The 72089-nt window shown below is 36.2% G+C and overlaps 2 protein-coding genes across 2 annotated transcripts; both read left to right on the forward strand.

Moving 5' to 3' along the window:
* The first annotated feature begins 17816 nt into the window (after positions 1 to 17816).
* On the forward strand, positions 17817 to 28971 carry LOC100032592 (caspase-1-like). The gene is made up of 7 exons (XM_001381530.4): positions 17817 to 18193; positions 20636 to 20727; positions 21168 to 21341; positions 21720 to 21954; positions 22989 to 23132; positions 27601 to 27710; positions 28086 to 28971. The coding sequence occupies exons 1-7, from the start codon at positions 17872 to 17874 to the stop codon at positions 28182 to 28184; spliced, it is 1176 nt and encodes a 391-aa protein (XP_001381567.2). The 5' UTR covers positions 17817 to 17871; the 3' UTR covers positions 28185 to 28971.
* A 15638-nt stretch (positions 28972 to 44609) lies between these two features.
* On the forward strand, positions 44610 to 56851 carry LOC100032596 (caspase-1-like). The gene is made up of 8 exons (XM_001381534.3): positions 44610 to 44709; positions 46332 to 46598; positions 48771 to 48862; positions 49302 to 49475; positions 49869 to 50103; positions 51181 to 51324; positions 55475 to 55584; positions 55968 to 56851. Exons 1-8 carry the CDS (start codon positions 44703 to 44705, stop codon positions 56064 to 56066), a joined length of 1128 nt encoding a protein of 375 aa, XP_001381571.2. The 5' UTR covers positions 44610 to 44702; the 3' UTR covers positions 56067 to 56851.
* The last annotated feature ends 15238 nt before the right edge of the window (positions 56852 to 72089 follow it).

Below are 72089 nucleotides of genomic sequence, written 5' to 3' on the forward strand. Positions count from 1 at the left end.
AAATAAGTTATCGACTGACAATATTTTAAATGAGTTTGAGAGGTTCGTACTGAAGTATTTGATGATTAAATCTCAGTTACTCCCCTGACTAGACCAGTGTACACAACTAGTTTGGAGAGCAAGGGTTTCTATAAAATATTTTTTATTTGTATAAAAAAGATAATATACAAGGAGTCCCTGTCAAAATAAGGGTTTCTAAGCTTTCCCACGCCTCTAATTGGACCTCATGGCCTAGCCTTCCAAATTTATGCTCTCTCCTTACCACTTAACTATAAAAACCCAAATAATAATAGTACCTGACTAATATATCACTAAGGAAAACATCACTTATTTGTCTATACCTTGCCTCCAAACAGATTGGCCCTGATAGGCCTAAAATATCTGGGTGGGCCTACCAGTTACTTGGCAATGAAGGAAATATCAAATTGCCAGCAAAGCAAAGGTTTGTCTTTACTCACAGCCTTCTTGATGGTTTCTGAAGACAGGAACCAAGAAACCTTTTAGGATGGTTCAAATCTCCTTCTCAGACCAAAGATGACCTGGGAAAGGAGTCCAAGATAAATCCTAAAACTAAGATCTTCCTGGGAATCACCTTTCCTTCTCTCTTCTTGAATTTTTCTCAGTGGAAAGAGAACAGGTTTTCAGTCTGTTCTTGGATCAAAATTTTGCCTTTTGTGAAATTCTCACAACTTTGATTGGCATATAATAAATACTTGATAAATAATCATTTCTTCATTCCTTGCAAACTACTCTTTATAATGATCAGAAATCTATTTTCTCTCCCTTCTATCCTCCATTACATGCTGGGGAAAAAGAAAAGAGAAAGTTAAAGCAGATTTCTGTGGAAACGGAAATAAAATCCTTCCTCCAAAGGGAGGTGGATTGTTTGGGAAAGGCCTAGATGAATGGGAGATGAGAAACACCTACCTAGGTATTTCCCTAGGGCCAGCACAGTACGGAACCCTTGGGCTTTGGAAACCAAGCTTATTTTGATAATTGGGTAAAGGGAAAGGGTAGGAAAGATCCTAAAACTACAGATCTAGACTCAGACCCACCTTTTAGAGGTTCTCTTTTTGCTTCTGTAAGCTCTGCCTATCCACTCCCTGCTCTTACTAAAAAACCCAAATGCAATCTGAATATCTGCTAATCTAACCACCCAGATTGTCTTTAAGAAGGATAAGGAGACAGGACTCACTAGTGGCCTGAATCCTCTCTCAAGCCTTGGGTTGGCTTCCTAGGTAACCCAGAGACCCAGGTGACAAACTCTTGGAATTATCTTAGTCAAGTGGTCTTTGACTGGTAGCTCTCAGACAGGTTGGTCTCTGTACTCCAGAGAAAAGGCAGTCTCCTCCAATGGCAAGTTCTCCAACCCAGGAATCCCTAAATCTTTCCACAAGATTAGGTTTTCCTAGGGGATGCCAGAAAAAGGATTCCTCCTTCCAACTCAGTGGAAAGCCAGAAACAGGAGTAACAGAACAGTCAAATCCCAAGATCCTTTTCTCTTTCCAGAATCCCTCGGCAGGGCTTGTATCCATGTACTCAGTATATTAAATTTATGTTTTTTTTAGATATTTATTTTCCCAATTACATATAATCACAATTTTCAACATACATTTTCTGATATAAGTTCCAAATTGTATCCCTCACTCCTTTCCCTCCCCACTCCCAAAGATGGCAAGCAACTTAATCTGGTTTAAACATGTATTATCATGCAATACATATTTCCAAATTGGTCTTTGTTGTAAGTGAATGCTCATATAAAAACAAAATCCCCAAATAAAACACAAATAAATTAAAAGGAAAAATAGTACGCTTTGATATGTATTTCAACGCCAACAGTTCATTCTCTGAAGGTAGATAGCTTTCTTTGTCACAAGTCCTTCAGAAATATCCTAGATCATTGTATTACTGAGAGTATCTAAGTCTTTCAGAGATGATCATCATACAATATTTTTGTTTCTGCCTTCAGTGTTCTGGTTGTGCTTATTTCACTCTATAGCAGTTCATGCTCAATCAAGCTCCAATTTTTTTCTAAAATCAACTTGCTTATCATTTCATAGTCACAATATTATTCTATCACCATCATATATCACAATTTGTTCAGCCATTCCCAGGTTGATGGACATTCCCTCAATTTCCAATTCTTTACCACCACAAAAAGAGATGCTATAAATATTTGTGTATAAGTAGGTCCTTTTGCCCCTCCTTTTGTTATCTCTTTGAGATACAGATCTAGTTGTGTTAGTACATCATAAAAAGATATGCACAATTTTGTTGCCCTTTGGGCATAGTTCCAAATAGCTCTCCAGAATAGTTGGATCAGTTCACAACTCCAGGATCAATGCATTAGTGTTCCAATTTTGCCACATCCCCTTCAATATGGATAATTTTCCTTTACTGTCATATTGATCAATCTGATTGGTGTGAAGTAGTATCTCATAATTGTGGAAAAAAACTGTGGGAACAGAAATGAAGAAGAAAAACATATTGTTGATCACATGGTTTGATGGGTATATGATTGGGGTTTTGACTTTAAAAGATCATTCTATAGCAGATATGAATAATACAAAAATAGGTTTTGAACAATGAGGAGAGGGAAGAGAGATGGGAAAGATCATGAAAAATGTAACAATGGAAAAATATTCTAAATAAATAAATAAATTTATAAAAATTAAATACAATTTGTCCACAACTTTGAAATGATTTGTATATATTAATGAATTAATCCAAATGTGGCATAGATAAGAGCCTTTCCCACACTCATCCACCCCCCAAAAATCTATAAAAATGAGACCTGAAAACTCCTGTTTTCTTCCTCTTCCCCCTTACACTCCTCCATCGCCACTGGTGGGGATCTTTTTGCTGAGTGTTCCCAACTCTAATATGTTGTTTGTGTGTCTGTGATTTGCTGTGACTCTTCCAATCCCCATCCTTTTCACCATAGCTTTCATTTCCTCACCTCCCCATCCTTGAGCTGCCCACCTCTGAACTCTGTCTCTTGTTGCTACTTCTTACTGTTTTTTCTGGGCTGTTTGTCCCTATGTAATCTGTGCCTTATTAATGTGCAGCCTCACTTCCTGTTGTCCTTATAGTGTTTCCCTGTTAATATCTCAGGAAAGAGGCATGCCTGCCAAATTTTCATAATTTCATATAATAATTGAATCTAAGAAAGAAAAATGAAGACAGAGAGACAGAAGAAAAGATATAGAAATAATCAGAGTTCTAGTGTTCTCTTCTTCAATAAAATTAACATCCTTACCTCCATATGACCAGTGGAATTTAAATGTTCTGTGCATGCAAGTAAATTAATTACCACTCACTATTTTTGGTTGCTACCATAGCTCATTTTGTAGCAGCTAGTGGTTGCTTTAGAGAGATGATGATCCCTTATCTCTTGGCTTGTGATTACAAAACAGGATGCATTCAAAGACTATTGGGTAACATTATTACAATCTGCCATGCCAGCAGATTTTGTATGTGAAAGGAACATTCTTGTTATCCTTCAATCTTGATATGCACAGGAATGCTTTATAGAATAATGGACAGAATGGAGGGAAAAATTTATGTTTTATTGGGGTTCTTAAATTTAGAAATATTATATGTTGTCATTAATATTTCTTTTGTCAATTTTATTTTTTCTTTCTTTTTTAAAAATTAATATCTTAGGCTAACTGTATTGTCAGCTTTTTAAAGATGAATCATATTATTGAAGAAAATCAATGCATTTTCTTTTGTAATTCATTTACTTGCTATTAAAAGTAGAGTATTGAAGTGAATATTCAGCTATAGAAAAAAGAAACAGGTTCATAACTCATCGACTGATTGTTAAAAGGGAAGCTAAAGATTATCTAGACCAACTTTCTAATTTTCAGTTGAGAAAACTGCCTCATATAAGTGAATTGAATTGCAAGAAGTCACACAGGTATTATTATAATTATTTTTATATCTTTAAAAATCCCCCCCCCCTCTGTTTTCTCTGTCAAATGATCAGGCTAGGGATTTGAAACTAGGCTCATTGAATTAGTGGATTTTCCTCTGCATCATTTAAAATAATATATAAAGAAAATGAACCTAGAATTGCAGAATCAAGGAATCATCCCCAATTTGAAGGGCAATCTGCCTGTTGTAGCCAGACAGTAAATAATAAAACAGTACCAGATGGGAGTACCAAGATTGAATATATGACTAGAAAATGAATTCAAAAGATTTGCAGGTCTATCTACCTCAACTTATAGATCTCTATAAAAAGAAAATAAAGGAGTTAAATATAGAGTAGGTCAAGGCTAACCATAGAGGGGATTATTGTTCAACAAGTACTTATATCATATCACTATGAATGTTTTATATATATGCATATATATATACTAATGATCTCCAGAAAAGGTAATTTTTAGGAACATTATGGAAATAGTTCTTGAATATGCTAATGTTTTTACTTTCTATAGGCTTTTTCTTTTAGAGGAAAACAAATGACCCTAAGTCCCCTAAACTATACATTGAGCAATCTTTTGTATAAATGGAGATTTTGAACCCTAGACTTCAATCCCCAGAAGTCCTTGGTATTTCCCAGAATTCCCTATAATCTCACCTGAGTCATCATGTTGGCGAAATCATAATTGGTATTTAACTGGCAGTAATGCCTCCCACTCTCTTTCTTTCCATTGCAATGATGTAGCAAGTAAGCTAAGCATGGGTATTTTGAATGGGCTAAGCAGCCATGGTCATGTGGTTTTTATTTTGTATCCTTCAGTTCTAATAATCCTTAATAAACCTCATAAAATATAATATTTTATTGTTGGATATTAAATTAATTTTTACAGTTTATGACAACCACAAGATTGGACAAGAACTTCTCAATTTTTTTTAAGATAGCCTAGATAATTTTTTTAAAGCCATGTTTCTCCTGCCACAGTTCTCTTGATTCAGCTCGCTCCTGCTGCCTGCTCTACTGCTATCTGCGATTGCGTCTAACCATCCACTTGATCTGCTTGATCCAGATCACTCTCCCACCCCAGTCCCAACCCCAGCCCTGGCTCTGGCCCTGGCCTGGGCCGGGCCCCAGTTGATCTCCAGCCTCTGAGCCAGATCGCCTAGGCCAGTCCCAGGACCCAGGCTACTGGTAGCTGCCCCTGTGTCTTCAGAATCACAAACCAACTGGTAAAAACTGGGGTGTTCTTTCCTTAGGCAACAATTAGCCTCTCCGTGGCAGGGGACTTCAGGGATGGGGGGTGGGGGAACAAGGAGAAGGAAGAGACTTTTCTAACAAGAAGTTACTAATATGGCGTATTCTGTGAGAGAGCAGTGCATTGCATATTTCAAAGGATATTTTTTGAGTGCACTGATCTTTTTACTTATATTACTTGAGATTCAGGGGAGAAATTCATCTCCCTGAAACTCTTTGCCATTTGTGCCTACCCAATTTGAGATTCCTAAAACCCATGTTCACTCTTGCTGTGGGATATTCCATAGTACTGACAAAAGGAATCTCAATGGCCAAACAAAAACAAAACAAAAAACTTTAAAGAGACTGGAGGTTATATTTTTAAGACTTATCAGACTCCAATGTTTTATAATAATCTGTATTTTATTGCATTTTGATTGTTGTTTCATTTAAGATTTAATTTTGTTGGTTTTAAGTTCATATGTTAATGTATTCAATACTATTCTGTTACACTGGGTTTTAACTACTGTTATATTCTGTTGCTTTTCCCTTATAATTATACTGAACAAATATTATTGAATAAGCCCATATAAAATAGCCTTTTTTTCTATTTTGACTTTGTAAATTGTCACATAAAGGATGGATGAACTTCATCAAAACTGGTTACAATTGTATAACAACCTTTGGAAACTTTAATGAGTTAAATATCTCAAATTGATTTTAGGGGGCTTTCAGATATGATTCTTAGAATTTTTTTCAACAACACTGTTCATTTTGCCTTCCTTTAACAGGAGGTAAGGTCTATTTTAGTGGCTGACATGAAATACAATTATAATCCCTACTTCCCACATTTATAAAAATGTGAATGGATGGGACACCACAGTCTCATACCAAAGGAGCTTGGAAGTTAATCCCAGGGCATAGAACCCATTTATAACTCTTCAGCTCACTTTACTTCCACCAGAAAAATATAGATTTCTTGATGATGTTCTAGACCCAAATAAGTTTTACTTTGTTTAAAACTATGTTTGCCAAGGTTGAAACATTGCTACACCTAAACTTGTGACAAATATCCATTTTCTTTATATATCATACAATAGACTTATGTTAAATATGATAGTGGGTTTTTTTGCTATTGTAATTAATTGAGCTATTGTGAATTTTGGAGATTTTGGTACTCTTTGAATGTGCATTACCTGTTATACTACTGTTCTTTAAAAAATAAACTGTTACTTTGTGAAATTCATTTGCTTATATTCACAGTGGTTCATGGCCATGTATGAAGAGGAAATGGATCTCATTTTTGGTGAGAAACCTTGCATTCTAAATTTCCTTAGCTGACACATTAAATGATTATAAGCTATATTTTTGAATTTTAAAACTCTTTTATTATTATATTTTTCTTGCATGTGCATTATAATATTTCAGCTTTTTATTTTTTCTCCTTTTTATATATGAAGCACATGTCACCAGTATTGAGATTTTCTTTAATTTTTTTTTATTTAGCAGTAATATAAGTTTAAAATATATTTGCTATAATGTCAATGCATGCCCCACAAGCTTGAGACTATAAAAATGATGCCATTAATTGTTTTAAAAAAGTATGGGACTTTGCTTAATGATTCTGTCTGATTCCAGGACAAGAGGATACAAAAAAGAGCCATTGCACAGTGTCAAAGAATAACAAAGCTAAACTGCACAGTGCCAATCAAGCACAAGGTCAATAGACCAACCAATCCCAATGGGGTTGAGGAAAATTTTGAGCCATGACAAGAGGACTTGAACTCGTTTGGGGTTCAAGGTTGCGTCTGTTTAACATGTGTTAAAGGCAGGTCTTCCTTGTTCCACATTCTACCAAGTATCTCAAATTTGGCTCCTACCTGGCTCCTAAAAATCTAGTCCCTATTCTGTCTTTCATAATGTGGCAACTTTCTGTAGTCCTGGCTACTGACTGGGTAAATGCTTAATTGCTTATATAATTTTAATTGTGCTCTGATTCAAGGTTATATATTTATTTTTCCTTTACCTAGAATTTTTATACATAAGACTTTGATAGTCAATATTTCATCCAGAAATTATATTTTTTATTTGAATTCTTTTATATTTTTTATTTCTCTTGCCAATTGATTCATATACCTCACAACTCAGCCATGCATCCCTGAGTGATCCTTGTGTTTTTCAATCACCCTCTTCAGGGGGGTATGTATAAAATATTATTATTTTAAATTGCAAAGTGTAAATTCCTTTTGAGAGAAATTTTTGGTTAAGAAATACACTACTTATCCAAATCCAGAAAGTGAATTGTATGGAGAAGACACCATGAAGATGCCTACACAGACCACACACTGCACCAGAAGATCCAGAGTGAACTTTGGGATGTGGTGATTTGAACTGTGTGGGGTTTGAATGCATTTGTTTTGTATGTATACTCTTATGCCAAAGGGGACTGCTCCCTAACTGGCTTTTTTTTTTAATGCACCTAGTAATCAATGGTTTTGTTCTCTTTTCCTTTTATCCACAAATTATTGCAATCTTTAAGTTGATTATGTTTCCATGATCCTTTTGGGGAAACTGGTTTCCCAATAGGATCACAGGGGGTATATATAAATGGAGATTTTGAATCCTAGACATCAACCCTCAGAAGGTCTTGATATTTCCCAGAATTCCCTATAATCTCACCTGAGTCTCCATGTTGGCGAGATCACAATTGGTATTTAACTGGCAGTAATGCCTCCCACTCACTCTCTCTCCATTGCAATGATGTAGCAAGTAAGCTAAGCATGGGTATTTTAATAGATTAATCAGCCATGGGCATGTGGTTTTTATTTTGTATCCTTGATTTCTAATAATCCTTAATAAACCTCACAAAATATAATATTTTTATTAATAGATATTAAATTAATTTTGATACTTTCCATATAAAATATGAATTACCATTAAAAAAGATATATGAGAACACTGCAATTATCAAACCTGATAACCTCTAAAACAGAACAAAGACTTCTTAAGGACAATGAATAGTTGTCACAATACTCTTTTTTCTAAGAATGGAATTGTCCAGATTTATTGATTTAGAAAGATTTATGAAATAAGGGGATTAGAATCAGTAAGTGTGAGCTGTCCATTAGTGATGGTCAACAGTATGTGAGAAGGCAATGGAACCATTAAAAGTGAAAATTATTATAAAGTTTAAGAAACAATTTTGTTCATTACAACAACAAATATTCATAAATTGCCCAATATATACAATTTCCTGTGCTCACTCCTAGAGATATAAAGGCAACAAAAGATCTCCAAGAGATTTCATTTTTATTGGAGAATATAACAGGTAATAATTTTGTAAAGAACATTAGATCCCAATACAAAGCTTAAAGGGCAGGAGATTTGGATTTCAAGGACCTGAATTCAAATATCACTTCTGTCACCTAATTCCTGTGAGATATTGGACTGATCATTTAGCTGTTAGTCTTCAGTCCCTTTTTCTGAAAAATATAAATGGATTGGTTACTTTTTCCAAGGTCTTTTTCAGCTATAAAAGTCTCTGTGCCTATGATATGGTGTTGTTTGGTGTTTCTATTTTGCAAATGAAGAAATTGTGAACCAGAGAATAACTTGACTTACCTAGGGTGCTCTAGAAACTATAATTATTTTAAATAATCTCATAAGTCATCTTAAAATTAATCTTGATTTTGGTCTGGAATATAGATTTTATTTAATATAAGGAATTTTGAAATGGAGACTCTTCACTGAAAAATAATTCCTGTGTAACTTAGTTGCTTAGAGCATTGAGAGACTGAAGGTTACCAGATAACCATACAACTAAGTGGGAGAGGTGAAACTTGAACTCAGGTCTTCTTGATCCATTATACCACAAGCAGTTGTAATAAAATGATATTAACATTTTAATCCACAAATTTATCTGTTCCCTTAATCCATACTTACATTTGGTCTATTTTAAACTGAGGATCATCGTTATGTGTGTAAAGTGTGGGAGTCCTTCTGGCCATAAGACAGTATAAAATCAGATCCAGAAGCCATCCAACTGTCTTTTTATTATCAGAAAAAGAGAGAATGTGTTTTTTTTTTCTTTTTGCCATTGCCTGAGCAAGCACAGTTATTCCCTGAAGTGTAGGACAGAGTTGAGATAATGCTGTGCTTCATAACATTTTTGCTGTCATCTACGCCTGGGTCTTTGCTGGTTTCTCAGTGAATTAATGCAGAAATGTATAATTCCATCCCAAAGCTATACATGCAATACCCTTATATAATGATTATTTTTATAAAGTAACATTTTTAATCAAAGACTGTATTCTTTTCCCCCACCTCAGCATTATGAGGTTTTTATTTCTTTTCTCTAGCCTGGATAGTTGCCTGGCTTTTAATTGAAGGAAAAATGCCAATATCCTCACTCTTTTCTTACTCACACAAATAAAATAAGCTAATGAATTAGATTCATATGGAATAATAGTATTAACTTCAAGATGTATGAAAGAGGAAAATGCTCTGTATTCATTTATTTAAAATATTTGCTGAATATCTACTGTTTAAGCTGCTGTACTAGATGCTACAAGGAAACAAGGACAAATAAAATGTAGTCCTAGCATTCAAGTAGTTTATAATCTAGTGAGAAGCTTTAACTCTGTGAAGAACCTGAAGTTCCCACAAGTCTCTGAACTGAATATTCCCCAATCACTCAATTGTCCAAAGTTGTCCACTGTGATTAGACTGTTATGAGTTTTAGAAAATTCTTCCTGATCTTGACTTGAATACCTCATAAAGAAAGGCAGTAGGTACAACCTATTAAGACCAACAATGGTTTGTTATTGTTTCATATTTACAAAATATACATAAATTAAAACAAGGCAATTTCAGGGATTAGGAGAAGCACGAATAGATTGGGAATTGAGGAAAGATATCTAATACAATTTGGCATTTGAATTGAATTTTGGAGGAAATAAAGTAAATATTTTAAGAGAAGTAGGTAGGAACAGAGTACATCCCATATTGTGCAATGACACAAAGATAGAAGAGGAAATATTTTGTGTGAAGAAGAACATGCAGGAGGGAAATTACCGAATGTTAAATAAAAGAACTTTGCAATTTGATTATAGCAATTTTTAAATGCCAAATACAGAATTTTGGACTTGATCCTAGATATAATAGAAAATCATGGAAAAAAGAACTGATAGTGAGCAAACCTTTGTTCTAGGAGTATCACTTTGACAATTCTTTGGCACATGAATTGGAGAGGAGAAACTTGAAATTTATTAGGCTATTGTAATAATCTAGGTAAGAGATGATGAAAACCTTTTGAGAATACTGAAAATGATAGATCAGATATATTGTAAAATAGACTAGATATGACTTGGCAACTCAGTTGGATGTTGGTGAGTAGAGTTAGAAATGATTCTGAGGTTATGAATCTGGATGACTAGAGCTATACTTGGAGCAATATACAAAGGCCCCAACCACCCTAGGCAAATTTGGCTAGTTTACTTTAAAATGTATTGAAACTATTCTCCACATTGGATTTTCTCAGGGGAAAGAAACCTCAAACCTTCAATTGCCTGGTCGCTTGAATATTAAAAAATCCTGGACAGCAGTATGACCAACAGTAGCACAGAAATGCTGCTTTCAAAGGAAGCAAATTAATCTCAATGAATATCCCTTCCTGATCTGAATGACAGTGCCCTGTTATGACTCATTAAATCACTTTTTAAAAAATGTTAAACAAATTTAAAGAAAATAAAATGTTAAAAACTATTATCATCTCATTTCTTCCCATTCAAAACCTGAAGTATTTTATAATTCTTTCAGACCTATTTTCAGTCTTGTCAGTCCTGATCTGTGACAGTAGGATTCATACAATCTGAAGAGAAACCAGGGTATTGGCCTAGGACAGTAGGAATGGTGGACTGAAATTTTGATAGGAATAATAAAGTTGAAAGAAGAGTGAGTTTAAGAGTACTTCTACTCTTAATTAATTGTGTTTGATGATGAATTTAAAATGTCTGTGGGATTCCCAGTTGAAGATATCTACTAGAAAGTTGGAAGAACAGGAATAAGGCTTGGGAAAATTAATAAGGTTAGTATATAGTAATCTGTGTAAAGAAAACTATTGAACACACTGAAGTATGTGTGAGTGTGTGTGTGTGTGTGTCTAAGAAAGAGAGGGAGTGTGTGTATGAAAGAGAGAGAGAGAGAGAGAGAGAGAGAGAGAGAGAGAGAGAGAGAGAGAGGCTATTGTAATAATCTAGGTAAGAGATGATGAAAACCTTTTGAGAATACTGAAAATGATAAAAAGGTGATGAATTGATAACTGAATTATATTGGACTATAATTATGCATGTCATTATCATTCTGTATTGCTTTAAATTGAGTTCTTTATGTTTTCTGTTTCACTTCACAATCTGATACAATGTACATATATATATATATGTATATATATATATATATATACAAAAGTATTGCATTGAGTAATAGTAAATGCATCCATGTCTCCTCTGATCAAATAATAGATTATTGCATATTAAAAGTCTTTGTGACTTCATAAAACAGAGAAGACTGATTCAGGGAGAAATTTCAATTCAGATGAAATCAAGAAGGATAGGAGAAACTTTAACACATACTCTGGACATTGATTCCAATCTCAACAAACAAAACAAACTTTACAAGTGTTTGAATGATTTCCCCTCCATTCTTGAGTAGAATTTAGAATTCTGCATATTCAGAAACTCATTTAACTCAGAGAGGTTAAAAGATTTGTCCATAACTGAAAAGCTACAAAATGAAATTCATCTTCCTGTGACTTTAAATCTGTAGCCTTTTAAGAGGAATGTATGCATTTATTGAATATGAACAAATATTACAGGCCCTTGTGTTTTGCATCAGTGGGCTTGTCCTTTCATGTTCACTCCTTTTATTGCTCCCTCTGCTTTTTTCACAATTCATTCAGCATCTGCATTCACCCTTTTTTAGAAGAAGAGGGTAAACGGAGAGGGCATGGTAAGCTCAGGCTTCCTTCAGTTCCTACTTTCAGATCTCTGCCTCAGATTCCCTAAGGATGAATGCCAAAACATTGTCATGGTTTTCCATTTTAAAAAAAAGCACTTTTCTCTCAAAATCACCTCTTCTTTTTATTGTCACAGTGAAGACTTTCTTACCACAAAGGATCTAATTTATGGGTATTTGTAGTAGAGGTACTGATCATTTTGCTCTCCCAAGTGGTAGATATTCAGACTCAGATTTAACAAAATCTGTAGGAAAAGGGTCAAAAATCTCCTACTACTTAATTCAGGCTGGATAGAAGGATTAAGAGTTTATTCACTATGTCTAGCCAGAAAAAAAGATAGAAGAGGGAATTTCTAACCCCAAAGGATTCAATTACTTGATCTTGCAAAGATCTCTGAGAGACAGTAAGAAACAAAATCATACTGCCTGACACATACTGTTAAATTGCCTCTAAAGCCACATTGAGGCTGGCAATCTCAAAGACTATTTACAAGAGCAACTTGGTCAAGCAATGATTATGCACTTCTTGTCCATCCTCATACAATGAAATGGTTATTGTGAATCATTTATATTCTAATAAAACCCATCAATAAGTAAATGAAATTTCCACTGGGATGAAGAAGGAAACAAGTCTACAGAAAAGAAAAAAAGCAATGAAAAGAATTTGGGATCAGATAAGGTAAATCTCTCTGAAAGTTTCCATTAATAGATTGCTAGCTCCCTTTCTAATAGTCTTAGTCTCAATTAGTGATTTGCTTAATAGTTAAATGGATACTTGATAGCAAAATTAATCTAAGAACAAAGGAAGTTCAATTTCCAAATTGATCTCTGTTCAATTTAATTGCATAAATTCCTTCATAGGAATATGAAGGAGAGGAAAAAATGATTGGTCAAACTGATATTTTATGCAATTTTCTTCCTCCTCTGAAACATTTTTCACCACCCTGAGATCATTTGCTCTCTTCCACTTGAAAAATAATAATTATATGTTAAGGTATGCCAGAGCTAGCTTCTAATTGGCTCAAAAGAGATATGAGCAAAATTCTCAGTGTAAGCATTTACACTTAAAAAACTGGAAAATACTAAGGGGTGATTTTTATTTTATTTTTGTTGATTTCTAGACTTAAAATGATAGGAGAATTGATAATGCAGAAAAAACTGAAAGGTACGTCATTAATATATTTTGAATACCATTTGTTAAATATTTGTCAGCATATCACAATTAGATATCACCTTAAGATTTGGAAGAGTTTTATATACATTATTTTATTAGTTCCTCACAATAAAATAAAATAAAATATTTTATGAAGTAGGAATTATTATTTTCATGTAATAAATTGCCATTTAAGGATTTTGATCATTTTATTTAAGGAAAGGTGCAGAAACAGAGATACTTTTGAAAAAAAAAACCTCCAAGACAACAGTCCCTTAAAAAAAAAAGAAAGTAATTTGGGAGAAAGAGATCCTAAAGAACCTGAGAAAATATTATGTAGAGAAAAATAAATGACCTGTTGAAGACAAAAGTTGAGCAACATTTTTCTTTTGTTTACCAATAGCTAATTCGCATATGACTACTATGAGTACTTTGATTTTGATGGCTGAAAAAAAACAAAACTGAAAACTAGAATATTTTGATAAGATTACATAGTTGCATACTGCCAATTTGTGGTATATATTTCTGAAAGAAATAAGAATTTTGGCTTCTCACCCCAAGAAAGAAGTGAATTATTCTATACAAGAAGACCCAGTTTTGAGGCAAAGTTATTGACTGAAAAAGTAAAATACAAAACAGAAGTAGAAAAGCAACTATAAGAAGAAACACTAATTGAAAGGAATGGAGCTTAATTCCATCCAGTGAGGTAAATAGTTATAGGAAAGAAGCCTCACTGAATACTAAAATAAGGGCATAAATCCTATATTTTCTTATGCTGAATTTACTCAGAAAAAAAAAAAATCTTTGCTTCTGCTGATGGGATTTCAGCTGATTAGTTCAAAAGAATATGCTGCTGAGAATTGATAAAGGAAAGAAATTTTCTACTGCTGACTAGAGCTAGACACTTGCTTTCCTTGACTTTTACTGCCCTCTATGACTTCGGGGTAGGAAGGGATCCTTCAGAATCTACAGTATAACAGATATGAGTAACTCCACAGACTTGAGAGGGACAGTATTTGGCAAAAAGAGCATTCCTTCTCATGAGGTTCTCTTCAACCCTGCCTTACTCACCCCCACCTTCTTTCATATTTACAATTTCAACCTGTTCATGGATATTCTGAATATTACATTAATCTTCATTTTAGAAGGTCACTATATAGTTTGTGATGATGGATAGATCACTGAATTTGGAGTATGCACAGATCATCTCTGTAACTACCAAGTTGATTTGGGGCATGTCGATTCAATTCTGTGAGCCTTTTCACTGAAGGGGTATAATAAAGAAATTGGATTAGATGACCCTTATTTCTCTTCCAATTCCAAATTATATTATTTTCTACTTCTTTAGGGTGCCTGCCTGTCCCAAGTCTATGGCCTGTGCTGCCACCCCACTGTGAAAAAAAAAATTGCAAGAAGTTGAAGATAGAGGGATTCTTCCATCTGCCTATATATGAAAGCTTTTAAACCATTCTTATTCTAAAGAGTAGGAACAAATTGTGTTTTTTTCCCCAAATTTAATATCGTAGGATCAAACAATGATAGTGTTAGAGCCAGAAGAAATACTATGGGCCAGTGATGTTGACATTTTTTAAAGGTGGAGTGCCTGATTCCACTTCCAACCCCCTGTCCAGACTGAGTGCTGTGACCTCCCTCTCAGAGATGAAGTGCCCTCTCCCTATTCCCCACCCCCACCCCTTACTCCAGACAGGGTGAGGAGGGAGTATTCCCATAGAGCTTCTGGGCAGAGGGGTAGGTAAAGTGAGGAATATCCTCAAGACCATGGAGAGGGGGAGGGGAACAGCTCCACTTTGAGACCCCTGGCTTTCTAGTAATTAACCTGGCAGGCGATTGCAGACATGCCTACAGAGAGGGCTCTACCTGCCCTTTGTGGTACACATACCATAGGTTCACTATCACTGCTATAAGCTTCAACTAATCCCTTCATTTAATATATGAAGAATTGAGGCTGAGTAATGGACTTCACCATTATTGGCAATGCAGTGATCCTGAACAACTTAGAGGGATCTAAGAGAAAGAACACTATCTACATTCAGAGGAAGACCTGTGGGAGCAGAAACCCAGAAGAAAAAACAACTGCTTGAATACATGGGTCAAGGGGATATAGCTGGGGATGTTGACTCTAAATGAGCATCCTAGTGCAAACATCAACAACATGAAAATAGGTTTTGATCAAGGACACAAGTAAATACCCAGTGAAATTGCACATCAGCTATGGGAAGAGTGGGGGCAGGGGAGGGAGAGAAATAAAATGATTCTTGCAATCGAGAAATAATGTTATAAATTGAATAAATAAATTAATTTAAATTTAAAAAAGAATTGAGCCTGAGGGAAATTATATTTCTTACACAAGTGTCAGAGGTCAGATAACTCAGAGTCCATCTAAGGCAAAGATCTGAGTGCCCTCTCCTTCACACTCTTTATGGTTAACATAGCAAAGCTTACTATTGCTGTCAAAACATAATATTGCTGATTTGACTGTTTCATGAACCTGGATGAGGTTCAGAGCCATATCTGTGTTCTTGTTACACTTTCTCATTGATGTTTCTCTGAAGATTGTTTTAACTTTCTGTGTTTTTTGCCTTTAAAATATTCAATCAGCTTGCATTAAACTGGGCTCATTTGCCATCAGAATGTGAGGTCTTTCAGACCACAAACTGTGTCTCTGGTCTTGTCTTTTCCCTCTCCCTTACTTGAGGAATTCCTGGTCCCTATTCTGCCCTCTAGAAGCGCACTCACACCCAAGATCACACACTAGGCAAACACATATCAAAAAGCAGAAAGGTAAGCCCACAAGATTAAAAAAAAAAAGCAGATCCTTAGTTTTTTGTTTTTTTTGTTTTGTTTTTTACAGTGCTATCTTGGCAGAGTTCCCATGTTATGTTGCAATCAGATTTCCCGACATAAAGAGGGAGAAGGTATATATATATAAAGGGAGAGAGATCACTTTCAGCATACTTCATTCCACATTCTAGAAGAAAGTGACTGAAGAAACCATGGCTGGTGAGTGAGGGGATTTTTTCATTGGTTAGGGAACTTTGAAAGGCTGGAAGAAACTTTTAGGAAGAATTTAAATCTTTCAGGCACATAGTATGCTTCTGGTGAGAGGAGAGCTTGACCAGAAGTAGATAAGGAAGGATAAATAGTCCAGGAATGGGATTTACTATTTCCCTGCATTGGATCAATGGTTCTATACTCCCTAGGCATTCATCATTGAGACAAGAGAGTTAAAGATATTCTGATTTGATTTGATTTTCTCAGAGTTTCATATGTTTCATAGAAACACTTCTGGTAAGGTAAGGGAATTATGAAAGGCAGAGAAGAACTAATTCTTGACTCTTGGGGTTTTGAGTTCCCATATAAATTCTTATATGCTCTCAGCTCTATTGTCAAAAAGGTTAATTAGAGTGCTCATTTTGAAATATATTACATAGATTGGTTTTTTGCTACTTTTCCAAAACTGTTTCACACTACTTACTTCATATGCCATCCAGGCTAGATAATGAACTGTTCTCATATACATTTTCCTTGTTGAATTAGCATAGCCCATTGTTCAACCCTAAAATACATCTCCTTCCCTCTTCTACCTACTGACTTCCTTTTCTGCTTTCAATGACTGACTCATGTTCCTTCCTCCATGAAGCCTCTCTTGATTGCCTTAAATAAAAGCCCTCCCTTTCTACTTAAATAAACCTGGAGTCTTTTGTCTTGATCTTTCCTTTGTCCTTATCATCATAATTATGCTATCATTTATCACAGTTATTTGAACTTGTATTATTATATCTGTTTCCTATAAACTATTAAGGTTTTGAGGTTCTAAACCATTGGCTATCATTTTTATTTTCTCAATTTCTTGTTCTCTTTAAATGCTTAACAAATGCTTAATGAATTTAGTTCAGTTTAGTAAAGGAATCTAAAAGGATATAAAAATTGAGTAAGTCAACAGACCAACAGCATTTATTAATCACCTATGAATTGCCTCCTATGGACTAGGTAGATGACTCAATGAATAGAATACCAGGTATAGACTCAGGGAGACTCATCTTCCTTAGTTCAAATCTGCTCTCAGACAATTAATAGCTATGTGACTCAGTTGCCTCATTTGTAAAATGAATTAGAGAAGGAAATGGTGAGCTATTCTAGCATTTTTGATAAGAAAACCCCAAGGGAAGTTGCAAAGTATCAGTTAAGAATTACCAATAACAATAAATATGCCTACTATTATCAGGAAAAATCATATGGTACCTCTTGTTTGTTAGAAACTATGAAAATTAAAGAATTGAATTTGTTTTCCTGGTCTTCTCAGATTTTTTTTTGAAAATCAAAAGAAATATTTCAGGTCCCATTTGATTTGTTCATGGTATTATGACTTCTTAAAAATAGAGATTTCACTGGAATATTAACTTGGAAGATAGTTCTCAGAAGGTTAGAATAATTATAATAATAAAAAAATGGGGGATTATTGGGCTTATGATCTGTTCATAGGTTGCTAGAACTTGTGGGGACCTGTATTAAAAGTAAGAGATCTATGCTTTTTTTAATGTATCTTGGGGCTGAAAGAGTATCTCTTTTGTTTCTTACAGACAAAGTTCTAAAGGAGAAGAGGAGGCTGTTTGTGGAGTCAGTAGACAGGGGTGTAATAAATGGATTATTGGATGATTTATTGGAACTCCAAGTGTTGAATCTAGAAGAAATGGAGATACTAAAAGAAGAAAGTAGAACAATAAGGGATAAGGCCCGTGTCCTGATTGATGCTATAATTTCCAAGGGCCCCAAAGCCAGCCAATGTTTTACTAAAAGTATCTGGGAAAGAGATGGACACCTTGCAGAAAAACTTGGTCTGTCTTCGGGTAAGAGAAAATATCTCCTCGGAAAGGTGACTGTAGCTATCCCTTGTACTTTGGAACCTTCTGTAAGACTTCTATATTATTAGATAGATAGAATAGATATAAACCTATGCCTACCTGTACTGAGCTAAATAACTCTTCCTCTTGTGGAACCAGGGTGGGATTCTAGTGGAAAATTTTCCCCATAACCTGGTTTTCCTATTCTCTTTGAAAGCTGAGAGGGGTTCAGTGGATCCTACCACTCTTTTGTTTTCTATGTACTCACCTGGCCAAAGATGCCACAGATCTCTGTATCATTCTCTCCCCCTTTCCCAAGCACATAAAGCAGAGAAATAAAAGGATGAGTTGAGTCTAAAAAAGAAAAGAATTTTCTGAAATATAGAATTAAATAGCAATCAAGGTCATATCTCACTGGGAAGAGAACGGGTTCCTAGACCTATAAACATATGCATCCTAAGGAATGACAATATAGAAAGGACCATTAGGGGTATAGTTGGGGAATGAGCACCAGGCAATGAGATAATAGGCCCAGGTTATTTAGGTGATTTTCTTAATTTGTTTTTGCATAATAGTAACTAACACTTTTTTTAGTATCATCATATCCTGCTACTGTTTGCTCAGGGTAAAGAACTATAGAGAAATTCTTAGGTACTACATTATGCTCTTATTAACAAAATTTTTATTGGGGGAGTATGGACTAAGAGGAAAGTGGTTTTTGAGAGCAAAAAATTGTGTTGATATAGGGTCTGATCCTCCCTTCCCTTCCTTTTCCCCATCTCTCTTTCTTGTTCTATTTGTCTAGTAAATGAAGAAAATGAAAGGAGTAAGGCAGATCATTCCATACATGGAGAGAAATTAAAAACAAAACAAAGGCACACCATTGGTAAATGGAAGGTCATTCATGTACAAAGGACTGTATATAGACAGAAGTAGCTAGGCTGTAATTTGTGATGAGAAATATTATAAAAAGACTGAAAAAATAGGAAGAAGTCACATTATGAATGACTTAAAATGAGAAACAGCATATTATACATGATAATGTTGATAAAGAGGAGCCACTGGGGATTATTGCAGAGTGAAGAGAGTCTCATAAGTATAACTATGCTTTAGGAGAATCATGGTTCAATTATCTACCATTAATAATTTGAACCTGTGAGACAAGATATTGTATTGGGGGGTCTGTCAAAAAACCCATTACCTCTATTCTCTCGTAATACACCCAAAAGAAAAGAGGAATATACTTTTATTTTATCCTAAAGATTTATGCAACAAATGGCATAGCATCCAAAATGCTAAAAGAGAAGTTACATGAATTATAGGAGGAAATTGACAGTAAAATGTTACTAATTGGGGAACTCAACCTTCCCCTGTCAGAAGTAGATGAATGAAATTAAAAAAAGAAATAAAGAAGGTAAGGAGGTAATTAAAATTTTAGAAAGGTTAAATACGATAGACCTCTTGAGAAATTTGAGTGGGAGTAGAAGGGAACACAATTTGTTTTCTTAGAAGTAGATGGCACCTTCACAAAAATTGACCATATAATACAGTATAAAAACTTCACAACCAAATGTAGAAAAGCATAAAAAATTAAATTCATTCTTTTCAGACAACAATACAATAAAAATTACATTTGACAAAGGCTGAAGACAGACTAAAATTAATTTGGAAACTAATCTTATCCTAAAGAATGAATGGATCAAAGAATAAATCATAGAAAAAAACAAAAATTTCATTAAAAATGACAACAATGAGGAGATAGCATATCAAAATTTGTGGGATGAAGCCAAAGCTACATACTAAGGGAGAATTTTATATTCTAAATGCCTATATCAATAAAAAAGAGAAAGAGAAGCTCAAATTCAAAATATCTGAAATATATATATATATATATATATATATTTTTTTTTTTTTTTACGATTTCATTACAAACTCTATCTTCTTTTGGACTCTCCTATTACCATTGGAAATACCACAATCTTCAGTCATCCAGATTCAAAACATCTGTGTCTTCCTTTATTATACATTCTGATCACAACTGTTTAATCACTTGTCTTTTTTTTTTGTCATTTCTGCCTTCATAATATCTCTCAGATATATCATCTCATCTCCATTTACATGTAGTTTAAGTTACCGCTCCTTGATTATTACAATTGCCTTCTAATTGGTCTCTCCTCTTTAAATCTCTCCATACTCCAAACCATTCTTCACATGGTTGTCAAAGCTCCTTGATATAATGTGTTATTTCCTTTCTTCATATCCCCAGTGCCTAACATAATAGCTGGCTCATAGGAAGTAAATAAGATAAATGGTTTTTGATTTGTTGATTCATAAAAATGGAATTTTATAAGGCTCCCCCACCCCCAAGACAAAAGAGAGTTAGAGTTATGTATTAGGGAATATAATGCAAATAATATCACAGATCACAAAATCTCTTATGTTTTATAGCTCCTCAGGAAATTCAGGACGATGCCATAGACACACTCAAGCTTTGCTCCTATGCAGACTTCCAACGGATAAAGAAGGAGAAGGAAGGACAGGTACCATGTATGCCCTTTCCACTGGGAAAGAAATAACTAGTAACTCACCCAGCTAAAAATATGTTGGACTCCAGTGGGAAGAAGATCTTTTCTATATCTACTTTAATATTTGTAAGATAGCTAGAGCAAGATCTGTCCATTTCCTACACTAGATTTCTTGATCCCTTTTATCTCCAGTTGCTAAGCAAAGTTTACATTATTTTTTTTTGCAAGATCCTTCACTGAATACGAATAACTCATTCTGGACTTAAGATTTCTGATATTTCTATTTTCTGTTCCCTTCATCCAACCTCCTCTCTATTTAAGATAATGTTGCATTTTTATGTCTTATAAATGTTGGTGAACAAAGCTACTGTACACTTACCAGAGCAATTTGTCTTTGTTCTTAAACTCAGCATTGTTGGGGAAGACTCATTCACACTCATATTAATTGCCTACAGATATACCCAGTCATGGAGAAAGGATTCCGTACACGCCTTGCCCTCATCATCTGTAATAAAGAATTTGATGAACTCCCCAGGCGGAATGGAGCTGAAAATGATGTCACAGGAATGCAGAACCTTCTTGAGGGTTTGGGTTACAGAGTACATGTTAAAGAGAACCTCACTGCTTTGGTAAACACAAATGCAATCCCTTTCTCCCTTCAAAGTGTTAGACAATCACTGTCCCAGGCTCTGCAAGGAGTTTCATTCCAGGGTCTCAAAATTGTTCCTAAAAATTTCAGCACCATTCAACATACCATTTCAGAGCAAGAAGGTCAGTAATTGGGATAGTATTTTGTGGACTTGATGAGATTATTCTCCTCCCTGATATTTTGAGGAATATTATTTTATAATGTTCCTATGTTTTCCTTAAAATGTTAACTTCAATCTTCCTTTCAATTAAAATATCCATTTCCCATTAAGATACAGCATCAGTTGTGTCACTGAAAGCGAAATTAAAAATTATTCCACTATATATTACTGAGTAAATAAATATAGACTTTTTTTTAGGAAATGGAGTCAGCCCTAAAGCAGTTTGCCTCCTACCCAGAGCACCGGACTTCTGATAGTACTTTTCTGGTACTCATGTCTCATGGTGTGCCAGGAGGCATCTGTGGGAAGGATTACAGAGAAAAAGACCCCCAAATCCTAGATGTTAACAAGATCTTCCAAATTTTCAACACTTCCAACTGCCCTAATTTGAAGGACAAGCCCAAGATCTTAATCCTTCAGGCTTGCCGAGGAGGTGAGTATGTATTGGAATTAATTCATAGTATAGTCATCCCTGGTGCTTCAACTTATATAGGGTAATCTCCACATCTCATTTATTATATACTTCAGTTCTGATGGAAAAATGTACAGTATTATCCATGCTTAGATAGTCTTCCCTATGGGAATTCCATTTAATAGATTTATGTTCATCTTGACAATAGATCTGGTGCCTTAAGAAGTTGCCTCAATCTGATGAAATGTCTCAATCCACCATTCTTTGGCAATAAGTCTCCTCCCAATCTGTCATTTTGGCAACAAAAAAAGTCAGTAGAGATTGGTGTGACAATGAAAAAATAGAGGACCTGAATGGAGAAAGCCTTTAGTTTAATTAAGAGAAAATTAAAAGATCAAAGGATTTGGCATAAAAGAACCTATATTCAAGCAAAATTCCTCTTCTATATAATTCCTCCTCACTTAGGAAATGATTGTAACTCCTAAGGTTGAATTGAGTTCACTCTTATACTATAATGCAAAGAGTACTGCCTTGAGTAACAGGACCTCCATTCAAATCCTAAAGCTGACAATGTCTGTGTAATTTGAGACAAGTCACTGAAGCTTTATGGGTCTTAGTTTCTCAACTTTTCAATGAATGGCTTAGACTAAATTGTCTCTGATTTCCTATACATAATGTCTTTGACTCTGATTAGATGTGTGATCATATTAGTCTCTTAACATCTCCATGCTACAGTTTCTTATATTAAATTGGAGAGATGATGTGAGACTTAAATGAGGTAATACATGTAAAATATTTTGCAATGCTTACAGTACTTTATAAATGTTAGCTCTTATTATGATCTTGAAAAAACTACTATCTATAGAAGAAATGTGTCCTAATGTGTGTATGTAAGAGAGAGACAGAGAGAGAGAAAAAGAGAGAGAGAAAGAGAGACAAAGACAGAAGTAGAGACAAAGGCAAAAAGAAGTTATATGAATTATTACTGCTACATATTAGTCCTACATTTAAGTATGCTTACCTCTTCTTAATGCCCAATTCTCATGTTTCTGCAGGGAATGATGGAGCTGTTTTGGTTAATGATTCATCTGACTCCTCTGAACACAGATGTATTCAGAACCTACCCATCTTTGAGGATGATGCTGTCCGCAGGGCCCATGTGGAGAAGGACTTCATTGCTTTTTGTTCTTCTACTCCAGGTATATGACTTCCAAAGGAAGAATTTTATGAATTCACAATTTCATCTCAGGTAGTACAAGATGAATCAATAATCCAAGTATGGTAGGGATTGAGAAAAGATCATATATCTATATCAGTTTTGTTTCTCTAGACCAGTGATGGTGGTCCTTTTAGAGACCATGTGCCATGTCACTCCTAGAGATTGAGTGCTCTGCTGCCACTCTAGAGACCCCCACAGCCCCCCTCCCCCATACTTCCACCTCCTTACCAAGACAGGGGAAGGAGAAAGCATTCCCACTGGGCTGCTGGGCAGAGGGTGTGACAAGGAAATCACTTTAAAAGACTGATATATATATATATATATATATTAATTTAAGGTCGCCAAGGAATTCAGCTATGTAATTCCTAAATGAAAACTCAAGTCAGCAGTCAACCTTTTATGGAGTTTAATTACAAACAGGATGAAGAAAGGTATTAGAGATAGAGAGAGAGAGAGGGGGAGAGAGAAAGGGGAGAGAAGGGAATAGGGCTTAAATACCCCTTCTGTTTAGGCTGGGCCAAAAGGCCCAAGCCCTTAGATAGCTGGGGCAAAGAAAGGAGATCAGTCCCTATTACTCACGTGACCAAAATGGAGAAACAGTCTCAGGGGCCTCCACCTCCAGCTTCCTTCAGAGCCAACTCTCAAAGCACCACCTCTCCAACCAACCACCCCAGTCCTCAGACCCCTCTATCTTTAAGGAAACCATCCAAGTTCCCTCCCCTCAGTTCTCACATCTACCAATCACTGTCCATGTCTTCCTTGTGCCAATGGTGGCTCTAGCTTAACCCAGGACTTCCCAGAGGTCTGTGGCTTTGCACATGTCTGTTGAAGGTTATATTCACAATAATTAAATCTTGATCCTTTGCTACAGCCCTTCCTAAATCCTGTTACCCTGAGTAGGGTAGAGATTGGAATAATTAAATTTTGATCTATGCTGCAGCCCTTCCTAAATCCTGTTAGGACTGAGTAGGGTGGAGATTGTAATTTCCAAGACCTGGTTTTGTCATTCCAAGTATCTCTATTGTATCAATTCTAAAATCAATCATGACTCAAAGAAATTCCTGTTCTATGCTTAAGCATAGGTCAAAGCCCTTTCCATTGTTCAGTAAAAGGTTTCTGTCCTAAAGTAATCTTCAGAACGGAGGAGGAGGAACCTCCCATGCCAATGGGGTTCACATTCCAATAGAGTTCCCACTATCAATAGGAAATTTTTCAAGTATGAAATTTCCCAATGGTGAAATTTCCAACATTTATAAGTCTAAGAAAATTTAAGGTTTACAAGGGGAAGGTGAAATGAAAAAAATATTCCCTCAGAATTAGGGTTAAGGTTAGAAACAAATTTAGGGTTAGAAATGAATTTAGAGTTAAGATTACGATTAGAAATGAATTTAGGGTTGGATTTAGGAAGGAGATTGGCCTAAGTATAGGCCAATCCCCTCCAGCTCTGCTGCCTGTGACCTACTCACTTATCCCAGACAGGGGAAGGAACAAAGGATCCCATTGGACTCCTGGGCAGAGGGGCATGTCATTTGTCTTTAGGGTTAGAAACAAATTTAAAGTTAGGTTTAGAAATGAATTTAGGGTTAGGGTTAGGAAGGGGAATAGCCTAATGCTCTGCTCCCCTCAAGTTCTTCCTTCTATTACTTGGCTACCTTATCCCAGACAGCACAGGAAGTAAGTATTCCTATTGAATTTCTGGGCAGAGAGGTGGGTCAAGTGAAATAATGTCCTCAGGTGGAGTGGAGGGGTAAGGAGACCAACACCACCTAGTCCCTCTGCCATTCTAATAACAACCTTTGGCAGGCAGTAGGCACATGCTCAGAGAGGTCTCTGCATACCTTCTTTTGGCACTTGTGCCATGAATTTCTCATCATAGACCGAGACCTTTTTTTAGAATATCTCATTAGTTCCTTTCAGTTACATTTTATCTATTTTTTCCATAATAACTAATGTCATACAAATTTTTCTATTGCCATTCTGTATGACTGACTGACTCAGAACTTACTGTTAGCAAATTTCCTCATGGCAAAGTCTCTTTTTTAAAAATATGTATTTATTTAGAATATTTTTCAATGGTTACATGATCCATGTTCTTTCTATCCCTTCTTACCTCCCCTAACCTGGAGCCAATGAGAAATTACACTGGCTTATACATGTATCATTGTTCAAAATCTATTTCCATGTTATTAATATTTGCAGTAGAGTGATCATTTAAAGCCAAAATCCCCAATCATATGCCTATTGAATCTTGTGGTCAATCATATGTTTTTCTTCTGTGTCTCTACTCCAACAGTTTTGTATTTTTTCTCAATGTGAATAGTGTTCTTTCTCACAAATCCTTTGGGATTGTCCTTGGTCATTGCTACTAGTAAAGAAGTCCACTATGTTTGATTGTGCCACAATGTTTCACTTTCTGTATACAATGTTCTCTTGGTTATGCTCATTTCAATCTGCATTAATTCCTGCAGGTTTTTCCAGTTCACATAAAAATTCTCCAGGTCATCATTTCTTACAGCACAATAATTCCATCACCATCATATACCACAATTGTTCAGCCATTCACTAATCAAAGGACACCCCATCATTTTCTAATTTTTTGCCATTATAAAAACTACAGATACCTGTCAGATCTATGAGAAAGGAAAGAATTTAAGACCAAACAAGAGATAAAGAATATTATAAAATATAAAATAATTTTGATTACATTAATTTAAAAAAGGTTTTGTACAAACAAAACCAATGCAAACAAAGTAGAAGTGAAGCAACAAATTGGAGGGTAATTTTATAACAAAAACCTCTGACAAATGTTTCATTTCTCAAATTCTAAAGACCCAAGTCAATTGTACAAAAAGTCAATCCATTTCCCAATTGACAAATAAATGGGCCAGGGACATAAATAGGCAGTTTTTAGATAAAGAAATCAAAACTATCAATAAGCACATGAAAAAGTGTTCTAAGTCTCTCATAATTAGAGAAATTGAAATCAAAAAATGTTGAAGTACCACCTCAGGAGTTGTGAATTGATTTAACCATTCTAGAAGGCAATTTGGAATTATGACCAAAGGGCTTTAAAAGGCTGCCTGCCCTTTGATCCAGCCTTGTCACTGTTGGGTTTGTACCTCCCAAAGGGTTGAGGAGGGAAAAAATAGTTGTACCAAAAAAATGGCCAAGTCTCTTAATCCAAAAACATTCTGCTATCTCTGAAGACAAAATTTCTAGATATCAGCAACTTAAGAACTTAAACAGGAATATATTTCTGGAAGTATAATTTAATAAAGTCTTGATTACATTGATTAAGAAGAAAATTAAGAAGTCAGAGTCAAATGGGATTAGAGAAGTGTTCCTATTAGAAGATTTTTAGGAAGGTTTAAAAATGTATAAGGAACATGAGAGTATAGAGAAAGAGGGAGAAGAGGTTATAGGCACATGTTGCTGCTACATTTCCTAGCATCCTATTCTAAAACACACTTTGGCCTTCCTTACTTCTCATCTTTTGGAGAATAAAATGCCTTTTTTTTGAGAAAGAAGAAACTGTTTTGTAATGAAAAGAGACTAATAAGAAATATAATTCAAGAAACTATCCTTGAGGAAAGGAATAAAACTAATATTTATTCATTCATTACCACCATTTATTAAACTTCTACTAAAGAGAGCATCTAACTTTTTTCTGGAAATTGCCTCTTTGGTTCTCCTTTCTCCCTATGGCAGGGGAAAAAGTACCATGCTTATAGAATGTGGTGTTGACCTAATTTAGACACTCATTACTTCAAGTTTGGACTATAGTAATGAGTTCCTAACAAGTCTATCTTCATTTTCCTTTCCCTCTGATTAATCCTTTACATAGGTGCCAAAATGATCTACTTAAGGTATATATTTAAACTCCTTATTCACTTGCTCAAAAATCTCTAATTTCTCCTCATTTGTTTCTCTGGCACCTAGTACAATGCCTTACCCATAGCAGGCACTTAATCGAGGTTTGCTCAATTGAATTTCCTAAAAGATGAAAAACATTGGTCTTTAATAATACATAAGACCCTCTGAAATGCTTACAACCAAGTTTTTGACCCTAATGTCACAACACATTTCTTTCTGTTCTTTTATTTGCTAGCTAAATTAAACAAATAACACCCTAATCTCATCCTTTTTCCTTCCCTCTATTGCCACTACTGAAACACTTGTAATCCCTTCTGAACTTATTTTAATTGATATTTTCATTAAGAAATCTTCTTCACTCTTCCTTCCCTAGTTGAATAAATTTTCTCTCTTTACAGCAATGTTACTCTCTCCTTTGCCCTTATTACATGCTACTTCTTTCTTGTGTGTTTATAGCTAATCTTCTCTGTTGGATTTTAAATGTCTTGGAGAAAGGAAATGTATTATTTTTTCATCTTTGAAATGCTTTTATGTATCCGATGTTTAATAACTGGAAAATTGAATTCCATTCCCAGATAACGTATCTTGGAGAAACATCTACAAGGGTTCTCTCTTCATCATCCAATTAATTCTTTACATCAAAAAGTTTGCTTGGTGCTATCACCTGTATGAAATTTTCTGCAAGGTAAGATAATCAACACATCATGGACTTTTGTGCCAACACTGTTCTTTCCAGTTTTGTTTAGTTTTATTCTCCATTTTCCCTTTATGTCTTGTTAAGCTATGAGGGCTCTTCCTAAACTGGAAGATCTAGGCCTTGGCCTGACGTAATATAAATCACAGTAACCATGAAGCAATTAGTTCCTCATTTTTTCCTGCTACCCTGAAGCAGCCTACATCAGTGGTCAACAATTTCAGTCAAGAATCTAGGATTGCTTCATCTTGTTTCTCCTCCTGGGAAGTTTGCAAATGGGAAGTGAGATTTGCTTGTTTTTTTTTTCCCTTGGTCTATTACACTAGTATGTTTTTTCTCAGAAACTCATCTTGTCTCTTCACTTAGGTTCAACATTCATTTGAAAACCGAGAGGAGAAGCTGCAAATGCCCACCATTGAAAGAGCTACATTAACAAAGTATTTCTATCTTTTCCCAGGGAATTAAAGCTAATATACTGCAGTAGCAGCAGCTGTTGGCTGCTCGGGGAAATTATACTAATGTGGGAGGGGTAATATTTCTCATCTCCAGGTATAATTTGGGTAATGGATAAAAGTGTGGAATGGCAACTGTTTGGGTGAATAATGCAGATCTCATGACTTGTTTTGAATAGGTAGAAGTATGTTTCTGATCTTAGATGTCCCTGCTCTGATGTTATAAATGTAGAAAGTGATGAGCAGAGCAATCTCTTTTCCTTGTTTTTAATAGTGGTTTAGAGGTAGTCTCTTGTTTTGATCTTAGATGTACCCACATTGAGGAGATTGAAGAGCAAAAGCAACTTTTAGAATTAAAAATTGGCATAGCCCTCTCTTTACATAGTCAGTTAGATCTCTTAATATAGCAAATAGCAGTCATATCTCTGTTCCTAAACTGTACCCCAAAGTACTTCAGTGCAAGGATGTTCCTCTATGAGAGTATCTTGTGTTATACCTTGGTGTTATTGATATGTCTCTAAATCATATTATTTTGCATCTTTCTTCCCATTACTCTAATTGGTAAATATTGGGACATCATAATTTTGTGACTGTGTCTTTCATTTCATGGGTTGGCCCTGGGCTAAGAAATCGCTATGTCATTATCCTTTCTTATGTTATACTTCCCTTTTATATTTTCCTGTAGGAAGTCACATGTAATTTAATACTTATATAACCACCTCCTCTGGAATGATGTATTAATTACAGTTTTTTTTATGATTTCTTATTATCTGATTTTTCAATAAACAGTTCAACAAATACAGAATGAAATAATTTGTCGTCTTTTTGGGGTTTTTTACCAATTAAGTCAGACATTAAGGGGACTCCTCAGTAATAATGTGAACAGGACAGAGCAATACAGAAAATTCTAGTTTTCCTAATATAGTACTAATGAATTTAATTCAGTGTTTCTTGTGCTGCTTATCCTTTTTCAGAAGTATATTAAGGTCTGTGAGTTATACATGAGAAGTGGGAAACTCAGTCCCTGCCTTTTAGGAGCTTACAGTTTTATTGAAGAGATGAGACATTTGCACAAGATCCAAATAGAGAAGATTAAAAAATGCTTCCTCTGCTATTCACCACTTCGGAGTCTGTCTATTTTAAATCCTCTCTTTCTACAGACAATTAAATGGTGGGTTAGGGATGATAAATGATTGCTTAAAGTCATGTAGTAACAACCTCTCTGGGTCTTTTCCCCTTCATTTATAACCAGAGGGTTGGGAGCAAGTTGTTAGACCCGGTTCTGGTTTCCCAAATTAGGAGGCACACAGGATAATGCAAAAGCAAGTGGTACTGCTTTATTACAAGCTCAAACTTGGGTCCCACAGCCTCCTGGGCAGATGTAACCCTGAACAAGCTTGGGTCCCACCGCCTTCAAGGCAGATGGTGCCCTGAACAAAGGGGAAAGAAGGATTACATAGGGTAGGTTTGAATTGCAGAAGAGGGCATCTTATCAGAACAGTTGGGTAGGGTGAGGTCCTTGTGGTCAAGTGTCGACTCCTGGTGCCTAGTTCTGTTTACCTCCTCAAAAGAGTTGGGAGGCCCTAGGTGGGGTTAGGTCATGGATCAAAAAGTCCTGGGTGTTGAGTCCTTATCAATCCTTAGCACATTCCAGGGTATGGTCACTGGTTCTTCAATAACTGAACTGCTGCAGGGGATCTAGGGGGTCAGAGAAGGGGTATACAGGGTGTGGTGACTTTCCTGCTAGGGGCAAGGGAGTCAGGGAAGGGCATAGGAACTTGTTCTTAATTCCCCACTTCTTTTGCTGTATATGAGGAATCTTTCTCATGCAACCATATCATCATAAAGGGATTCGATAAGAGTCAGGGTTTGATAATTATGGCAAAGGACCATTAGCTGGACAGTATCAATGTGATCTTTGACAAAGGCTACTGGGCAATAAAGAATGCATGGAACATAGATTCCTTAACTAGCCCTTTACGGTCAGCATAAAAACAAAGAACAACATAGGGTCCTCTCCAGCGAGGCTGGAGGTTCCCCTTTCTATACCTAGAGTAGCAAATACTCAAGTATTTGGTCAGAGGTTTGGTCATCTGACTGGGGTCTGCCTAGAGACTTAGGGAATAACTGTCATAAAAGATTCTTTGGTTTTAGGGAAAAGACAGATGTCTGAGATGTAGCCTGATTGAATCGAGGTATAGCCTGGAGATACATCTCTCTGTCCATCTTAAATCTAAAGGATGATCAAAGGAGCACAATCATCTCAGGATCCCACAGGGGTAGTCATGAGGATGCAAGGGAGCAGAAGACCCTCCCTGACAGTAGTCTGCCCAAGCATCTGGGGGTGCAATGCCCATGTCATCTCCCCCGTCTCCAAATATCTAGGGTGAAAGGGATGATGGTCTCAATATTCTGTAGCTTCTTTAGAGCTGAGAATGGCTGTAGCGCTGTCCCTGCCTATGTTCAGGAGACAGGTATTGACTGTAGGCAATGTACAGGGCTTCAGGCTGGAATACTTGCCAAAGTTATAGTGGAATCTGGGTGACTCCCATGAATGCTTTTACCCTAAAAGCAACTAGAGACGTGACAAGGTTACAAATGCAAGGTGAACATATCCCACAGGGGAATATCCAAAACTTGAGCAGGGAGGGAAAGGCTGTGGACATAGGGTCTTTAGGGATATGTCCTCAGAGTATGCCTTGGTCCTAATGTAAGGATAATTTTAGTGTTTTGACTTAAAATCTAAATAATTGGTCACCAGGGATGATTCTCAAATAATAAAATACCCAAGTCAGCTGGGAATTATGGAGATTTCAATATAGAGAGAAGGAATTAAGGAAGAGAGAGAGAGAGAGAAAGAGAGAGAGAGAGAGAGAGAGAGAGAGAGAGAGAGAGAGAGAGAGAGAGAGAGAGAGAGAGAGAGAGAGAGAGAGAGAATTAATTCAAACTGCTCTGGCTCAGGCTGAGCCAGGCACTAGTTAAAGGCCTTGGCCAAAGTGGCCTTCCTGAGCCTAAAGGAAAGGGAGTCAGTCTTATCACCACGAGACCGTCTCCAAGGAAGCTCCAGTCCTCCACTGAACTCAATCTCCTGAACTGAGTTCAGACAATCTGAATTGCCTGAACTGACATTTTTAGACTTCTTTTAAAGAAATTTTCTCTTATGTCACCTCCCCTAAATTTTCACGTTTACTAATCACAGTAGATGCTTTTTTCCAGGACTGTCCATTCTTAGTTATCACCTTCTCTGGTTAGATTATATCTTTTGAGGTACTTCACACTTCTTTGTTAAGCTTACCTTTTGTTAATTACTTGACCTTTTTGTAATTAATTTAACCTTTAGAGGTACTTAACACCCTTTTGTATTAGATCTAAAAATAGAAAGCTTAAAATTCTACCTTCACTATAAGGTATGAGTTAAGTACCTTCATTGTTTAATCAGGAGTTTACAACTTTATCTTCCCCTAAAGTATGTCTAAGTAATGTAATGTAAATGTAAATGTAAAGTTCCCAAGACATTTCTGATTCTTGTTAGACCAAGTATCTCCATTACAATAAGGAAATAGCTAAATCAAATCTTCTAAAGTACAGTCTGAGTTGTTTTTAAGATTCAAACTACGTAGGTGGGGACCTGTTTGGACATCTGAAGGATGTCCAGCGACTGCTTCCCCGGATTGGAAGACAGGTCACAAGGGAAAGAGTCAGCCCCTAAGTTAGAAGTGTAAAAAACAGGACTAGAGTAAACACTAGAACATCACAGAGAAAATAAGTACAATAGGAATTGATATTACACATTTGCATTTGGGTATCTTAGCCAACAGACTTCTTCAGAAATCATCTTCTGATAGGAATGGATCCCTTTAGGAAAATCAGATTCCTGAGTTGCTTGTAGAGTTGGTATGTGATATTTCTGTTAAGAATATCCTTTTGCAAAGTACACATTAACTATAAACATCTATAAAAACTTAAGTAACAATATTTTACAGATGTATTCCTTTACCCCAGATTCTGGGGGAAATTCAAGAAAGCTTTGAGATATATATTCAAGCTCAAGATCCAGACTTCAACTGTGGTAAATTACAACTACAAATACAAGCCATATATTAAAAAACTTCACCTACTTCTCAAAGTATGTTCCCTAAAAGTTTCAGAATTTTCAATTATTAACATAATAGGTTGCTTGAGGAAATGGAAACTTTAATTTTCCAATTTTCATTATGTGCTTATTATGGGATTTTGTCAAAAAGGAAAAGGCTGACAGGGAAAATAATTCTCCATGTCCCAAAGGACACAGAGTGAGGACTTCATATACAGGCTAAAATTATCACTGGATCATGCCATCATTGTATCACTGGAGCCATAGCATCCAGACTGAGTGACAAATGCCAAAAGCGTATCTACAGTCCATATAAATTGTTGCCTTTTTACCCTTAGCAATTATACAGGCATGTTTCAGAGGTACGAGTTCTGCCCCTTGAGCTCTAATGTTAGAGGGCAGTGAAGCTGACCACTCATTGGCAAATTCTACGACTATAGCAGCTCCAGTGTAGCGTATGCCACGCCTCATAAAAGAAGAACCATCAGTAAATAAGAACAGATCTGAATTGTTTAAGGGAATGTCCAAGAGATCATCTCAAGGCTTTTCTGCCATGGATACCAGTGTTTCACAACTGTGTAATGGTTCTCCTAAATTTGATAAATCTGGAAGCAATGTGACAGGGTTAAGGGTTGAACAGCATTTCAAGGTAATGTTTTCATTGTTTAACAAGGTTATTCCATGCCTTATAATGCACTGATCAGAAAATGCCTGTGTTCCATGTCTTAGCAACAATGCTTCTACCTCATGTGGGCACATGATTGTTAATGGGCATCCTAATACTAGATCAACAGTTTTTGTCACTAGTAAGGCTGTAGCAGCTACTCCTCTAAGACATGGGGGTGCTCACGATTCTATTGGGTCCAGTTGGGTAGAATAATAGAAAATTGGGCAGTGAGAAGGCCCCAAAGTCTGAGTTAAAACACCTGAAGATACCTCTCTTGGCTCATGTACATACAAAATAAATGTTTGTTGTAATCTGGGATGCCTAGAGCAGGGGCAGACAGAATAGCCTGTTTTAGATCTGATAGAGCTGAGAAGTGTTCTGGCTCTAATTTGAGGGGTTCAGGGACCGAAACCCTAGTTAGTGCTATCAGGGTTTAGTAATTTCCCCATAGCAAGCAATCCATTGTCTACAAAACCCTGTTGCTCCTAAAATTGCTCTCAACTGTTTCTTAGTGGTAGGAGTACATAAATTTTGAATATTTTAACTTGTTTGGAGAAAATAAGGCAGGCACCCACAGTCAGGATGAACCCCCAAATATTCAACTTCAGGGAGACACCACGGAACCTTATCCATTGAGATCTTATGCCCTCTTTTGTGCAATTCCAAGAGAAGGTGTTTACTATCTTCCTGATATGTTTCTGCATCTCTTTAAGCCAAGAGTAGGTCATATACATATTTGATTAATTTGCTGTTTTTAATTTTTATATTATCTGTATCTTGGCTCAAAATTTGTGCAAATAAGCTAGGGCTATCTATGAAACCTTGTGGCAAATGACTCCAGTCATCTTATGGCCCTGCCAGGTGAAAGCAAAGATTTGCCTGGAGTTCTCATGTATGGGTATGTGAAAGAAGGCTCAGTACAAGTCTACTACTGTAAAGTAGGTATCTGTGCTAGGAATAGAAGAAATAATAGCATCTATGTTTGAAACTATGGCATGTCTCTTTATAATGTGATTGTTCACAGCCCTCAAATCCTGTACGAATCTATAGAGGTGCTTGCCATCGGGCCCCCTTTTTTGTTTTTTTAATGGGCAGGATGGGTGTGTTGTATTCAGATTTGCAAGGGATTATTATTCCCTGATCAATTAATGAGTTGATAATTGGGATAATACCCCCAATTTCCTCTTTTGAGAGGGGATAATGGGGAATGGAAGGAGGTTGGCTAGATTTAGTTTTTATCTGCATAGGAATAGCCATGATAAGGAAGTCTACACTAGAAGAAGATGTGGCCCAAAGAGACTCCCATATATATTCAGGTATTACAAAGATGGGATGCTCTTTCCCCTCCTGACTCTCTGAGAGAATTACAGGGAATACATTTAAAGATTCCTCAGGTATTTCCAATGTTAAGGAATCATCTTGGGAGCAAGTTATTGTGGCTCTGAGTTTGCATAAAAGGTCCCTCCCCAGTAAATTTAAAGGGTTGACAGGCATCAAAAGGAATGAATGTTGTACCTCTAGGGATCCTACAGACACCATTCTAGGGGAAAGTTTTTTAACCCTTTGGGGTATACCTGACACTCTCATTACATTCTCTGAGCCAACAGAATAACAATGTAAATCAGGTGTTCTCTTTAATACAGACCTGGAAGCTCCAGTGCCTAAAAGACAATCATAGTGGATGTTACCCACCTTTAAGGTAATATGGGGTTCATTAATATGGGAGGGCAGTGGATAGGGACAAAGGATAGTAGGACATCAGGGTATGGAAAATTAAAGAATGTATCCTCTGATTCCTGTGCCCCCCCAACCCCCGGACACCTTCATTGTGTTTGGGAAGTTTCTTGGGCACCTCCCTGAAGGGTACACCCTTGAGGGGCAGTAGCAACTTGAATATTTTTTGGAGGAGCACCACTTAAATTATATTGTGGTGGAGTCATCTGGTTTGAGTTATCATTTTCCAAATATCGATTTCTATAGTTATCATTCCTAAAGTTGTGGTTTCCATTATCATTATTATAGTTATTTCTATAATTATCACTTCTGTAGTTGTTATTAAACTGCCTATTCCATCTGATAATCTTGAGTAAAGTGCTACATGGTATCATTTTGTGGCTCTTCTTCTCACAGAATTAGCAAGCAATGGATCAATTATTAGATTCCTGAAGAGGGGCAATTGCTGTTGGTTTAGTATCATGCCTTCTTTTCAGTTTTTCAATCTTATCTATTAAATATATCATATGTTACTCTCTTCCTCCTTTTCTTTGTTTCCCTTTGAAACATATAAAGCTGTTTTCTGCAATTCTTCAAGGTCCATCTATGGCCATCATGGGCAATATGTTCTAAAATAATTTCTAATCACTGCAAGAGTTACTGACAAAGTGCTTTCTAATTGTTCTTATGCTATTTTCTTTAAATAGGTCAAAATCCAGGTATCTACCCCCAAACTAGATTATTCTGTCCATGAATCTGGCTCTCTTCCTAATTTTTCTTATTTTTTTTCAAAATCTATCCACTTATCTGTACTGTCTGCAAATTCCCTAATTGCTGTTAGAATGGGCTCTCTACAACGGTACAGTTGTAAAAGCTCTGCAGAGTCATTATAGTTCCATTCAGGATCCTGAGATGGCCAATGTGCTGTATTGCATCCCCGGGTTTTGTTGACATGAGCAATTATTTTATTTTTCTCATGTTCAGTTAAAAAAGCCTGTAGCAAGTTTTCAATGTCTTTGTAAGACAGATTATATTGAAAAAATATGTCTGTCATCTTTTTCGTTACCAGAAAGGAATCTTGTTCATATATGGGAACATTCCATGTAAATTCATTTCTTTCTTGGGGAGTAAACAGTATATTGTACCTTAAAGTCACCACATCCCCATTCCATCCTATTTCAGGTACTTCTATTAGAGGAAACAGGCCTCTAGGTGAATTTGGTACCTGTGGGTCAGTTTGACTAAGATGAGTTTCTCTAGAAGGACGAGATTTCCTTTGGGGTTGAATTTGGTTTTGTGTAGGAAAAGGAACATGAGAAACTGAGATTGCAGGGGAGGGGTTTTGGGAATTAAATTCAGCCAAGAATTGCAGACCATGAGAGATCCAGTCTGTTAGCTGAGCTATAGGGAAGGTGTTTTCCATCTCTATTTTGGGGAAGGAAATTTCCTCATTCAGTGGTTCAGAAATAGGTCTGTTTCTGGTGGGGTGGAGTTATGCCAATTGATCCTGTAGGAAACATTTTAAATTCTTCAATCGGGTTTGTGCATGCTCCTGTATTTTAACCTCATTTTTTCTATGTTTTCCCACATTTTATCTGATTTTTGCATATTTTTTTTTATTTTAGCATCACTTAACACATTACTGAGGAGTAAAAAATGATATTACTTAATAATATTAAAAATTGGAGTTATGCTGTATTCCTAAATGTCCCTAATTCTTCAACTTCCATATAAATGTCAAAAAATGTAATATTCATATATATATATATATATATCTATATATATGCATATATATATTTTGTAATTATTTTTCTAGTGGGCTTCACAAAACATGGTGGGAGCAGTACAAAGCCAAACTTTCTACAGTTTTTCCCACTCCTAATCTATGTAGGTGTTCCCTAAGGGAAAGGAGATTTAGAAATAGCTCTCCCAGTCAGGGCCTTAGGGCTCTGTTGCTAAGACTTAAAACAGCTGTTATCTATCTTATTTAAGGAGAGAGGGAGAAAAGAAAAAAAAAATAAATCCAAATTTACTTACCTCTATAGCTGATTAAAATAAGTTATTAAAATGGATCGTCACAGTAGAAAAAAGGCTTAGGAAAATTAAGAAGATTGAGGGTATTTTGTCACAAGCGTCATGGTCAGCCAAAACAGTAAAGTTTATAATTATGGTTGAGACTGAAAAATCAAAATTTAAGTGGTCTCCAGGGGAAATCACAAATAATAAAATACCCAAGTCAGCTGGAATTTTTTTATGGTGATTTAATTGATAGTGGAGGATATTAAGGAGAAGGAAGAAGGAGAAGTTGTAGATTTTTTCTCTCCCTCTCCCCCTGCCTGGCTATTATAGGGCAGAGAGATCAGGAGATAAGGAAGTAAGGTTTTGGAGTATGAAAGAAGAAGGAGTCACCTTGAACTCTAGAAAAAAAATGGCTAAACCCAGATGCCCAAACCTGAAACAGCTCAAGGCAAACTCACCACCACCACTCCAAGATGTCAAAATGCCTAGCACACTGCCAGCCAGAGTGACCTCTCCAAGGAAAGAGAAAGACAGAAGAAGTGAGGTGCCTTATATAGATGGTTTTACCTCACTTTCCTGCATCACATCTGTAACAATGATCACTTAACTTGACTTAGGACAACCCAGGGGTTTGTTCCCTTTTTTCTGCACATGACTGTTGCCTTTTTTCTCAGATACTTAATCCTTGAGTTTGGTGCAGACCTTCCTAATCTTGTTAAACTAAGGAGGGTGGGGAAACGTGGATTTCCCAAGACCTGATTCTGTTAATCCAAGTATCTCTATTGTTATTGATCAGGAAATAGCTAAATCAAATCTTCTTAAGTATTGTATGATTAAGGTCAATTAATTTTAAAATTCACAGAGTCAATCTAAGGCAGAGATCTGAGTGCCCTCTCCTTCACCCTCTTAATGTTTAACATATCAAAGCATGTTATTGCTGTCAAAACATGCTATTGCTGATTTGACTGTTCCTTGAACCTGGATGAAGTTCAGAGCCATATCTGCATTCTTGTTACCCTTTCTCATTGATGTTTCTCTGAGGATTGTTTTAACTTTCTGTGTTTTTTTTGCCTTTAAAATATTCAATCACTTCTGGTCAAGATGGCAGCTTAGAGAAAGCTAAAGTTCGGTGCTCCAGAAACCCTTCCTTACCGATCTCAAACTGAATGCTCCTAGGGCACCGAAACTCAAAAGAAACAACAGAATAGACCCCGGGAACACTCCTCCTGGACCTGGATCAAAAGGTATGGCCCCCCAAAAGTCAGAACCCAAGATCACCTGGATCTAAGGGGTAAGCAAAAGAAAGGTAACAGGACCCATCCCCCCCCCCCCAACCCAGAGCTCTGAATCCGAGGCAGCAGCAGGAACCTCAGGGCAGGCAAAAGGGCCTCGGGAGCCAGCTATTCTGAAGGCCTCTTCCTGAAAACAACCTGGCCCAGTTGAGGGGGCACCCAGACAGCAGGGAAACAAAGAGAGACAGGGGGAGCCTGTAGCCCCCTGACCAGATCCTTCCATCTGAGTCTCACCCAAGGTCCCTGCCTCAGGGCTTACTCAGTCCGAGGTTAATCCTATCACCAGCCCTCAGAGCTCCCTGAAGCCACGGCCCCTCCCCCTCAGAGTGCAGTCTCCTCTGGCCAGCAAAGGCATTGAAATACATCTGAATGTGTCAAGTCAGGTGCAGAGAATAGAAGTAAGGCAACAGAGAAGCATTAGGAGGGAACTGAGGAGGGTAGTAATACCTAAACACCGAAACACCAGCAATTTCCGGCTTCCTGGGGAAGACAGACAATTTGCCTGGGGCTAAAGCCACTGAATACCAGACAGATAACAGAAGAGCCAGCCCCTCTCACCCAGATAGAGATGGCAAACAGCACAGAAGCAAAAAAGCCTCAAAGCAACAAGAAAAACAAGAAGGGGGCAACTTTGGACACATTTTATGGAGCAAAAATACAAAATACAGAGGAGATAGAAGAGGAAACACAAGCAAATGTGCCAAAACCTTCCAAAGGAAATGGAAACTCTCCACAAACCCATGAAAAATTTGAATCTGAAATGATCAAAAAGATGGAAGCCTTCTGGCAGGAAAAGTGGGAATTAATGAAAAAGAATTTCACTCAACTACAAAACCGGTTTGACCAAACTAAAAAAGGAAAACTAGGCTTTAAAGGTCAGAATTAGGCAACTGGAAGTCAACGAGCAGGTAAAAGAGCAAGAATCAATAAAGCAAAGCCAAAAGATCAAGAAATTAGAAGAGAACATAAAATATCTCACTGACAAGGTGACAGACTTGGAAAATAGAGGAAGAAGAGATAATTTAAGAATAATTGGATTACCAGAAAATCCAGAAATAAACAGCAAACTCGACATCGTAATACAAGATATAATCAAAGAAAATTGCCCAGAGATTCGAGAACAAGGGGGAAATACAGCCACTGAAAGAGCTCATAGAACACCATCTACACTACATCCCCAAAAGACAACTCCCAGGAATGTAATTGCCAAATTCCAAAGCTTTCAAGCAAAAGAAAATATCCTACAAGAAGCCAGAAAAAGACAATTTAGATATAAAGGAATGCTAGTCAGGGTCACACAAGACCTTGAAAGTTCCATTCTGAATGATTGTAAGGCATGGAACATGATTTTCAGAGAGGCAAGAGAGCTGGGTCTTCAACCAAGAATCAGCTATCCATCAAAACTGACTATATACTTCCAAGGGAAAGTATGGGCATACAACAAAATAGAAGATTTCCAACTGTTTGCAAAGAAAAGACCAGAGCTCTGGGGAAAGTTCGATACGGAAAAACAAAGAGCACGGAATACCTGAAAAGGTAAATATGATGGAAAGGGAAAAGGAGAAAATTGTTATCTTTTCATTTATTCAAACTCTCTTCTATAAGGACTACATTTATACCTATATATATATATATATATATATATATATATATATATATATATATATATATATATATATATATTAATATATGGAAAATGTAATGTGTAAATAGGGGGAAAAGAAAACTCAAATAGAATAATCTTTCTCACACAAAGATTCGCACAGGAAGGAGAGGGGAAGAAAACTCCTATAAGAAGGAGAGGAAGAGAGTTTTTATTTAAACCTTACTCTCAGGGAAATCAACTCTGAGAGGGAAGAACATCCAGATCCATTGGGATCTTGAATTCTGTCTTACCAAACAAGGGAAGGGAGAAGGGAAAACCAAGGGGGGAGGGGGGAGGGAAAAGAAAAGGGGAGGGAAGGAGAGGGGGAAGGGGGAGGGAAGAAAAAGGGAGGGGCTAAAAAGGGAAACATATCAAGGGAGGGGACAAGGGGGACTGATTTAAAGTAAATCACTGGATTAAAAGGTTAGAGCTAAAGAAGAAAGGTTAGAATTAGGGAAGGATATCAAAATGCCAGAGAATTCACAAGTCACAATCACAACTTTGAACGTGAATGGGATGAACTCACCCATAAAAAGTAAATGAATCACAAAATGGGTTAGAATCCAAAATCCAAACATATGTTGTCTTCAAGAAACACACATGAGGAGGGTAGACACCCACAAGGTCAGAATTAAAGGATGGAGTAAGACCTTCTGGGCCTCAACTGATAGAAAGAAGGCAGGAGTTGCAATCATGATATCTGATAAAGCCAAAGCAAAAATAGACCTGATTAAAAGGGATAGGGAAGGTAAATATATTTTGTTAAAAGGGACTTTAGATAATGAGGAAATATCACTAATCAACATGTATGCACCAAATAATAGAGCACCCAAATTTCTAATGGAGAAACTAGGAGAATTGAAGGAAGAAATAGACAGTAAAACAATATTAGTGGGAGATTTGTACCAATCATTATCAAATTTAGAAAAATCAAATCAAAAAATAAATAAGAAAGAGGTAAAAGAAGTGAATGAAATCTTAGAAAAATTAGAGTTAATAGACATATGGAGAAAAATAAATAGGGACAAAAAGGAATAAACCTTCTTCTCAGCATCACATGGCACATTCACAAAGATTGACCATACACTAGGTCACAGAAACATGGCATACAAATGCAGAAAAGAAGAAATAATAAATGCAGCCTTTTCAGATCAGAAGGCAATAAAAATAATGATCAGTAACGTTACGTGGAAAACCAAATTAAAAATTAATTGGAAATTAAACAATATGATACTCCAAAATTGATTAGTTAGAGAAGAAATCACAGAAATAATTAATAATTTCATCAAGTAAAATAACAATGGTGAGACATCCTTTCAAACCTTTTGGGATGCAGCCAAAGTGGTAATTAGAGATAAATTCACATCCCTGCGTGCATATATTAACAAACTAGGGAGAGCAGAAATCAATCAATTGGAAATGCAAATAAAAAAACTTGAAAGCAATCAAATTAAAACCCCCCAGCAGAAAACCAAACTAGAAATCCTAAAAATTAAGGGAGAAATTAATAAAATTGAAAGTGATAGAACTATTGATTTAATAAATAAGACAAGAAACTGGTACTTTGAAAAAACAAACAAAATAGACAAAGTACTGGTCAATCTAATTAAAAAAAAAGGAAAGAAGAAAAGCAAATCAACAGCATCAAAGATGAAAAGGGGGACATCACCTCCAATGAAGAGGAAATCAAGGCAATCATTAAAAATTACTTTGCCCAATTATATGGCAAGAAATACAGCAATCTAGGTGATATGGATGAATATATACAAAAATACAAACTGTCTAGACTAACAGAAGAAGAAATAGAATTCGTAAATAATCCCATATCAGAAAATGAAATCCAACAGGCCATCAAAGAACTCCTTAAGAAAAAATCCCCAGGGCCCGATGGATTCACCAGTGAATTCTATCAAACATTCAGAGAACAGTTAATCCCAATACTATACAAACTATTTGACATAATAAGCAAAGAGGGAGTTCTACCAAACTCCTTTTACGACACAAACATGGTACTGATTCCAAAACCAGGCAGATCAAAAACAGAGAAAGAAAACTATAGACCAATCTCCCTAATGAATATAGATGCAAAAATCTTAAATAGGATACTAGCAAAAAGACTCCAGCAAGTTATCAGAAGGGTCATGCACCATGATCAAGTAGGATTTATACCAGGGATGCAGGCTGGTTCAATATTAGGAAAACCATCCACATAATCGACCATATCAACAAGCAAACCAACAAAAATCACATGATTATTTTAATAGACGCAGAAAATCCTTTGATAAAATACAACATCCATTCCTATTGAAAACACTAGAAAGCATAGGAATAGGAGGGTCATTCCTAAAAATAATAAACAGTATACATCTAAAACCATCAGCCAATATCATCTGCAATGGGGATAAACTAGATGCATTCCCAATAAGATCAGGAGTGAAACAAGGATGCCCATTATCACCTCTAGTATTTGACATTGTACTAGAAACACTAGCAGTAGCAATTAGAGAAGAAAAAGAAATTGAAGGCATCAAAATAGGCAAGGAGGAGGCTAAGCTATCACTCTTTGCAGATGACATGATGGTCTACTTAAAGAATCCTAGAGATTCAAACAAAAAGCCAATTGAAATAATCAACAACTTTAGCAAAGTTGCAGGATACAAAATAAATTCGCATAAGTCATCAGCATTTCTATACATCTCCAACACAGTTCAGTAGCAAAAACTAGAAAGATAAATCCCATTCAAAATCACCTTAGACAAAATAAAATACTTAGGAATCTATCTCCAGAGACAAAAACAGGAACTATATGAACACAACTACAAAACACTCTCCACACAACTAAAACTAGACTTGATCAATTGGAAAAACATTATCTGCTCATGGGAAGGACGAGCCAATGTAGCAAAAATGACCATCCTACCCAAACTTATCTATCTATTTAGTGCCATACCCATAGAACTTCCAAAAAATTTCTTTACTGATTTAGAAAAAAAAAAAAACATAAAATAGTTCATTTGGAATAACAAAGGATCAAGGATATCCAGGGAAATAATGAAAAAAAAAATACAAAGGAAGGGGGCCTTGTAGTCCCAGATCTCAAACTATATTACAATGCAGTATTCATCAAAACAATTTGGTACTGTTTAAGAGACAGAAAGGAGGATCAGTGGAATAGACTTGGGGCAAGTGACGTCAGCAAGACAATATATGATAAACACAAAGATCCCAGCTTTTGGGTCAAAAATCCACTATTCGATGAAAACTGCTTGGAAAACTGGAAGACAGTGTGGGAGAGATTAGGATTAGATCAACACCTCATACCTTACACCAAGATAAATTCAAAATGGGTGACTGACATGAACATAAAGAAGGAAACTATAAGTAAATTAGGTAAACACAGAATAGTATACATGCCAGACTTTTGGGAAGGGAAAGACTTTAAAACCAAGCAAGACATAGAAAGAGTTACAAAATGTAAAATAAATAATTTCGACTACATCAAATTAAAAAACTTTTGTACAAACAAAACCAATATAACTAAAATCAGAAGGAAAGCAACAAATTGGGAAGCAATCTTCATAAAAAACCTCTGACAAAGGTTTAATTACTCAAATTTACCAAGAGCTAAATCAATTGTACAAAAAATCAAGCCATTCTCCTATTGATAAATTTGCAAGGGACATGAACAGGCAGTTCTCAGCCAAAGAAATCAAAACTATTAATAAGCACATGAAAAAATGCTCTACATCTCTTATAATCAGAGAGATGCAAATCAAAACAACTCTGAGGTATCCCCTCACACCTAGCAGATTGGCTAACATGACAGCTATGGAAAGTAATGAATGCTGGAGGGGAGGCAGCAAAGTAGGGACATTAATTCATTGCTGGTGGAGTTGTGAAGTGATCCAACCATTCTGGAGGGCAATTTGGAACTATGCCCAAAGGGTGATAAAAGACTGTCTGCCCTTTGATCCAGCCATAGCACTGCTGGGTTTATACCCCAAAGAGATAATAAGGAAAAAGACTTGTACAAGAATATTCATAGCTGCGCTCTTTGTGGTGGCCAAAAATTGGAAAATGAGGGGATGCCTTTCAATTGGGGAATGGCTGAACAAATTGTGGTATATGTTGGTGATGGAATACTATTGTGCTCAAAGGAATAATAAAGTGGAGGAATTCCACGGAGACTGGAACAACCTCCAGGAAGTGATGCAGAGCGAAAGGAGCAGAACCAGGAAAACATTGTTCACAGATACTGACACACTGTGGTACAATCGAAGGTAATGGACTCCTCCACTAGGGACAATGCAATGTCTCTGAACAATCTGCAGGGATCTAAAAAACACTATCCACAAGCAGAGGATAAATTTTGGGAGTAAAAACACCGATGAAAAGCAACTGCTTGGCTACAGGGGCTGAGAGGAAATGACTGAGGAGAGACTCTAAATGAACACTCTAGTGCAAATACCAACAACATGGAAATGGGTTCGAACCAAGAACACATGTGAAACCCAGTGTTATTGTGAGCCGACTATGGGAGAAATGGTGAGAGGGGGGCGGGGGGAGTAAAAGATAATGATCATTGTTTCCAATGAATAATGTCTGTAAATAACCAAATAAAATAATGTTTAAAAAGTAAAAAAAAAATATTCAATCAGCTTCCATTAAACTGGCCTCATTTGCCATCAGAATGTGAGGTCTTTCAGACCACAAACTGTGTCTCTGGTCTTGTCTTTTCCGTCTCCCTTACTTGAGGAAATCCTGGTCCCCGTTCTGTCATCTAGAAGCACACTCACACCCAGGATCACACACTAGGCAAACACATTTCAAAAAGCAGAAAGTGTAAACCGACAAGATTTAAAAAAAGCAGAACCCTGGTGTTTTTTACAGTGCTATCTTGGCAGAGTTCCCATGTTATGTTGCAATCAGATTTCCTGACAGAAAGAGGAAGAAGGTGTATATATATATATAGAGAGAGAGATAGAGAGATAGAGAGAGAGAGAGAGAGAGAGAGAGAGAGAGAGAGAGAGAGAGAGAGAGAGAGAGAGATCACTTTCAGCATACTTCATTCCATATTCTAGAAGAAAGTGGCTGAGTAAACCATGGCTGGTGAGTGAGGGGATTTTTTCATTGGTTAGGGAACTTTGAAAGGTGGGAAGAAACTTTTAGGAAGAATTTAGATCTTTCAAGCACATAGTATGCTTCTGGTTAGAGAAGAGCTTGACCAGAAGTAGGTAAGGAAGGATAAATAGTCCAGAATTGGGATGCACAATTAATCTATCCCTGTATTACTTTGGATCGGTGGTTCTTTACTCCCTAGGCATTCATCATTGAGACAAGTGACTTAAAGATATTCTGATTTCATTTGATTTTTCTCAGAGTTTCATATGTTTCATAGAAACATTTCTTGTAAGTTACGGAAATTGTGAAAGGCAGAGAGGAACTAATTTTTGACTCTGGTGTTTTGAGTTTCAGTTGTAGATCCCATATAAATTCTTATATGCTCTCAGCTCTATTGTCAAAAAGGTTAATTAGAGTGGTCATTTTGAAATATATTCCATAGATTGGTTTTATGCTACTTTTCCAATTTCTCATATTATATACATTTGCCTTGTTGAATTAGTATAGCCCATCATTCAACCCTAAAATACATCTCCTTCCCTCTTCTACCTACTGACTTTCTTTTCTAACTTCAATGACCGACTCTTATTCTCTCCTCCATGAAGCCTCTCATGATTGCCTTAAATAAAAGCCCTCCCTTTCTACTTAAATAAATCTGGAGTCTTTTGTCTTGATCTTTCCTTTGTCCTTATCATCATTACTATGCTATCATGTATCACAATTATTTGAACTTGTATTATTATATATGTTTCTTATAAACTATTAAGGTTTTGAGGTCCTAAACTACTGGCTATCATTTTTATTTTCTCAGTTCCTTGCTCTCTTTAAATGCTTATCAAATGCTTAATGAATTTAGTTCAGTTTAGTAAAGGAATCTAAGAGAAGTATTATGAGGATATAAAACTTGAGTAAGCCAACAGACCAATATTTATTAATCACTTACTAATTGCTCACTATGGACTAGGAAGATGACTCAATGAATAGAATACCAGGTATAGACTCAGGGAGACTCATTTTCCTTAGTTCAAATCTGCTCTCAGACAATTAACAGCTATGTGACTCGTGGCAACTTACTAAACCGTATTTGTCTCAGTTGCATTATTTGTAAAATGAATTAGAGAAGTAATGTTGAACTACTCTAGCATTTTTTTATAAGAAAACCCCAAGGGGAGTTGCAAAGTATCAGTTAAGAATGACCAATAACAATAAATATACCTACTATTATCAGGAAAAATCATATGGTACCCCTTGTTTGTTAGAAACTATGAAAAGTAAATAATTGAATTTGTTTTCCTGGTCCTTCTCAGATTTTTTTGAAAATCATAAGAAATGTTTCAGGTCCTATTTGACTTGTTCATGGTTTCATGACATTTTAAAAATAGAGCTTTCACTGGAATACTAACATGGAAGAGAGTTCTCAGAAGGTTAGAATAATTATAATAAGAAAAAAAAAAACGGGGGATTATTGGGCCAAGATTTGTTCAAAGTTTGCTAGAACTTGTGGGGACCTGTATTAAAAGTAAGAGATCTGTGCTTTTTAATATATCTTGGGCTGATACTGAATACTGATACTGAAGATACTGAAAGAGTATCTCTTTTGTTTCTTACAGACAAAGTTCTAATGGAGAAGAGGAGGCTGTTTGTGGAGTCAGTAGATAGGGGTGTAATGAATGGGTTATTGGATGATTTATTAGAAGTCCAAGTGTTGAATCTGGAAGAAATGGAGATAGTAAGGGAAGAAAGTAAAACAATCAGGGATAAGGCCCGTGTCCTGATTGATGCTGTCATTTCCAAGGGCCCCAAAGCCAGCCAATGTTTTACTAAAAGTATCTGTGAAAGAGATGGACACCTTGCAGAAAAACTTGGTCTGTCTTCAGGTAAGAGAAAATATCTCATCTGAAAGGTGACTGTAGCTATCCCTTGTACTTTGGAACCTTCTGTAAGACTTCTATATTATTAGATAGATAGAATAGATATAAACCTATGCCTACCTGTACTGAGCTAAATGACTCTTCCTCTTGTGGAACCAGGGTGGGATTCTAGTGGAAAATTTTCCCCATATAGTTTTATCCTGGTTTTCCTTTTCTCCTTGAAAGCTGAAAGGGGTTCAGTCGATCCTACCACTCTTTTGTTTTCTATGTACTCACTTGGTCAAAGATGCCACAGATCCCTATATCACTCTCTCCCCTGCCCCAAGCACATAAAGAAGAGAAATAAATGGATAAATTGAGTCTAAAAAAGAAAAGAATTTTCTAAAATATAGAGTTGAATAGTAATCAAAGTCATATCTCACTGTGCAGAGAACAGGCTCCTAGACCTATAAACATATGCATCCTAAGGAATGACAATATAGAAAGGACCACTATGAGTATAGTTGAGGAGTGAAACCCAGGTAATGAGATAATAGACCCAGGTTATTTAGGTAATTTTCTTATTTTGTTTTTGCATAATAGTAACTAACACTTTTTTTAGTATCATCATATCCTGCTACTGTTTGCTCAGGGTAAAGAACTATAGAGAAATTCTTAGGTACTACATTATGCTCTTATTAACAAAATTATTATTGGGGGAGTTTGGACTAAGAGGAGAGTGGTTTTTGAGAACAAAAAATGGTGTTAATATAGGGTCTGATCCTCTCATTCTGTAAAAAAGACTGAAAAAATAGGAAAAAGTCGGATTATGAAAGACTTAAAATAAGAAACAGCATGTTACACATGATAATGTTGGTAATAAGGATACACTGGAGATTATTTCAGAGTGAAGAGTGTCTCATAGGTAGAACTATGCTTTAGGAGAATCATGGCTCAATCATCTACCATCTTTAATTTCAACCTGTGAGAATCCAGGAAGTTGCTTGCAAGATATTGTAGTGGGGGAATCTGTCAAAAACAACCATTACCTCTATTCTCCCCTAGGACACCCAAAAGAAAAGAGGAATACACTTTTATTTTATCCTAAAGATTTATGCAACAAATGGCAAAGCATCCAAAATGCTAAAAGAGAAGTTATACGAATTATAGGAGGAAAAGGACAGTAAAATGTTACTAATTGGGGAATTCAACCTTCCCCTGTCAAAAGTAGATAAATGAAGTAAAAAAAATAAAGAAAATAAGGAGGTAATTAAATTTTTAGAAAAGTTAAATATGATAGACCTCTTGAGAAATTTGAGTGGGAGTAGAAGGGAACTCAATTTGTTTTCTTAGAAGTAGATGGCACCTTCACAAAAATTGACCATATACTATAGTAAAGATTATTAATTGGAAATTAATCTTATCCTAAAGAATGAATGTATCAAAGAAAAAATCATAGAAAAAATCAAAAATTTCATTAAAGAAGACACCAATGAGGAGACAGCATATCAAAATTTGTGGGATGAAGCCAAAGCTATATACTTAGGGAGAATTTTATATTCTAAATGCTTACATCAATAAAATAGAGAATGAACAGCTCAAATTCAAAATATCTGAAATATATATATATATATATATATATATATATATATATATATATATATATATGACTATTTCATTACAAACTCTATTTTCTTTTGGCCTCTCCTATTACCAGTGGAGATACCACAACCTTCATAGTCATACAGATTCAACACATTTGTATCTTCCTTTATTATACATTCTGATCACAACTGTTTAATTACTTGCCTTTTTTTGTCATTTCTGCCTTCACAATATCTCTCATATATATCATCTCATCTCCAATTACATGTAGTTTAAGTTACCTCTCTTTGATTATTACAATTGTCTTCTAATTGGTCTCTCCTCTTTAAGAATCTCAAGACTCCAAACCTTTCTTCCCATGGTTGTCAATGCTCCTTGAAGAAATGTGTTATTTCCTTTCTTCATATTCCCAGTGCCTAACATAATAGCTGGCTCATAGGAAGTAAATAAGATAAATGGTTTTTGATTGGTTGATTCATGAAAATGGAATTTTATAATGCTCCCCAATCCCCAAGACACAAGAGAATTGTAGGATGTATTAGGGAATCTAATGCAAATAATATCACAGATCACAAAATCTCTTGTGTTTGATAGTTCCTCAGGCAATCCAGGACGATGCTATAGACACACTCAAGCTTTGTTCCTATGAAGACTTCCAACAGAAAAGGAAGGAGATGGAAGGACAGGTACTATGTATGCCCTTTTCACTGGGAAAGAAATAACTAGTAACTCACCCAGCTAAAAATATGTTGGACTCCAGTGGGAAGAAGATCTTTTCTATATCTACTTTAATATTTGTAAGATAGCTAAGAGCAAGATCTGTCCATTTCCTATACTAGATGTCTTGATCCCTTTTATCTCCAGTTGCCAAGCAAAGTTTACATTTTTTTTTTGCAAGATCCTTCACTGAATACCCATAATTCATTCTGGACATAGGATTTCTGATATTTCCATTTTCTGTTCCCTTCATCCAACCTCCTCTCTACTTAAGATAATGTTGTATTTAGACATCTTATAAATGTTGGTGAACAAAGCTACTGTACACTTACCAGAGCAATTTGTCTTTGTTCTTAAACTCAGCATTGTTGGGGAAGACTCATTCACACTCATATTAATTGCCTACAGATATACCCAGTCATGGAGAAAGGATTCCGCACACGCCTTGCCCTCATCATCTGTAATAAAGAATTTGATGAACTCCCCAGGCGGAATGGAGCTGAAAATGATGTCACAGGAATGCAGAACCTTCTTGAGGGTTTGGGTTACAGAGTACATGTTAAAGAGAACCTCACTGCTTTGGTAAACACAAATCCAATCCCTTTGTCCCTTCAAAGTGTTAGACAATCCCTGTCCTAAGCCCTGCAAGGAGTTTCATTCCAGGGACTAGCTTGGAGAACTCAAAATTGTCCCTAAAAATCTCAGCACCTTTCAACATACCATTTCAAGGAAAGAAGGTCAGTAATTGGAATAGTATTATGTAGACTTGATGAGACTACTCTCTTCCCTGATATTTTCAGGAAGATTCTTATTTTATAATGTTCCTGTTTTCCTTAAAATGTTAACTTCAATCTTCCTTTCAATTAAAAATATCTATTTCCCATTAAGATACAGCATCAGTTGTGCCACTGAAAGCAAAATTAAAAATTATTCCACTATATATTACTGAGTCAATAAATCTAGACTTTCTCTTAGGAAATGGAGTCAGCGCTAAAGCAGTTTGCCTCCTACCCAGAGCACCAGACTTCTGATAGTACTTTTCTGGTACTCATGTCTCATGGAGTGCCAGGAGGCATCTGTGGGAAGGATTACACAGATAAAGTTCCCCAAATTCTAGATGTTAACAAGATCTTCCAAATTTTCAACACTTCCAACTGCCCTACTTTGAAGGACAAGCCCAAGATCATAATTCTTCAGGCTTGCAGAGGAGGTGAGTATGGATAGGGATTAATTGATAGTATAGTCATCCCTGGTGCTTCAACTTCTATAGGGAAATCTCCACATCTCATTTATTATATACTTTAGTTCTGATGGAAAAATGCATAGTATTGCCCATGCTTAGATAATCTTCCCTATGAGAATTCCATTCAATGGATTTATGTTCATCTTGACAATAGATCTGGTGAGTTAGGAAGAAGTTGCCTCAATCTGATGAAATGTCTTTATCCACCATTCTTTGGCAATAAGTCTCCTCCCAATCTGTCATTTTGACAATGAAAATAGTCAGTAGAGAATGGTGTGACAATGAAAAACTAGAGGACCTGGATGGAGAAAGCCTTTAGTTTAATTAAGAGAAAATGAAAAGATCAAAGGATTTGGCATAAAAGAACCTATATTCAAGTAAAATTCCTCTTCTATATAATTCCTTCTCACTTAGGAAATGATTGTAACCCCTAAGGTTGAATTGAGTTCACTCCTATACTATAATGCAAAGAGTACTGCCTTGAGTCAGAAGACCTCCATTCAAATCCTAAAGCTGACAATGTCTGTGTAATCTTAGACAAGTCACTGAAGCTTTATGGGTCTTAGTTTCTCAACTTTTCAAAGAATGGCTTAGACTAAATTGTCTCTGATTTCCTATATATAATGTCTTTGACTCTGATTAGATGTGTGATCATATTAGTCTCTTAGCATCTCCATGCTACAGTTTTTTATATTAAATTGGAGAGATGTTGTGAGACTTAAATGAGGTAATATATGTAGAATATTTAGTGATGCTTATAGTTCTACATAAAGCTTAGCTCTTATTATGATATTGAAAAAACTGCTATCTATAGAAGAAATTAGTCCTAACATGTGTGTGTGTGAGAGAGAGAGAGAGAGAGAGAGAGAGAGAAAGAGAGAGAGAGAGAGAGAGAGAGAGAGAGAGAGAGAGAGAGAGAGAGAGAGAGAGACTGATGTAGAGACATAGGCAGAGAGAAGGTATATGAATTATTCCTGCTACATATAAGCCCAACATTTAAGTATGCTTATTTCTGCTCAATGCCCAACTCTCATGTTTCTGCAGAGAATGATGGAGTTGTTTGGGTTAATGATTCATCAAAGTCCTCTCAACAGAGATGTAGCCAGAACTTACCCATCTTTGAAGATGATGCTGTCCGCAGGGCCCATGTGGAGAAGGACTTCATTGCTTTTTGTTCTTCTACTCCAGGTAGATGACTTCCTAGGCAAGAATTTTATAAATTCGCAATCTCATCTGAGGTCGTCCAAGAAGAATCAATAATCCAAGTATGGTAGGGATTGATAAAACATCATATGATTACTGTATCATTCTTGGTTTCTCTAGACCAATGATGGTGGCCCTTTTAGAGACCATGTGCCATGTCAACCCTAGAGATTGAGTGCTCTGCTGCCACTCTAGAGACCCCTACAGTCCCCCTTCCCCATACTTCCACCTCCTTACCAAGGCAGGGGAAGGAGAAAGCATTCCCACTGAGCTGCTGGGCAGAGGGGAAGATGAAATGAAAAAAATTTCCTCAGGGTTAGGGGTAAGGGTAGAAATGAATTTAGGGTTAGAATGAATTTAGAGTTAGGAATAGGGTTAAGAAATGAATTTAGAGTTGGAGTTAGGAAGGAGAGTGGCTCCATCTCAGGCCATTCCCCTCTAGCTCTGCTGCCTGTGACCCACTCACTTATCCCAGACAGGGGAAGGAATAAGGACTCCCATTGGACTCCTGGGCAGAGGGGCAGGTCATGTGTCTTTAGGGTTAGAAACAAATTTAGAGTTAGGGTTAGAAATGAATTTAGGGATAGGGTTAGGAAGGGGAATAGCCTAATGCTCTGCTCCCCTCAAGCTCTTCCTCCTATGACCTGGCTACCTTATACCAAACAGCGCAGGAAGTAAGTGCTCCCATTGGGTTTCTGGGTAGAGAGGTGGGTCCAGTGAAATAATGTCCTCAGGTGGAGTGGAGGGGTAAGGGGACCAACACCACCTAGTCCCTCTGCCATTCTAATAACAAACTCTGGCAGGCATGAGGACATGCTCAGAGAAGTCTCTGCATGCTTTTTTTGGCACTTGTGCCTTGAGTTTGTCATCATAGATCTAGACCTTTTTTCAGAATATCTCATTGGTTCCTTTCAGTTACATTTTATCTATTTTTTCCATAATAACTAATGTCATAAAAATTTTTCTATTGCCATTCTGTATGACTGACTGACTCAGAACTTACTGTTTGCAAAAGTTTCCTCATGGCAAAGTCTCTTTTTTAAAAAAAAATGTATTTATCTAGAATATTTTTCCTTGGTTACCTGATTCATATTCTTTCCATCCCTTCTTACCTCCCCAAAACTGGAGCCAATGAGAAATTACACTGGCTTATACATGTATCATTGTTCAAAACCTATTTCCATGTTATTAATATTTGCAGTAGAGTGATCATTTAAATGCAAAATCCCCAATTATATGCCTATTGAACCATGTGGTCAATCATATATTTTTCTTCTGTGTTTCTACTCCAACAGTTTTATGTTTTTTTTTTTTCTCAATGTGAATAGTGTTCTTTCTCACAAATCCTTTGGGATTGTCCATGGTCATTGCACTGCTACTAGTAAAGAAGTCCACTATATTTGATTGTGCCACAATGTTTCACTTTCTGTATACAATGTTCTCTTGGTTATGCTCATTTCAATCTGCATTAATTTCTTCAGGTTTTTCCAGTTCACATAAAAATTCTCCAGGTCATCATTTCTTACAGCACAATAATTCCATCACCATCAGATACCATAATTTGTTCAATCAAAGGACACTCTGTCATTTTCTAATTTTTGCCACTATAAAAAGTACAGATACCTGTCAGATAGATCTATGAGAAAGGAAAGACTTTAAGACCAAACAAGAGATCGAGAATATTACAAAATATAAAATGAATAATTTTGGTTACATTAATTTAAAAAAAGGTTTTTAATAAACAAAACCTATGCAACCAGAGTAGAAGGGAAGCAACAGATTGTAGAGGAAAATTTATAACATAAACCTCTGACAAATGTTTCATTTCTCAAATTTCTAAAGACCCAAGTCAATTGTATAAAAAATCAATCCATTCCCCAAATGACAACTGGTCAAGGGACATAAATAGGCAGTTTTTAGATAAAGAAATCAAAACTATCAATAAGCACATGAAAAAGTGTTCTAAGTCTCTCATAATTAGAGAAATTGAAATCAAAACAATGTTGAAGTACCACCTCAGGAGTTGTGAATTGATTTAACCATTCTAGAAGGCAATTTGGAATTATGACCAAAGGGCTTTAAAAGGCTGCCTGCCCTTTGATCCAGCCTTGTCACTGTTGGGTTTGTACCCCCCAAAGGGTTGAGGAGGGAAAAAATAGTTGTACCAAAAAAATGGCCAAGTCTCTTAATCCAAAAACATTCTGCTATCTCTGAAGACAAAATTTCTAGATATCAGCAACTTAAGAACTTAAACAGGAATATATTTCTGAAAGTATAATTTAACAAAGTCTTGATTACATTGATTAAGAAGAAAATTAAGAAGTCAGAGTCAAATGGGATTAGAGAAGTGTTCCTATTAGAAGATTTCTAGGAAGGATTAAAAATGTATAAGGAACATGAGAGTATAGAGAAAGAGGGAGAAGAGGTTATAGGCACATGTTGCTGCTACATTTCCTAGCATCCTATTCTAAAACACACTTTGGCCTTCCTTACTTCTCATCTTTTGTAGAACAAAATGCCTTTTTTTTTGAGAAAGAAGAAACTTATTTGTAGTGAAAAGAGACCAATAAGAAATATAATTCAAGAAGCTATCCTTGAGGAAAGAGGAATAAGACTAATATTTATTCACTCATTACCTGCCATTTATTAAGCTTCTACTAAAGAGAGCATCTAACTTTTTTTTTTTCCTGGAAATTGCCTCTTTGCTTCTCCTTTCTCCCTATGGCAGGGGAAAAAGTACCATGCTTATAGAATGTGGTGTTGACCTAATTTAGACCCTCATTACTTCAAGTTTGGACTATAATAATGAGTTCCTAACAAGTCTATCTTCATTTTTCTTTCTCGCTGTCTAATCATTTAAATAGATGTCAAAATGATCTACTTAAAGTGTATATTTAAAATCCTTTTCACTTGCTCAAAAATCTCTAATTTCTCCTCATTTGTTTCTCTGGCACCTTGCACAATGCCTTACACATAGCAGGCACTTAATCAAGATTTGCTCAATTGAATTTCCTAAAAGATGAAAGACATTGGTCTTTAGTCATACATAAAGCCCTCCAAAATACTTACAATTAATTTTTTGACCCTAATGTTACACCTCTTTCTTTTCTTTTATCTGCTAGCTAAATTAAATAAATAACACCCTAATCTCATCCTTTTTCCTTCCTTCTATTGTGTAATATTTATTGGGAAAGGAAATGGGATTGGAAAAATGAGGGATAATGGGAGATTTGTAGCAGGGTATGGAGGAGAGAGGGGAGAGAGGGTATATTGCTTGGTGAGGCAAGGGAGGGAGATGCCCCCTGCTGAGAGGAAACAGCAGGGGTTGGATAAGGACTATTTGTTGTAGAATGACTGAACTGAAGTTCAGCTCCCTCTATGACCAGAAAAGATAGTCCACTTATCTGACTGCGAATTCAAATAATATAAAGTTAAATAACCAGTTGGGATTGGAGTTTTTTCTCAGCTTCAGACCTGAGGCCAGGCCCCAGAGGCTGGTGGAGGGTTCTCCCACTCCTGTCTAATCTATATCAATCCAGTTTTGTCTTTTTAGAATCTTAGCAGTAGACAGAAAGCAAACAAGAACAGGTCTAACCTTCAGAAGCGACTGGGCCTGAATCTTCCGGCTAAACCAAGAAGAGCATGCCACTCCAGACTGGACTGAACAAAGTCCTGTCCTCCTCCAACACCAGGAAGCCAGTCCCACAGGGCAGGAAGGAAGTGCTAGTCAACAGACCCAACTGCCACTCCCAGTAGGAAGGAAGTTCTAGTCACAAGACCCAACTGTCACTCCCAGTTGCCCCTTCCCCCACAAACTGTCAGTCTTGTTCCCTTTCCACAATTGCCACTACTGAAATACTTGTAATCCCTTCAGAACTTATTTTAATTGACATCTCCTTTAAGAAATCTTCTTCACTCTTCCTTCCCTAGGTGAACAAATTTTCTCTCTTTACAGCAATGTTACTCTCTCCTTTGCCCTTATTAAATGCTACTTCTTTCCTATTTGTGTGTTTATATCTAATCTTCTCTGTTGGATTTTAAATGTCTTGGTGAAAGGAAATGTATTATTTTTCATCTTTGAAATGCTTTTATATATCCAATGTTTAATAACTGGAAAATTGAATTCCATTCCCAGATAACATATCTTGGAGAAACATCTACAAGGGTTCTCTCTTCATCATCCAATTAATTCTTTACATCAAAAAGTTTGCTTGGTGCTATCACCTGTATGAAATTTTCTGCAAGGTAAGATAATGAACACATCATGGACTTTTGTGCCAACACTGTTCTTTCCAGTTTGTTTAGTTTTATTCTCCATTTTCCCTTTATGTCTTGTTAAGCTATGAGGGCTCTTCCTAAACTGGAAGATCTAGGCCTAAATTGGCCTGACATGATATAAATCACAGTAACCATGTGGCAATTAATTCCTCATATTTTCCTGCTACCCTGAAGCAGCCTATATCAGTGGTCAACAATTTCAGTCAAGAATCTAGGATTACTTCATTTTGTTTCTCCTCCTGGGAAGTTTGCAAATGGGAAGTGAGATTTGCTTGGTATTTTTATTTCTTGGTTCTGATGCACATGAATATTTTTTTTCTCTCAGAAACTCATCTTGTCTCTTCACTTAGGTTCAACATTCATTTGAAACCCCAGCAGAGAAGCTGCAAATGCCCACCATTGAAAGAGCTACATTAACAAAGTATTTCTATCTTTTCCCAGGGAATTAAAGCTAATATACTGCAGTAGCAGCAGCTGTTGGCTGCTCGGGGAAATTATACTAATGTGGGAGGGGTAATATTTCTCATCTCCAGGTATAATTTGGGTAATGGATAAAAGTGTGGAATGGCAACTGTTTGGGTAAATAATGCAGATCTCATGACTTGTTTTGAATAGGTAGAAGTATGTTTCTGATCTTAGATGTCCCTGCTCTGATGTTATAAATGTAGAAAGTGATGAGCAGAGCAATCTCTTTTCCTTGTTTTTAATAGTGGTTTAGAGGTAGTCTCTTGTTTTGATCTTAGATGTACCCACATAGAGGAGATTGAAGAGCAAAAGCAACTTTTAGAATTAAAAATTGGCATAGCCCTCTCTTTACATAGTCAGTTAGATCTCTTAATATAGCAAATAGCAGTCATATCTCTGTTCCTAAACTGTACCCCAAAGTACTTCAGTGCAAGGATGTTCCTCTATGAGAGTATCTTGTGGTATACCTTGGTGTTATTGTTATGTCTCTAAATCATATTATTCTGCATCTTTCTTCCCATTACTCTAATTGGTAAATATTGGGACATCATAATTTTGTGACTGTGTCTTTCATTTCATGGGTTGGCCCTGGGCTAAGAAATCGCTATGTCATTATCCTTTCTTATGTTATACTTCCCTTTTATATTTTCCTGTAGGAAGTCACATGTAATTTAATACTTATATAACAACCTCCTCTGGAATGATGTATTAATTACAGTTTTTTTTATGATTTCTTATTATCTGATTTTTCAATAAACAGTTCAACAAATACAGAATGAAATAATTTGTCGTCTTTTTGGGGTTTTTTACCAATTAAGTCAGACATTAAGGGGACTCCTCAGTAATAATGTGAACAGGACAGAGCAATACAGAAAATTCTAGTTTTCCTAATATAGTACTAATGAATTTAATTCAGTGTTTCTTGAGCAGCTTATCCATATTCAGAAGTATATTAAGGTCTGTGGGTTACACATGAGAAGTGGGAAACTCAGTCCCTGCCTTTTAGGAGCTTACAGTTTTATTGAAGAGATGAGACATTTGCACAAGATCCAAATAGAGAAGATTAAAAAATGCTTCCTCTGCTATTCACCACTTCTGAGTCTGTCTATTTTAAATCCTCTCTTTCTACAGACAATTAAATGGTGGGTTAGGGAGGATAAATGATTGCTTAAAGTCATGTAGTAACAACCTCTCTGGGTCTTTCCCCCTTCATTTATAACCAGAGGGTTGGTCACAATTAAGTAAGAAGAGGGAGAGCAGTGCCGTAAAATGGAGTAGTGGATAGAATACTTGCTCTGGAGGTCATGATGATTTATTCATTTTCTTGAGTTAAAATATGTGAACTTGAACAATTATTTAACCCTGTTTGCCTCAGTTTCATCATCTACAAAATGAATAAGAGAAGTAAATACTGAATCATTCCAGTATCTTTGCCAAAAAAATAAAGAAACAAATGAATCACAAATAATCAGACATAACCAAAGATGACTGAAGAACAGCATAAGAGAATTCAGTTTGTGTATATCTAAAGTACCTTTCAGTTCCACTTTTTGCTCAGAAATACTTATGTGTACAGTATTATAATTCAAAACAAGTAGTACTGTGTGGCTGGTGTATAATAAATCCTTAAAAATAATTGTTATTACGGAGTTAATAATAAATTCCTCAAAATAACCCTATATAGCAGGTTCTGTTCTCATTTTACAAAAGAGAAAACTAAGGTTCATTCTCTTCTACCTCTGAAATAATATTTAAAAAGGGATTTTAATGATTAATTTTTTAGTTACTATAAGGAAATAGCAGTAGTTTAAATAATATAGTAAAAAAAGAAAAATTCCAAGATGTTTTGAAAATAAATCTTCATTTTTAATGAATAAGTGATGGAGTATAGATTGACTTTTCTCATCATCACTCTTTCTTTCAGTGACTTACATTATAGTGCTTGTTCCTAAAGTAAGCTTTATTTTATCTCTGGGTTGAAGTCTAAAACAAAATCCCTGACTCAGATATAGGCTGAAGATTATGATTTAGCAAGATTTCCAGGACACGGCAATTTGGGCACAATGACAACAAAAATAGATTAATTGTCCAAGGATGTGATTTCAATAATGTGTGGATTCTTTCTTACTACATGAGAGATTTTTTCATAGTACTATTATCGTTTTTGAAATTTAATTTCCTCATTTGTAAAATTACTTGGCTTCACTAAGGCCTTTTTTTTAACCCCCCCTCTCCCCAGGTCTGAAACTTGTGATAGAATTTTCAGGTCTTTATCAAACCCACTTCTTAATTTTCTGACCTGCTTGTCTGAATACCCCTAAAAAAAAAGAAATTTTCTTAAAGAACCTCACTCCAAGTTTTGGTTTTATATGACTATTTACTTCCATACAGGAACAATATGTAGGTATGATTTGCATGATAATACATGTATTATCAGATAAAATCACTTGCCAGTTATGGTTGAAGGAAGGGAAGCCAGGGAGGGATATAAATTCAATCATAAAACTTCAGAAAACTTGTGTGGAAATTTGTTGTTTCATTGGTAAATGTAATTGGTAATAAATAAATAAATAAACAAACAAATAAATAAATAAATAGATAAATAGATAGATAGATAGATAGATAGACAAATAAATAAATAAATAAATAAATAAATAAATGAATGAATGAATAAATAAATAAATAAATAAATAAATAAATAAATAAATGAATGAATAAATAAATAAATAAATAAATAAATAAATAAATAAAATGTAAACATTTTAAAAAATAAAGCCCAAGACTCCAAACTCTGGATATAAAACCTTGAAAATCATGTCTTTGAGGTCACATGCTATACCTTTGCTGGTATTTTCCATGACTAGGCACATGATGACTTGTTCACTTTTGACTTCCTGGATATAAATGATATTTCTCTCTCTAAAACAACAGACTCTTCCCATCATGTAAGAAGAATAAGGCTAAAACTTAAAGGGAGCTAAATTTGGTGCCAAATAGGAGTACAATAGTTTTTTTTTTTTTAAATCTATCCTCTCTATTTCAACTTTGTGTGAGGAGCAGGAAAATGAAAGCATTTATAAGACTGAAGATAAAAGTATGTGAAGGCATGATAATCAATAAACATAAGGCAGAACTACTCCAACCTGTTTTTTGTTTTTGTTTTCAATTTTCTCTGTCAAGGAGAATTATTTTCTGTATGGAAAAAAATAACACAAACATAGACAAAATGTATTTAAAATCCAAAATAAATGAAAAGATGAGACTATGTGGCTGTCTTTGATGAATTCATTTAAACAACTTCTGAAGAACTACTGACATTTAAGGGTAATAAAAGATCATGTGTGTGTGCTTCTTAAGGTGGTATTAGTAATATTTGAAAAAATCACTGAGAAGAAGAAAAGTGCTGTAGGACTAGAGAAGGGCAATTATTTGTATTTTTTTAAAAAGAGAAAGTCTTGAAGTAGAGACAGGTGACTTGGATTTTGATCACTGCTAATATTATTAAATTCATTATAGGGAAGATGTGTGAAAATGTGAAAGACAAATATTCATCAATTTATGAAGCCAATAAAAAACAGATAATGCCAGATTGCTAATTTCCTTTACATCATTAATAGGGTCATTAGACTAACATGTCTAATAGATTTGTATATTGAAAGGGTATATCTAACTGTTAGCAAAACTTTTAATAAGTTTTCACTGTGGACAACATGAAGACATGTGGCATGGTGGATCAAAAAGTTAGATGCAGGGGGCAGCTGTGTGGCTCAGTGGATTGAGAGCCAGGCCCAGAGATGGGAGGTCCTGGGTTGAAATATGGCCTCAGACACTTCCTAGCTGTGTGACCCTGGGCAAGTCACTTGACCCCCATTGCCTAGCCCTTACCACTCTTCTGCTTTAGAAGCAATACACAGTATTGATTCCAAGATGGAAGGTAAAGGTTTATAAAAAAAAGTTAGATGCATTTAAACTGATGGAATGACTCTTTCCAAATTGTTACAAAGAGGAAGGAAACAACTACTGAATTTTCATTAGTCAAATTATAAATTTCAAATGATTGTAGTTCAAAGGAAAATATCTCAAAATTTAAAAAAAAGGATTACAATGAACTCTACCTCACTCAAATGTATCTACTATGGAAGGAAAACTTTTCAAATGTAGAATTCCTAGCCACATTCAACATACAATAAATGATAAACAATTATATTTCCCAAATGACAATCATGTTCATCCTTTGACCTTACTTTTTATAGAACAAAAAGTAACATATATTGAAACTAGAAGATTTGGGACTAAATCTATATTTTCTGATTTCATATTTAGGGTTCTTTCTATTCTAATACACTTTTGTATCTCTACCAATATCTCTAAATAAGAAGGAATTTCCCTCTTGCCCACATATCACAAAAGTAGGCAGAAATGGTCTATTTCATTTTCTGTGAGAAGGAAGTATAGCCCATAGCAAAATCTCATCAAGGAGCCTTGGTGGAAGCCAATAGCAAGTCTCACTCTTTGCCCAGGGCCCCTGGTCAAGGTTTTGAACCTAGATCCAAAACAGCAATGAAATTTAAAATTCCTACCTAAGCCAGTTACAAAGAACCCCACACCCACCTCCCAACAAATAAAAAAAAAGGCTGGGAAAATGATAAAACAAAATCCAAACAAAGTAAACAACCAACTGTAGAAAAATATTATGGTGACAAGGAAGAACAATACACAAAATCAGAAAGGTACAATGATATCAAAGCAGTGATATACAAACCTTCAAAGAAAAATGATAATTGGTGTTGGTAAATGAGAGCTTGATGGGGACTGAAAGGTCCCACAAACCCTGCCAAAGGCTGTACCCAATCAAAAGAACATAGAAACAATAAAAAGTTGATTACAATGGGGTTTCTTTTCATATAAGACATATAGAAAATAACACCTTAAAAAGTAGAATTGGCCAAAAGGAAAAAAAAGGGGGTGGTACACAAATCCAATGAAGAAAAGGATTCTTTAAAAAGTAGAATTGGGCATGGAGCTAAGATGTTGGCATAGTAGCAGGAGCCTTCTGAATCTCCTTGCAAGCAATCATTACAAACCTTCTCAAAAGGACATAAATCAAAATCAAATGAGTAAAGGGGCTCTCCCACTGGATCCAGCCTTAAAGGTAGGCAGTGTTTGGGGATTCCCATGCTGTAAGGGGGTGAAACTGCACTTATCAAATCTCAAGCTGATCACCTTTTCCTCATGCCACTTATGGTGCCAGAGTCAGAGTGAGGGCAGGGCAATCTCAACAATCTCTGGGACTGGCTGAAAACACCACAAATTTACCTCTGAGGGCAGTGAAAGTCCTTGGCAGTGAGATTTGAGACCCGAGACTGAAGAACATGGTGCCTGGGCAACAGAGCATGGAGTTTGGGCATAAACAAGGCTGGACACAGCTGAGGGAGCAGGGGCTAGAGAAATAGTCTCAGGGCAAAATACTTTAAAGCTCATTACACAAAGAACATAATATTACATGCCCTAACTCAGGGAAGATGCTACCAAGGCAAAAGCCCTGTAAGAACAAAAGTTTAAAAGGTAATCAAGGGGGCAGCTGGGTAGCTTAGTGGATTGAGAGCCAGGCCTAGAGACGAGAGATCCTAGGTTCAAATCTGGCCTAAGATACATCCCAACTGTGTGACCCTGGGCAAGTAATTTAATTCCAATTGTCTAGTCCTTACCACTCTTCTGCCTTGGAGCAAATGCATATTTTTGACTCCAAGATGAAAGGTAAGGGTTTTAAAAAAAAGAAAGTAATCAATGTTTTAGAACCTCAAACCATTAGTGGGAAAAGAACTAAGCAGAAAAATAAAAAGTTCTTGGCCCTGGGTAACTTCTATGGAGAAAAAAAATTACAGAAGCAACACAGAGATTGACAAGAAGCAAAGATATCCAAATGTCCTCCCCCCCCCCATGGAAATTGGTCCCAAGCTCTCAAGAAACTCAAAAAGGAGTTCAAGAACCAAGTAAGAAAGATAGAAAAAAGTGGGGAAAAGATATGAAAGTAACACAAAAGGAAAATGATAGCTTAAAATACAAAATTGCCCATAAGGAAAGAGAGGCACAAAAATAAAATTAAGTAATAAGCAAATTGGAGACTAGGATTGACCTGATAGAAGGTATGAAAAGCAGGATAGACCAAACCAAAAAGGAAAATCAAAAGATCTTAGCTGAAAACTAGTCATTAAAAACTAGAATTGGGCAAGTAGAAGCCAGTGAACTCAAAAGATAACAAGAAGTAATAAATTAAAGTCAAAAGAATGACAAAATAGGAGACATGAAATATCTCATTGAAAAAACAACTGATCTGGAAAACAGGTCCAGGAGAGACAATATGAGAATTATTAGTTTACTAGAAAGCCTAGAACAAAATAAAAGTCTTGACATCATATTACAAGAAATTACCCAATAAAACTCCCCTGATATTCTTGAACAAGAGGAAAAAATAGATATTGAAAGAATCTATAGATCTCTCACTACATTAAATGCCCTAAAGAAAACCCCCAAGATTGTTAAAGCCAAATTCAAGATCTTCCAGGCCAAAGAGAAAATATTACAAGTGGCCTGAAAGAGAGAGTTCAGATGTCAAGGAGCCCCAGTCAGGTTTACACAGTATCTGACAGGCTCCAAACTAAAGGACCACAAGGCTTAGGATATGATATTCATGAAGGCAAGAGAATTGGGTCTACAACCAAGAATCACCTAATGATCAAAACTGAATATATACTTTCAGGGGGAAATATGGCCATTGAACAAAATAGAAGATTTCCAAGCATTCCTAAAGAAAAGACCAGGATGTAATGGAAAATTTGATGTCAAAATACAAAATTCAAGAGAAACATGAAAAGGTAAATAAGAAAGAGGGAAAAAAATTAAGGGCTCCAATAAGGCCAAATTTTTTATATTCCTATAGAGAAAAATGGCATTTGCAACTCTCAAAAATTGTTTTCCTATCATAGTAGATAAAAGAATTATTCATAGGTAGAGGTTGGGGTACTAAGATTTTTAAGATGATATGTACAAAAAAGAGGGGGAATAGAAGATGGCATGAAGAGAAACTTGAAGGAAGAAGAAAAATAGGATAAATTGTACCACATAAAGAGGAGCATTGTGTGTGTGTGTGTGTGTGTGTAGAAAAATACTATTGTAAGAAGGAAAGGAAGAAAGTGGTGATAGGTAATACTTAAACCTTACTCTCAGTGGAATCAGTTCTGAGCGGGAAGAGCAACCAGATCTATTGTGTCATAGAATTTTATCTTACCCTTCAGGGAAGTTGAGAAGGAAAAATCAAAAAGGGGAGTGTGGTGGGAAGTGTTTAAAAAGAGAGAAAGGTAGGGTGGGGCATATAATAGAGCATAAAGAAAAATTAAAAAAAAATAACAAGAAGGGTGGGGTTGGGAAGGAAACTTAAATAAGGGTGGGGAATAGGAGGACTTATTCAAATCAAAAGCCTGGTGTAGAAGGAAATAGTGAAAGAAGAAAGGACAGGACTAAAAGAGGAAATCAAAAGAATGGGGAATATGCAGTTGGTAATTATAACTCTAAATATGAATTGGATGAACTCACACATGAAACGAAAACAAAAAGCAGAGTGGATTAGAAAACAAAATCCTACCTTATGCTGTCTACAAGAAAAACACATGAGACAGGTAGATACACACAGGGTAAAGGTAAGAGGCTGAAGGAAAATTTATTAGGCATCAACTGAGATTAAAAAAAAAGGTAGGAGTCACAATTGTGATAGTTGACAAAGCCAAAGAAAAATTGATCCTATTAAAAAGGATAAAGAAGGTAATTACATCCTGAAAAAAGAGAATATAGACAATGAAGAAATATCAGTACTTAACATGTATGCATCAAATAGTATAGCATCCAGATTTTAAAGGAGAAACTATTAGAGTTTAAGGGGGAAAGAGATAGTAAAGCTATAATAGTGGGAGACCTCTATCAGATCTAGATAAATCAAACCAAAAAATGAAAAAGAAAGAATTGATGTGAAAGAAATCTTAGAAAATTTAGTGTTAATTGAAAAATGGAGAAAAAGAAATGGGGCTAAAAAGGAACACACCCTCTTTCCAGCATCACATAGTACATTCACAAAGATTGACCATGTACTAGGGCATAAAACCACTGCAAACAAATGCAGAAAAGCAGAAATAATAAGTTCCACTTTTTCAGATCATAATGTAATAAAAGTTATATGGAGAGTCAAATAAAAATTTTAATTCAAAATTAAAATAATTAGATTTCCAAAACTGGTTGGTTAAAGAACAAATCATAGAAATAATGAATGATTTAATTGAAGAGAATGACAATGAGGAAACAAAAGCATTACTCAAGGGAAAAATGTATATGCCTAAGTGTCCATATTAACAACAACAAAAAAGAGAAAGTGGAGATTAACAATTTGGACATGGAACTAAAAAAACTAGGAAAAGAATAAATTAAAAACACTCAGATGAAGATGAAATTGGAAATCCTAAAAATCAAAGGAGGAATTAATAAAATTGAAATTAAAAGAAATATAGAACTAATAAATAAGACTGATTTGGTATCTTGAAAAAACAAATAAATAGATAAAGTATTGGTAAATCTAATTAAGAAAAAGAAAGAAGAGAACCAAATTAATAGTATCATAAATTAAAAGGCTTATCTCACCTCTAATGAAGAGGAAATTGAGATAATTATTAAGAAATATTTTGAACAATTTTATGGTAATAAAAATGACAATCTAGGAGAAATATAAAAATATAAATTGCCAAAATTAAGAGAAGAAGAAATATAATACTTAAATAATCCCATATCAGAAAAAGAAATTGAATAATATGTCAAGGGATTTTATTCCCCCCCACCCCCATGAGTAGCCAAATTGATCTGTGAACATTTTTCAAATACTAGAGTTATGTCTGTGAACATCCTGTATCTGAATAAAAGAAAGGGGAAGAACTCATCTGGGCTTTTTATGTGGACAACTGGCTGGAAGAGAGGTAAAGGGGAAGAGGAGGATGTCTGGAGAATAGGCTTTACATGGTCTGAGAACTTAGAGTAAAAGATGATATTTTAATCTGTGCTGATATACCCTTTTTATTAATAAACTTAACAAAAATTAATAACTGGGTAGATATATTAATTTCACTTATAACAACAAATCATCAAAAAATACTCTAAGAAAAAAATCACCAGATCAGATGTTTTCACAAGTGAATTCTATTGTAATGGATAATTTTAACATTGTGACCTAAATTATATTAATTATTCATCTCTATGAATATCCCAAATAATAAAATAAAAATTCCCAAATAAGTATGAAATTTTATGGTGATTTAATTAATATAGTGGAAAGAAATTAAGAAGAAGGGAGAAGGAAAGCATGTAGGATTTTCTCCTGCCTGTCTTCTAATGGGTGGGAATATTAGGGGATCTAGAAAGTAAGGGTTTGGAGTGTAAAAGAGGTAGGAATCAGCCTGAACTCCAAGAGGGCTCAGCCAAGATGCCTGAACCTGAATTAGCTCAAGGGAAAACTCACCGCCAAAACCCAGATAAATAGCTGCTACCACACCAATATTTTTGGAATGCTTAGAACACTGCCAGCCAGAGACACCTCTCTGGGAAAAGAGAGAAGAGAGGAAGTGACATGCCTTATATAGATGGTTTTACGTCACTTTCCTACATCTCATCTGTACCAATGATAGTTTAGCTTGACTTAGGACAGCCCAGGGGTCTGTCCACTGTTTCTGCACATGTCTGTTGAAGGCCATTTCCTCAGATACTTGATCCTTGTGTATGGTTCAGACATTATTGACCTTGTTAAACTAAGGAGGGTGGAGCAATGTAAAGTTCCCAAGACCTGATTCTGTTAAACCAAGTATCTCCATTGTTACTAATCAGGAAATAGCTAAATCAGATATTCTAAAGTATGGTCTGAGTAGGGTAGAGTAGTTTTAAAATTCACAAATACCCCTGACGCCCAAAGAAGACTAGTCTCTTTGATGGGTCTTATAAAAATACCAGCTATGAAATTACAATAATTAGGGAGGAATAGGAAAGAGAAACCAAAACCAATGTTTTGCTAGGTGCATTGACAAAAAGCCAAATTAGGGGAAGTCCCCTTTGGCATAAAAGTGTAGTAGTAGTAGTAGTAGTCTCTCGGTAACTGAGGATGATGGTTTGTCTTTGTGCGCTTTCATCTGTGATGTAGATGAGTGTGCACAAAGACACTTGTGCGTGAAGGAGATTTTAGCAGAAAAGTCGATGCACAGAGACAGTCCCACTCTCTTGGCGTTGAAAGCCTGGGCCCAGTGGCATGAAAAGTCTTTATACCTGGAGACTTCCTCAGCTGCTTTGGATGGCCGTGTTGTCTTTTGTGCTCCAACATGCCCTAAGCACTCCACAGTGCTTTGCTGTGTCGCACTCTCAGCCGTTGAACCTTCTTTATGGTTTCTTCCATCTGTTCGGCTGAAGCAGTCTTCACATGCTGGGTGAGCAAAGCCCTAGTTCACCAGGGGTCAGCAACAACCCGATGGCTACCCTCACAAGGTTTAGCCGGCCTGTCAAAGCTGTTGCCCGGGGTGTGGCCGCTGCCACATGCTAGCAGCTACTAGGAGCCACAAGTGAGAGCTGGGTGTCAGTTGAGTGTCAGAGGTTGGAGAGCTGCCCTAGGAGGGCATGACAACCCCTCCATACCAGATACTACTCCTCCCTGAGCACCCCACACACCCCATAAAAGTGTACATTTACATTAAATGTTCAATCAAACATCAGTTCAATCAAACACACCCAAAGTTCATTCTTGATCTTCTTGATGTAGTGTAACTTTTCTGCCATCTTTCTGCAACAGTTCATTCTCTGGATTTAGGCATTAACAAGCTTCTTTCTGGAAGATCTTTCTTGAACAACAAATTTCAAAATCTTGGATTTTCATTAAAATACAATCCCCCCTTGAAGTGGGTGTTAAAAAACATTGAGTTTAGCTCAGGATGCATTGTCAAGTTATGGGGGTGTGTGAGTCAATTATTAAAAGAATTGAAAAATGACAAAACCAAAACAAACAAAAAATATATATAAAGGAAGAAAATGGAAGGAAGTTAAATTTTTGGGAGAAAGAAAAAAATTCAAAATCAGAATCAAAATACCAAAATCTATGTATATAAAATGTTGAATAAGCAAGAATAAATTCATAATAGGCTCTTGTACAGGTCCAATTTAAAATAATTTTTATCCCACAAGTCTGTAGGACAGAATGCAGTAATATGACTTCCTATATCTGAATCAATACGTGCTGGCAGGCCAAAGCAAAGAATAATTTCTTTTAAAAGTACTTTAGCAACAAAAACCACTGTGGCTCGGGTAACAAAAAATTCTTCCAGCCATCTAGTCAGTTGATCTACTATGACTAGACAAAATTTATATTGTCCAACCTTTGGCATTGTTATGAAATCTATCTGTAGGTGCTCAAAAGGTGTGTAAGCCAGAGGACACTCACCAAAGACTTTGCCATGACAGGCATGTTGGCTATATGCTTGGCAGGTAGAGCAGGCTGAACACACTTTAGAGGATATGGTAGTTATACCAGGGGCTATCCATACTCTCTTAACAGAGTCCACGAGGCCCTGGGTACCAAAGTGAACATTTTTATGAACAAATTGGTAAATTTGGTGATAGAAACTTCTAGGGAGCAGGGGTTTTCCTTCAGATGACACCCTTACTCCATTAATCTATTTTACTTTGAATTTTTGTTTCCATTTCTCCACTTCCTTTTCATTATATGAAAGTGATAAATTTAAGTCATCAGTGCTTGTTAATGTTAAAATTAATTCAGGCTCTTCTATGGCTGCTAACTTTGCATCATTATCTGCCTGATAATTTCCCCTAGAGACAGGGTCAGTGCCACCTCTATGGGCAGAGCAATGAACTACAGCTAGGACTTCAGGCAGTTTGAGAGCAGAAAGAACTTCATTAATAATTTCTGAATTAGTTATGGATTTTACAGCTGTGGTTTAAAATCCTCTCTGGAGCCATAGCATCCTGACTAAGTGACAAATACCAGAAGCATATATAGTATCTATATAAATTGTTGCCCTTTTATCCTTGGCAATTATACAGGCATGTTTCAGAGCTATGAGTTCTGCCCCGTGAGCGCTAATATTAGAGGGCAGCGAAGCTGACCACTCAGTGGCAAACTCTGTGACTACAGCAGCTCCAGTGTAGCATATTCCATCCCTCATAAATGAAGAACCATCAGCAAATAAGACCAGATCTGGATTGTCTAAGGGAGTGTCCAAGAGATCATCTCTAGACTTTTCTGCCATGGACTCTAGTGTTTCACAGCTGTGTAATGGTTCTCCTGAAGTTGGTAAATCTGTAAGCAACGTGACAGGGTTAAGGGTTGTACAGCATTTTAAGATAATGTTTTCTCTATTTACCAAGGTTATTCCATACCTTGTAATTCACTGATCCAAGAATGCCTGTGTTCTATTCCTTAGCAACAATGCTTTACCTCATGTGGGCACATGATTGTTAATGGGCATCCCAATACTAGATCAACAGTTTTTGTCACTAGTAAGGCTGTAGCAGCTACTCCTCTAAGGCATGGTGGTGTTCCTGATGCTACTGGGTCCAGTTGGGCAGAATAATAGGAAATTGGGCAGTGAGAAGGCCCCAAAGTCTGAGTTAAAACACCTGAAGCTACCCCTCTTCGCTCATGTACATACAAAGTAAATGACTTGTTGTAATCTGGGATGCCTAGAGCAGGGGCAGACAGAATAGCCTGTTTTAGATCTGATAGAGCTGAGAAGTGTTCTGGCTCTAATTTGAGGGGTTCAGGGACCGAAACCCTAGTTAGTGTAAACCTCAAATTTTCCTTAGACTTATAATTGTTGAAAATTTCACCATTGGGATATTTCATACTTGGAAAATTTCTTACTGATAGTCTATTGGAATGGGAACTCCATTGGCATGGGAGGTTCCTTCTCTTCCCTTCTTAAGATTACTTTAGGACAGAAACCCTTTGCTGAACAATGGAAAGGACTTTGACCTATGCTTAAGCATAGAACAGGAATTTCTTTGAGTCTTGATTGATTTAGAATTTGATACAATGGAGATACTTGGAATAAATCTCCACCCTATTCAGTCCTAATAGGATTGAGTAAGGGCTGCAGCCTAGATCAAAATTTAATTATTCCAATCTCTACCATACTCAAGTTAACAGGATTTAGAAAGGGCTGTAGCAAAGGAGTATAGATTTAATCATTTGAAAAATATGACCTTCAAAAGACATGTGCAAAAGCCAGAAACCGCTGGGCGGTCCTGGGTTAAGCAAGAGCCTCCATTGACAGGGAAATTGATGAAGAGTGATTGGTAGATGTGAGGAATGAGGGGAGGCAACTTGGATGGTGTCCTTAAAGATAGGAGGGTCTGGAGACTGGGGAGAGGGTGGAGTTTTTTTTTGGGTCGGTGTTGTTCCTGGGCTCTGAGGAAGCTTGCTCTGAAGGAAGCTGAAGGTGGGGGCCTCTGAGACTGTTTCTCCATTTTGGTCACGTGAGTAATAGGGACTGATCTCTTTTCTTTGCCCCAGCTATCTAAGGGCTTGGGCCTTTTGGCCCAGCCTAAACAGAAGGGGTATTTAAGCCCTATTCCCTTCTCTCCCCTTTCTCTCTCTATATATATATCTCTAATTCCTTTCTTGCTGCTATTGTAATTAAACTCCAAAAAAGGCTGACGGCTGACTTGAGTTTTTCATTTAGGAATTACATAGCTGATTCCTTGGCGACCTTAAATTAATATATATCAGTCTTTTAAAGTGATTCCCTTGTAACATTAGTGCTTTAAGGGGTTTAGTAATTTCCCCATAGCAAGCAATCCATTGTCTACAAAACCCTGTTGCTCCTAATTGCTCTCAACTGTTTCTTAGTGGTAGGAGTCCTTAAATTTTGAATATTTTAACTTGTTTGGGAGAAATAAGGCAGGCACCCACAGTCAGGATGAACCCAAAAAATTCAACTTTAGAGAGACACCACTGAACCTTAGCCATCAAGATCTTATGCCCTCTTTTGTGCAATTTCAAAAGAAGGTGTTTACTATCTTCCTGATATGCTTCTGCATCTCTTGAAGCCAAGAGTAGATCATCTACATATTTGATTAATTTGCTGTTTTAATTTTTATATTATCTGTATCTTGGCTCAAAATTTGTTCAAATAAGCTCCATTAACTACAAAACCTTGTGGCAAATGATTCCAGTTGTCTTACGGCCTTTCCAGGTGAAAGCAAAGATATGCCTAGAGTTCTCATTTATGGGAATGGAAAAGAAAGCTGAACACAAGTCTACTACTGTAAAGTATGTATCTGTGCTAGGAATAGAGGAAATAATAGTGTTTATGTTGGAAACTACAGTGTCTCTTTATAACGTGGTTGTTTACAGTCCTCAAATCCTGTACGAATCTATAGAGGTGCTTGCCATCAGCCCCCCCCCCCCCCTTTTATAGGATAGACATGTTGTATTCAGATTTACAAGAATTATTATTCCCTTTGCAATTAATGAGTTTTTTACTGGGGTAATACCCTCAATTGCCTTTTTTGAGAGGGGATACTGAGGAATGGAAGGAGGTGGGCTAGATTTAGGTTTAATCTGCACAGGAACAGCCTATTTAAGTAAGCCTATATCGGAAGATGTGGCCCAAAGAGACTCCTGTATATCTTCAGGTATTGTAAAGGTAGGATGATCTTTTCGCTCCTGACTCTCTGAGAGAATTACAGGGACTAAATCTAAAGATTCCCTTGGAACTTCCAGTGATAAGGAACCATCTGGGGAGCAAGTTATTGTGGCTCTGAGTTTGCATAGAAGGTCCCTCCCCAGCAAATTGAAAGGGGAGTCAGGCATCAAAATGAAGGAATGTTGTACCTCTAGGGGTCCTACAGACACCATTCTAGGGGAAAGTTTTTTAACCCTTTGGGGTATTCCTGATACTCCCATTACATTCTCTGAGCCAACAGAATAACAATGTACATCAGGGGTACTCTTTAATACAGACCTGGAAGCTCCAGTGTCTAATAGACAATCATAATAGGTGTTACCCACCATTAAGGTAAAATGGGGTTCATTACTATAGGTGGGGAAGTAGATAGGGACAATGGGTAGTAGGACATCAGGGTCCTGAATATCAAAGTTTGTTTCCTCTGATTCCTGTGCCCCAACCCCTCCCTGGACACCTTAATAATATTTGGGAAGTTTCTTGGACACATCCCTAAAAAGCATCCCCCTGAGGGGCATTTGGACCCCGAGTATTTTTTTGGACTAGGACCACTTAGGTTATATTATTGTGGAGTCATTTGTTTTGAGTTATCATTTCCCAAATATCTTTTCCTATAGTTATCATTCTTAAAGTTGTGTTTTCCATTATCATTATTATAGTTATTTCTATAATTATCACTTTTGTAGTTGTTATTAAGCTGCAGATTCCTTCTGAGTGCCTTGGGTAAAATTCTACACTCTACCATTCTGTGGCCCTTCTTCAAATAGAACTGTCAAGTAATGGATCGATAATTAGATTTCTGGCCATTGGTTGAGTATCATGCCCTCTTTCCAGTTTGGCAATCTTATCTGTTAAATATCTCAATTGTTTCTCCATTTTCCCCATGAGATCATTATTCTCTTCCTCCTTTTCTTTGTTTCCCTTTGAAACATATAGAGCTGTTTTCCACAATTCTTCAAGGTCCATCTCTGGCCATCTTAGGCAATGTGTTCTAAAATCCCTAATCACTTTGCAAGAGTTATTGACAAAGAGCCTTCTAACTTGTCTTATGCAATTTTCTTTAAATAGGTCAAAATCCAAGTATCTACCCCCAAACTTGATTATTCTGTCCATGAATCTGGAGCGTGTCTCTTCCTCATTTTGCTTAATTTTTTTTCCAATTCCATCCACTTATCTGTACTATTAGCACATTCTCTCATTGCTTTTAGGATGGCCTCTCTACAATGGTATAGT

Source organism: Monodelphis domestica, chromosome 4, assembly GCF_027887165.1.
Source record: "Monodelphis domestica isolate mMonDom1 chromosome 4, mMonDom1.pri, whole genome shotgun sequence".
Classification (NCBI taxonomy): Eukaryota; Metazoa; Chordata; class Mammalia; order Didelphimorphia; family Didelphidae; genus Monodelphis; species Monodelphis domestica.

What these genes read in the sequence shown, in the direction of transcription:
- LOC100032592 (XM_001381530.4), top strand. Translation starts at nt 17,872, where the DNA reads ATGCTTTTTTTAATGTATCTTGGGGCTGAAAGAGTATCTCTTTTGTTT. An exon ending in CCTTCAGGCTTGCCGAGGAG is followed by an intron (nt 21,955 to 22,988) that starts GTGAGTATGTAT and finishes ATGTTTCTGCAG; the next exon opens with GGAATGATGGAGCTGTTTTG. An exon ending in TTTTTGTTCTTCTACTCCAG is followed by an intron (nt 23,133 to 27,600) that starts GTATATGACTTC and finishes TTCCATTCCCAG; the next exon opens with ATAACGTATCTTGGAGAAAC.
- LOC100032596 (XM_001381534.3), top strand. An exon ending in TTTTTGTTCTTCTACTCCAG is followed by an intron (nt 51,325 to 55,474) that starts GTAGATGACTTC and finishes TTCCATTCCCAG; the next exon opens with ATAACATATCTTGGAGAAAC. An exon ending in TGTATGAAATTTTCTGCAAG is followed by an intron (nt 55,585 to 55,967) that starts GTAAGATAATGA and finishes CTCTTCACTTAG; the next exon opens with GTTCAACATTCATTTGAAAC.